This window comes from Pelodiscus sinensis, chromosome 22, assembly GCF_052426305.1.
Source record: "Pelodiscus sinensis isolate ZL-2025 chromosome 22, ASM5242630v1, whole genome shotgun sequence".
NCBI classification, from domain to species: domain Eukaryota; kingdom Metazoa; phylum Chordata; order Testudines; family Trionychidae; genus Pelodiscus; species Pelodiscus sinensis.
Genome location: NC_143073.1, coordinates 23,683,422 through 23,753,015, shown reverse-complemented (window position 1 = coordinate 23,753,015; position 69,594 = coordinate 23,683,422). Strand labels below are relative to the sequence as shown.

Below are 69,594 nucleotides of genomic sequence, written 5' to 3'. Positions count from 1 at the left end.
CGGGGCCTCTGTCAGAAAAGGGTGGGGCCTCCAGCAGAAAGGGGTGGGGTCTCCAGCGGAAAGGGGTGGGGTCTCCAGCGGAAAGGGGCGGGGCCTCCAGCAGAAAGGGGTGGGGTCTCCAGCAGAAAGGGGCGGGGCCTCCGGAAGAAAGGGGCAGTTCCCTCTAGGCACCGCCCGACCCTGGTGGGGGGAGGAAACTCCATGCACTCTGCCATCCAGGCCCCGATTGGCCTAGGAGCAGGGAGCGCATGAAGTTTCTCACCTCCCCGTCTCCAACTTGCTGGGGGTGCACGACGCCCAGGGGGACCCGCCAGCCCTTAGGAACAGCAAATGACTGTGCGCACTGCCCCAGCCCTGGGCCTTGATTGGCCTAGTGTGTGTGTGGGGGGGGGTGGCCGAGGGCCGTATCTTGCCCACCCCTGGTGTTGACGTTACCCTTTGTGGCCTGTACCATTTGAGGCACACTCCAGCCCTTAACTGCCCCAGCTGAGAGCCCCTGTTCCAGCACAGGGAAGGGAGGTTGGACCCATTCCATTGACAGGGGCCAGCCATGCGAGAGAACAAAAGCATCCCAGGTCTGGCCCGGAGCCCACGGCGCTTGGGGACTGGATCCGCGTGGAGAGGAAATAGCATTTCCTCCTGGCGCCCGTGCCCCGAGAGAACAACTAAGTACGATCAGGGGAGAGGAAAGAGCAGCTGGGTTGGTTTTGCTGTGAAATGAAGATGCTTTTGAATGAGGCTGGAACCAACCAAAGCAGAGATCAAGTCATAGAATCGTAGAGCTGGAGGAGACCTCAGGAGGCGTCGAGTCCAGCCCCTGCCCAAAGCAGGACCAACCCAACTCAATCAACCCAGCCAGGGCTTTGTCCAGCCGGGACTTAAACACCCCTAGGGATGGAGATTCCCACCCCCTCCCTAGGGAACCCAGCCCAGGGCTTCCCACACGCCTAGGGAAAGAGTTTTTCCTAATCTCCAACCTAGATCTCCCCCACTGTAACTTGAGCCCATTGCTCCTTGTTCTCAGTTTCCGCAATGCCTCCCAATGGTCCCGCAGGCAAAGCTTGTGGGGACACTGTCTGATGAGCTACCACATGAACCCCACCCAGCCCCCCTTCTGGATTAGAGCAGCCTCGCCATGCTGCACAGGGCTGGGGAACGTTGTTCACCCTGAGCCCCACAGACAGGCTGACAGCCCTGGGTTGGCTGCCACAGGACGGATGGAGAATTCTTCCTCAGCCTGGCACAGGGGAATTCTTCCCCGCCCCTGGGAAAGGAATAGCCCTCACGGGAAAACCCTTCCCCTGACGTAGCAGCTGCAGCCCCAGCCAGCCCCAGTGCAGGGTCCATCTGCACTAGGGAGAGGTGATCTCGGTGGGGCCATAGGTCAGCACGGAAGCCACCTCGGTGAGGCTGTGGAAATACCCAGCTTGTGGGGACCGTGGGGCAGGGCAGCAAAACTCCCAACATCAGCCCTGCCGGTTGGGGGCTGGCTTGGACATTCACGTGTTGGAAGACAGTCGATATTCACAAGGGTCTCGGGGAAAGCTTTTCACCAGGTGGGCAGAAAAAGCAGCCTGTTTCCCGAGGGGTCCATTGCAAACCCAACCCCGCCCCAAGCCTCCACCCAGAGCCCTGGGAAAGTACGTGTACTGCCCCGCAAAGAGAGCCCTGCCTGCTTGGGAGAGGCAGAGCTGCCCTGCCCAAGATGTAACTCTGGAGATGGGAGGGAGTCGGGGGGGGGGGGTCAACAAAGGAAGCTTTATTATTAGAGGAAGCAACAGCATAAACCCTGAGGCCAGCACCGACTACACAAACAATACCTCTGACGCAAGACTCCTCCCCTTGCACACTAGGGATGAGACAAGTTAACCAGTTAACTGATAGGGAGCACCCTTACTGGGTGATGATTACCAGTTACAGTTAACTTGTGGGCTGGGGCAAACCCACCCCCCCATTGTAATTGGTAAACTGGTTAAACAGAATGTCTAACGGATTAACCAGGAATACTCCCCACTATAGAAGGGATGTGGACGCATTGGAGAGGGTCCAGGGGAGGGCGACCAAAATGATTAGGGGGCTGGAGCCCATGACCTATGAGGAGAGGCTGAGGGATTGGGGTTTGTTCAGTCTGCAGAAGAGGAGAGCGATGGGGGATTTGAGAGCAGCCTGCAACTCCCTGCAGGGGGGTTCCAAGGAGACTGGAGAGAGGCTGGTCTCAGTGGGGGCAGGTGCCAGAACAAGGAGCAATGGGCTCAAGTTGCAAAGGGCAGGTCTAGGTTGGAGATTAGGACAAACTATTTCCCTAAGAGGGTGGGGAAGTGCAGGGCTGGGTTCCCTAGGGAGGAGGTGGAATCTCCAGACCTAGGGGTGTTTCAGCCCCGGCTGGACAGAGCCCTGGCTGGGAAGGTTTCGCTGGGGTCGGTTCTGCTTTGGTCCCTGAACAAAGGGCTAACAGACTCCTCAGAGCGATTCCAAGGGACTGTCCAAGTCAGCAAATTCACCAACGCTGATAAAAACGTTATCTCTGGACTTCGAAGTACTCGGTGTGTATCCGGTTGCTTTATCATTTAACAGCTCTTTTTATTTGCATGGTTTGTTTAGTTTGGAAAGGAGAAGACTGAGAAGGGACACGGGAGCAGTTTTCAAGGGTGTTACAAGGAGGAGGGAGAGAGATTGTTCCCCTTGGCCTCTGAGGATAGAACAAGAAGCAAGGGCCTTAAACGGCAGCGAGGGAGGTTGAGGTTGGACATTAGGAAAAAGTTCCTGCCTGTCAGGGTGGTGAAACACTGGAATAAATTGCCCAGGGAGGTTGTGGAATCTCCATCCCTGGAGATATTTAAGAGCAGGTTAGACAGACTCCTGTCAGGGAGGATCGAGATCAGAGGAACCTTTTTGGGGCCGGGGGCCACTGACCCACAGAAAAATCAGCTGGGGGCTGCACACAAGTGAGAAGCCACAAACCCCAAACACCTCCTAACGTGGTCCCCGGCTGAGTAGGAGAAAGACCCACCCCTCCCATAGGGGGCCCAGGCTAGTACATTTTGTGTGCTCCTGTCCATGGGCGCAGGGCTGGCCTTACCATGAGGTGAACTGAGGCGGCCACCTCAAGTGCCAGACTGTGGGGGGTGCCACTAGGAGAGTGTAGAAAATTGTGTCTGCTGCTGTTAGTTCCCCTTTATTGGGGTAGGCAGCAGAGCAGTCCCAGGAGAGGAGTAGAACAGGAAGGAGGCAGAATTGAACCTTTCAAAGTTGTGGCCTGAGCTCCCCACCTCAGGTGCCAAAATGTTGTGGGCCGGCCCTGCATGGGTGCAGGGTTGCGGGCTGGAGGACCAGTTTGGTCTCCCTAATGCTGGGGGGAGCCCTGAGCCTTGGGGGCCAGATCCAGGCAAGCCGGGGGCTGCATCCAGCCCCTCGGGCCTTAGGTTCCCCACCCCTGATCTAGATGGTGCTTGGTGAGGGCAGGGGACTGGACTTGGTGACCCCCCGAGGTCCCTTCCCGTCCTAGTGTTCTCGGATTCTATTTCTTTTCTTATCTAATACAACTTTCCGTTTTCCGTACTAAAGGGTCAGCTGGCAGCGTGGTATTGGGGGAGGAGTCACACCAGCCTGGTAATGTCCTTGGGGGCCCAGGAAAACCTTTTGTGCAGTGAACAGCGTTTGACGTCACTTCTCACTGTCCGGGACCCAGTCGCTGATTGGGAGCCGGAGACCGGGATGCAAGAAAGGGAGCTGGGGGTTTGCCTGTTCTAACTCGTCGGTGTCGTGTGGTTCCGTTTTTAGAGCCAAAGGAAACCAGAACGCTCCAGAGAGACGTCACCATTTTCTTATTTATTGCAAGCTTTAAAGAGTTAACACAGTTATTTAGGTTTTACAAGCCTTACCAACAATCACTGTATTTAAAATATTGAAGGTTTAAAATCTAAAGCAGTTAATACAATGCAAAGCAATGCAAAAGCAAGTAATAGAAGACTACTATCATACTAGCCAATAGCCCGTCATAAGATGGGATTTTCGGGTCTCTATTCCATGTCTGTGTCTCTCTCTCCTCCTCCTCCTCCTCCTACTGCCTCCCCCTCTCTCTCTCAGCTCTCCTCTACCTCCTGCCTCTCTCTTTCTCTTCTCCTCCCCCTCCTGCCTGTCACTCCAGGGACTACAGAGCCCAAACGGCCGTTTGGGCTCCGCGCTCCCCGTGCTGCATTGCAGAAGTCAACCAAGGGCCACAGCGGGAGGCAAAGGGAGGCGGGGCAGTGACATTCGCGGTCAGGGAGCGGGGCCTGGAGCTGCTGTCATGCTGCACATCACTGCCCCGCCCCCCTGTGGCACTCGGCTGACTTCTGCGCTGCTCAGTCGGGCTGCCGTGCAGCAGCAAGTGGCCGTTTGGGCTCCCCCGCAGTGGCCTGGCTGAGCGGCGCAGAAGTCATCCGAGTGCCACGGCAGGAGGCGAAGGGGGGCAAGGAGGTGATGTACACGCCCAGAGGGTGGGGCCTGGACAAGTGTGTATCCCCGATGGAGACAGACTAGAGTAGAGAGAGAGTGAGAGGAAGGAGGAGGAGGAGATGAGAAAGGGAGAGTGAGAGGCAGGAGGGGGAGAAGAGAAAGGGAGAGATGGAGAGAGAGGCAGGAGGCGGAGGAGAGCTGAGAGAGAGAGGGGGGGAGGCAGTAGGAGGAGAGAGAGAGAGGGAGCGAGAGACCGGCGTGGAGGAGAGACTGGAAAATCCCGTCTTATGGTGGGCTAATTGTCTAGTAATACAATAATTAGGCCTAGTTCACCTACACTTCACCCGTATGCTACCTACAGTGTCAGACAGGCGGTCGTGGTTCCTTTGTTTCCCACGCATCAGAACACCAGGCACTGGGCTTGCCGATGTGATGGGGTCCATTCCTTCTTGTTACATCGAAAGCAGGACCTGTGGGTCGATCCTGCTTATTCCCTCCCACTGATTATCTTTTTTACCTCTATATTTATAGCAAACGCGACTCGGTCGTTCTAGTCGTATCTACCAATCAAGTACGTTTTGCGTAAAACTCCTATTATGCCACCAGCTGGGATACGATTTGCAATGCCAAAATATTGCAAGAGCGCTTCAGTCGTTTTTCTGGCTGTCTCTGGAATTTTTCTCTTATCACAATATGGGATGTGCTAGTAGCAGGTTGTTTCTGGTCTTTTTGGCCTGGTGTCACTGTCCTGTCCAAGTTCTGCAGAATTAGGCAGCACTCCTGACTCTCCCCACCCTTTCTGGCCTGGCTGCGTACGTATGTGTATGTCCAGGCTTGAGTCGGACCTAAGGAGCCATGACAGAGATTCATACTTTGGACAAGGCCGGCACGAGGCCTAGCACTGCAGACATTGGTGTTCTGGTCACAGGAGGGCCGACCAGACTTCCCCACCGTTGGTCGCCAGTGTGTGCGTGGGCCTCTCTTGCCTTTCCAGATCACTTGGGGAGGCAAACAGGCATTTTCTCTTGAGGACTGTTGTCAAGTCTTTCCCGTGTGGACAGAAATCCCTCCACATCTGCATTGTCCGTGTGAACAGGACGCGTCTCTTCCAGCCCCTGGCCTTGCGAGGAGAGATACTTCCTGGCACGACAGATCACGCTCCCCCCCCAGGATTTGGAGCTGGAATCTGGCAGCTCTTGTCTCGGCTTGGAGCAATTCCATGGGCCTCCTGCAAGATCCTTCTTCTCCCTCGGCAGCTTCTTTCTCCTGCTGGGCCAAGATGTCCTGCTCTCGCATTCCAAGTTCTGCCTTGCTCCCCCACACAGGGGCTTGCAGACTGACTGCTCCTGCAGTAGCTACGTCTGTGGGAGGGACAGGCGGGGACGCGTCTCTCTGGTCACTGACCCTGGGAAAGTCTCTCATCTTCTGACCAGAGCAGGCCCTTTGAGGCTTGTTTCTACCTGTGCATGGTTGTTTCAGTTCTTGTTTGGTCAGAATCATGGAACCTTAGGGCTGGAAGAGACCTCAGGAAGCATCAAGTCCAGCCCCCGGCCCAAAGCAGGACCAGCCCAATTCAATCATCCCAGCCAGGGCTTTGTCCAGCTGGGATTAAACACCCCTAGGGATGGAGATTCCACCCCCTCCCTAGGGAACCCAGCCCAGGGCTTCCCCACACGCCTAGGGAAATAGTTTGTCCTAATCTCCAACCTAGACCTCCCCCACTGTAACTTGAGCCCATTGCTCCTTGTTCTGCCACCTGTCACTACTGAGAACAGCCTCTCTCCATCCTCTTTAGAACCTCCCTTCAGGAAGTTGAAGGCTGCTATCAAATCCCCCTGGATTCCTCTCTTCTGAAGACTAAACAAGCCCTAATCCCTCAGCCTCTCCTCGTAGGTCACGGGCTCCAGCCTCTGAATCATTTTGGTTGCCCTCCACTGGACCCTCTCCAATGCGTCCACATCCTTTCTGTAGTGGGGGGCCCAGAACTGGACACAATACTCCAAATGTGGCCTCACCAAAGCCGAATAAAGGGGAATAATCACTTCTCTGGATCTGCTGGCAATGCTCCTCCTAATGCAGCCCAACCTGCCATTAGCCTGCTTGGCTACAAGAGTGCCCTGTTGACTCATATCCAGCTTCTCATCCACTGTATAGGTAGGTGCTTTGAATGATCCTAACCTTGCCCTTTACCAGTCTCGGTAGTAAATTTTCAATTTGGGTCAATGTTGGGTTCCGATCCAAACTCCAATTTATCTTATTCTGTGGAGCCTGTCTACTACACCAATGCAACCTGGGGTCCCTAGGCACAGCCCTCGGTAGAAATGCCCGGGTCCGGGCAGGCTGCAAAAGGAGAGACGGTTCTCCCAAAGCTGGTGGGTAACATTGTAGTTATACAGGGTGTCCCTGCTGTGCGTTGCTCCGGGATACATCCCTTCCACACTAAAGTCGTTGGCGCTTGTAGGAACTGATGCGTTATGAATCTTCCCGTTCCCCACTCTCAAGTCAACCACAACATTTTTTATTTATTTTTTTTTTGCTCAAATGGAAGTCGGCCAAGGGAAAAAATTCCCCGCTTGAAGTTGTTTCGCTCTAAGTCCACGGTTTTTGGAACCTATCTTGGACTGATCGCGAAGACGGCATGTATTCACCCACCGCAGACTCCTGATCCAACACGCAGGTTATCAAGGAGCTGAAAGAACAAATCCCGCAGAACCCGTGATGGGATTCCAGCTCCCTGGCTCCCAAGCTGCACATCCATCCAACTCTGCCGACTCCACAAAATGTTCTTCCAATAGCCACATTCCCAAATGAAGAGTAGTTTGGATCTTACCCAAAATCCCTCGCTGCAGCCCAGCCCCTTAGTATCTACAAGGAAAAGTTTTTCTAGACAAGACAAGACAAGAGTTGTTACAAGGCCAGGTAATGTGTCTATCGATATCTGACTTCAAAGTCCATAGATAAGATTCTATCAGCACGGGTGACTTTCCTGTTGAATCAAGTCCCTAGGGAATGAGTCCAAAGATTGGGTGGGTCTGGCAGTCCTTTGTTTAGAGCTCCAGTCTGTAAGGAAGTGGTTCCCGAGCTGAGACACAAGACTGCAGACAAAAGGAACATGATACAACTGCCCTTTAGATTATTTTTTCCTCGTGGCTTGGACATCCTTTACCACAGCATGTGGACACAAAAAAGTTCTTGGAGTCCCCTGTCCATAGGCATGTCCCAGCGTGTCCTGCTGACTCCCAAGCTTCTCTTGAATGGGTTACAGTTGACCCTGAATTGGCTATTACACAGGCACGGTAATGCAGACACCAATCTGTCTGGGGGTGACATCCAGACACACAGCACAGGTTTGAGACGCACGCCCAGCGTACATATTAATAACTCACGACACAAAGACGATACATGATCATACTTGGCAAACTGTACCTTTTCCACTGACGCTTTACGTGACATATCTTGCCATTGCAATTCTGTACTATTGGTGTCAGAGATACACGGGTCCCCCATATTCCATGCAAAACCAAGGAGGAGTCTGTGGGTATGTCTACGCTACAGCGTTATTTCAAAATAGTTATTTTGAAATATCTTATTTCGAAATAACGCGTCCACACACAAAATGCATTTCGAAATAGCTTTTTGCTATTTTGAAATAGCGCGTCCACGCTGAGTGGATGCTGAATCACATTTAAGGCCAGCTGGAACTGATTCCGACAGGGCATCAGGTCAGAAGTTACCTTGTGGCCAGGGCAGCCAGCAGGTTCACCCTGGGAAGGGCTTTAGGCCCCCTATTTCGAAATAAACATCTACACAGCACTTATTTCGAAATAGCAATTTCAAAATTGGTGCTATTCCTCATAGAATGAGGTTTACCAATTTTGAAATAAGCCCTCCGCTATTTCGATTTAATTTTGAAATAGCAGTTGGCTTGTGTAGACGCTAGGAAAGTTAGTTCGAAATAACTTTGCTGTGTAGACATAAGCCTAATAGACTAACAGTCTGATTTAGAATCAAGTTAAAGACTAAATGGACGCAGATCTGACCTCAAGAACAGTAACACACACTAACCAGTGGGGGAGACTTTCACTTCCTTGGGAATGCAGTAAGCAATTGAAAAGTGGCCTTCCTCCAACACACAAACATCACCAACAGACATCAAACTGAAACTGCAGAGCTGCACTTTTTTTCTTTTTTCTGCAAACTTCACAGGAATAATCTAGGTGTAACTAGGGACTGGGAAAGGCTGGCTCACTGCATAAGCAATTTTCCCTTTCTGAGTGTTCACACCTCCTCATCAGCTGTCTGGAGTCGGCCACATCCACCCTGTGAATTGGCCTCATTAGTTCTGGTTCTTCACTTGATACGGTAACACCCTGCTTTTCATGGGCTAGTATATTTCTGCTGCCTCTGGACTCCACTCCAGACATCTGATGAAGTTTATACCCTTTGGTGGGAAAAGGTTAATCTCTTAGGGTCTGTCTACACTACAAAGTTAGTTCGAAATAACAGCCGTTATTTCAAATTAACTTTAATAACGTCTACACAGGCAAACCGCTATTTCGAACTAACTTTCCTAGCATCTACACAAGCCAACTGCTATTTCAAAATCAATTCGAAATAGTGGAGCCCTTATTTCGAATTTGGTAAACCTCATTCTATGAGGAGTAACACCAAATTCAAAATAGCTATTTCAAATTAAGTGCTGTGTAGACTTTAAGCAGTTAGGGAGGAGCTCAGTTAGCCTCAGGCAGCAGCCCCACACACAAAGTCCTAACCTGATGCCCTGCCAGCACTGGTTCCGGCCATCCTTAACTTTGGTTCAGGGTCCACTCAGTGTGGATGTGCTATTTTGAAATAGCAAAACGCTATTTCAAAATCTTTTTTTGTATAGATGCGTTATTTCGAATTAGCTTAATTTGAATTAACTATTCGAATTAACTCTGAGGAATGGGGCATGAGCCCCCTGTGGGGAGGACTGGGAAGGCTCTGGGGGCTCTGAGAGGTGGATGCTCTCCCTCAGGGCCTCCTGGATCCTGACAGCCCCCCGATGGACCCCCGGATGGTAGCCTGCAGCAAGTGCAGCCGGGCTGATAGCAATGACCCCATGAGACGCCCCGGCGAGCCCAGGGGCAACTCTGGCTCCATGTGGCCGAGTGCTGTGGTATCCTGAGTGCGGGCACTCAGGGCACTCCAAGCCAGGACTGCTTTGCTGTCCCTCATCGAGGTAGACAAGCAAGCGGGGAACCCTGAGAACTCTCTGTCTGGGATGGGAGTCGGGTCCCTTTAAGCAGTTAGGGAGGAGCTCAGTTAGCCTCAGGCAGCAGCCCCACACACTAGGTCCTAACCTGATGCCCTGTCTGCACTGGTTCCGGCCAGCCTTAACTTCGGTTCAGGGTCCACTCAGTGTGGACATGCTATTTTGAAATAGCAAAACGCTATTTCAAAATCGTTTTTGTGTATAGATGCGTTATTTCAAATTAGCTTAATTCAAATTAACTATTTCGAATTAAGTTAATTTGAAATAGCACTGTAGTGTAGACATACCCGAAGGACTATGACTATGAGCCACCATTGTGACATAGCCATGAAAAAGGCTAATACGGTCTTGGGATGCATTAGGCGAGGTATTTCCAGTAGGGATAAGGAGGTGTTAGTGCCGTTATACAAGGCATTGCTGAGACCCCATTTGGAATACTGTGTGCAGTTCTGGTCTCCCATGTTTAAGAAGGATGAATTCAAACTGGATCAGGTACAAAGAAGGGCCACTCGGATGATCCGAGGAATGAAAAACCTGTCTTATGAAAGGAGACTCAAGGAGCTTGGCTTGTTTACCTTAACCAAAAGAAGGCTGAGGGGAGACATGATTGCTCTCTTTAAATATATTAGAGGGATAAATACCAGGGAGGGAGAAGAATTATTTAAGCTCAATACCAATGTGGACACAAGAACAAATGGATATAAGCTGGCTAGTAGGAAGTTTAGACTCGAAATTAGGCGAAGGTTTCTAACCATTAGAGGAGTGAAGTTCTGGAACAGCCTTCCAAGGGAAGTAGTGGGGGCAAAAGATCTATCTGGCTTTGAGATAAAGCTAGATGGGTTTATGAAGGGGATGATTTGATGAGGTAACATGATCTTGGCAATTAATTGACCTTTCACTACCAGTGGTAAATAGGCCAATGGTGGGAAGATAGGAGTTACTATAGAGAACTTTTTTCTGTGTGTCTGGCTGGTGAGTCTTGCCCACATGCTCAGGGTTTAGCTTATCGCCATATTTGGGGTCGGGAAGGAATTTTCCTCCAGGGTAGATTGGCAGAGGCCCTGGAGGTTTTTTTGCCTTCCTCTGTAGCATGGGGCACGGGTCACTAGCGGGAGGATTCTCTGCATCTTGGGGTCTTTAAACCATCGTTTCAAGGACTTCAATATCTGAGATATAGGTGAGAGGATTATTCTAGGAGAGGTGGGTGAGATTCTGTGTGCCGATACCGAGTACCACGGCAACCCCTCGGATATAGTCCACACAGCGTCACTGAAATGCAAACACTGCCACCTTGGGGCCACAGGGGAGCACTGCAGGGCTTGCTGCTACCACTCTGTTAATCCCGAAAAGGAGGGAGGAATGGAAATAAGGGAGGGATGAGACACGGAGGGGCGATGAGGAGTCCGGACAGCGCACCGGGGTCAGCGGGGTTTTGTGCCCGAGATGTAGAGATCCCACCGCAGACATTAGCTTCATTAACAGGAAATTAGCCCGGGAGGAGGAACCTGGGGGCATTTTTGGGCAGACAGCCGAGGTGCCCTTCGTACAACTCCACATTGAGTGGGAGCCTTGCAGCGGGACATGGGCGCTGGAGCCAGGGAGCGACTTCCGCCAGATGTTCTGATCAGACACGGCCTTGCAGCTGTGATCAGCAACATCCCCGTCAGAACCAGGTCACAAAGGAGCCGGGGTTCAGACAGGGAGGGCCGTTGAGGAGGTCAGGGAACAGGAAGAGGGTCTCTCATAGCAGGGTCTGGCGAAGCCACATCTGGTGGGTGTTGGGGCAACTCGACAGGCGTGTGTTAGGTTCCAAGAGGAGGCTGTTCCATTAGAATGGGCCAGAGTTGGAGCCCAGAGCCGCTGGGGTCAGGCAGGGACTTGCTGTACAGAGAACAGGGGAACAGCTGCCTCGTGGCAGGATCTGCTACCAGCTGGTGGCCCCTGAGGGATCTGGAAACGGTGAGCAGGGATTGGCTCAGCATGGCTCCTTGGCAGGAGATCCTGGCCCAGAAAACGCCTGTGACCAGCCGAAGGCGCGTTTCTCTGGGCCGGGCCGGCGTGGCAGCGAGGGAGCACTGCCGAAGATGCAGCGACGGATGAAGGACAATGCCGGGAGGAGTATGCATGAGGGGATTGCAGGGGAGCAGCTGGGGTCTGCATTCGTCAGCGCAGCCCTTGTGGAATCGACACCACGAACCAAGCCCCACACTGGCCTTTTGCTCGGGGGCGGGGCTGCTTGTTATCCCCCCTGCCCAGTGACTCCCCCTTCCTCATGGAGAGAAAAGGGCAACCAAGCAGGAAACGGACAGCGAACTTTGAAGGAAACAGATTTTCAGTGGGGAAGGAGGGGGCGTTTAAGGAATTTTCAGCTCCCCTCCCCTGCAACTGACCTCACACTGTCAAGCAGCTCCCACCAAAGATGCTGGTGGTTTATTTCTTCCACGTCCCGTTTTTGTGCTTTTCCACCCCAGGGCCGGTGTCGGGTCTTTCGTTCTCCCCGTCCATGGGGAGAGACGGTGCAGGGCCCGGCTTTGCTGTCCGAGCACAGCTTCCCAGGCCTGCTGCTCGGAGCCCGGTGAGCAGCCCCGGTCGGCCTGTCTCCAGAGCGCAGGCCCCTTTGAAGTGGCTAGCAAGTAGACCCGTGGGGCGGCCACAGACAGGGGGCTCCTCTCACGGGGCTGGGGGCTGAGCCTGGATACAGCCGGATAAGCTATGGGAGCAAATTCCTGGTTGCCAAACAGCGGGGCAGGGGCTGGGGGTTCATAGCTGCAGGCCCCGGGGCAGGGACTTACAGGGGGCAGAATGTGCCTGAGTCGGGGGGGGGGGCACTCTTCATTTATGGCCCCCTGATCCTAGCTGGGCAGGGCCTGTCTCTGTCTGGGCCTGAGCAGCACCCGGCACAACAGGGCCCTGATCCCAGCTGGGCAGGGCCTGTTTCTGGCTGGGTCTGGGCAGTGCCAGGCATGGTGGAGTCCTGTTGTGATTGGCAGACACCCCAGACAGGATGACTCATTTCCCCTTGGCAGAGCACGGGCACAGCCCCCGGGAACAGTTTTCTCTCACTTATTCACACCCCACTGAAGGATCCAGGACACACCTGCTGCCGCCGAGAGGAGGAATTTCTCCCCTCCCCCTCGGATGGCAAATTCCCACTCGGCATCTCCCCAGCTATGCTCTGATCCAAGCACCAAAACCTCCCCCTTCCTGCCCTGAACAGCTCCCCAGGCCACAAGGTTTGGGCACTGTCAATTATTAACACGAGTCTCCGGGAGATCCAAGGCCCCCGGGACAGTCACACCACGCAGCTGCATCCCCTGTGGCCTGATTCCTTTCTCCCCATCATGGGTGATTAATCACTGCCTTGTCCCCCAAAACCCAGACAGGATCCTGGCAATCACAGCCCAGTGACCCTAACTTCAGTGCCCAGCACATGGCTTGAAACTCAAGAGAAGAACAAAATTCTCAGCTGAAGAGGAAACAGGGTTTGTTGGGGATCAGCCAACACAACTTTCCCAAGGGGAACCCAAGGCCGACTAACCTAGGAGAGCCCTTCGAGGGGGCCAACAAGCACGTGGACAAGGTGGATCCAGTGGATCTAGTGTTCTTTGATTTCCAGAAAGCCTTTGAGAAGGTCCCTCACCAAAGGCTCTTAAGTAAAGTGAGTTGTCGTGGGATAAGAGGGAAAGTCCTTTCATGGACTGAGAACTGGTTAAAAGGCAGGAAACAAAGGGTCGGAATAAATGGTCAATTTTCACAAGAGTTCCCCAGGAATCTCTACTGGGACCAGTGCTGGTCCACACATTCATAAATGATCCCTATGGAGAGGTGGCCTGTTTGTTGGTCTGTTGGATCAAGACCTTCTCCTAAACAGCAAGAACGAGGACTCCGAATTCGGTCTGCAGCTTCCTCTGACCGGAACTTAAAGCCAGGCCAGGGTGTGGTGGTGCCCAGCCAACGGGATGTGCCTGGAATGAGATTGCTTCTCAGGAAACCCAACAGAAGGGAGACTGAGTCACCAAAGCAAGCGCAGCCCTCCCGACAGACAGCACCGAGCGGATGCTGAAAGAGGCCGAACTAGAGGAGCCAGGAAGAGAGGAGGAACCTGGCAGAGGGCTGCCTCTCAATAAACCGCACGGAAAAGAGATAACACGGAGGCATGTGGGGTTGTGCTCTGGTTTGGCGCTACCAGGCCACGCCGGATAAATCTGCTCGTCTGCTACATATTTGAAAGAGTTTGTCTGTCTGTGGGTCTGTCCGTCTGCTCGTTCAAGAACGCCTCCCAAATCAGGGGAAGGGAACCTCAGGACCAGGGGCCGGATGGGGCCCCCAGCTTGCCTGGATCCAACCCCTGAGGCTCAGGGTCCCCCCGGCATTGGGGAGCCTGCACTGATGCTCCAGCCCCCCTGTTGCCCCACAAAATCTACTAGTCTGGGCCCCCCAGGCTCTGGTGTATGAGGGGAATATGGGGAGGATCTTTCTCCTTCTCACTCAGGGGCCACATCAACGAGGGTTTCATTTGTTTTTTTACTTCTCCCTTGTGTGTGGCCCCCAACAGATTTTTCTGTGGGTCGGCCGCCCCACCCAAAAACGGTTCCCCAGTCCAGTCCTATATGGCCAGAGCTAGGACCACCAGCTGTGGTAGGCAGCTTCCTCGGAGCATAACTGAAAGCCAGGTCAGCGCTTGGCTGTGCTGAGTCAGTGCCCAGAATGAAAATAAATGAAGGACACAAGGAACAGGGGATCTTATTTCGTGAAGCAGGGAGCCATCTGCTGGCAGAAGCTTGCAACATGTCTCCGATATGCGTGAGAGAGTTTGTCTGTCTGTCTGTCCAACAACTCCTCCTAACCGGTAAGGGCTGGGGCCACCAAATTCAGTACCCAGCTTCCTTTAATCGTAACTGAAAGCCAGGTGAAGGTGGAGTTTTGCCTGGGCAACGGGATGTGCCTGGAATGGGACTGTTTCCCATTGAACCATACAGAAAAGAGACTCACCAGGCAGGGGAATGTGCGGGGGGAAGGGTTCCTCTAACCAGCCCCTATCTGGGACTGCCCCACCTCCAGGCACCCTTTAGCGATGGCAGAAAGGACTGGAGCTCCTTCCCCAGTCCATACGGGGACATCGCTGGCTGTTCCTCCAGGGGAAAGTGCCCAGTTTGCTGCATTCTTCACTCTGGTTTGGGGGGTGCAGGGAACAGATACGCCTGGACCTGCTACATCCAGGGGACATGCTCCCCTCCCCCAGCTGTGCCCATTGGAGCTGCAGTGGCCATGGAGAAGTGCTTCTCACCTCTCCCCACGCTGCTGCGGTGAAAGAGGGATGGGGTCGTCCGCTCCCCCCGGGGCAGCCTGCATCCTGAGCCCCTCCTTTCCAGTCCTGCCCCAGAACTATGATTGCAATGAAGAAAAAAATCATTGACAATGAGTGGTCCTGTGACACCTTAGAACATAACGATAGTACATATATTTCTCATGAGCTTTTGTGGGCAAACTCACTTCCTCAGAGGAGCTGGAGTGGAAATAACAGGAACCCAGAATTTATAACAGAACAAGAAGGGAAAGGGGGGGAGCTACCTCCATCATTATCGCTACAGTGAGCAGAGAGGGGGCTAAGAAGTGACCTGGAGCCCACCCCCTCTTTTCCTGCTCCTCTTTGAAGAATCCCTTCAGCCCAGCCGGAGTGCAGCCGATAAAACGTTTCTTCTGGGAGTGAGGTTGCAATTGTCCCTGGATGAAATGTTAATTTCTTATTCCCCTCGCCCCTTAAACAGGCCACCGTCTGCTAACGCCCGGCCAGGCTGTCTCTGAGGAGATGGTCTGTGTGTTCCCCACAAGGATAACACATTGTTCTACCATCACGCAGTGAAATCTCCTGGCTCTCCCCACATTTCGCCCAGCAATCATATTCAGCAGAGCGTGAGGTTAGACATGATACCTCGTCGTCGAACAACACGATAACTTGATCCAGGTGTGAACAGGAGGGGTTTAGTGTCCCACCATGTGAACCCCAGAGGCAGGGCTGGCCCCACCATGAGGCAAACTGAGGCGGCCACCTCAGGTGCCAGACTGTGGAGGGGGGGTGGGCGCCACTTGGACCCAGCGTGTAGAACATTGTGTCTGCTGCTGGTGTGAATGGAGGTAGCAGAGCAGCCCCCTGAGAGGAGCAGAACAGGAAGAGGCAGAATTGGGACCTTTCAAAGTTTTGGCCCAAGTGAGGGGGCCTGGGGGCGTCATTTGAGCTCCCCCCCTCAGGTGCCAAAACGTTGTGGGCCGGCCCTGGCTGGAGTCGCAGCCGGTATCAGCGGGGGATTCTCAGGAGGAGCAGGGGGGATCTTGCCTCTGGACTTGGCCCAGGTGTCACCTCTGCTGGGATTGTGCGGCCCGGTCTGGTGCCTGCAGTTCAAGAAGCCCGATGCTCGGGGATCAGATGAAAATCGGCCTTGGGGGGAGGTGTGCAAGGAGCTGACCCGGCTTCGTAGCTAGCACCGAGAAGGCGAGGGGTGCCTGGGTCCTACCTGTAACTGTCTACACGGGGGCAGGTATTGGCGACAGGTTCTACAGTCCAGGGGGGAAGGGCTGACGTGGCCCACGGACCGGGAGCCGACAGGTACAGACAGGATGTAATGGGTGACTGTTTAAGGGGGAGGGGAATTAACTGTGGGGCTGTTTCTCTCACCCGTCTGCTCTGAGGGCAGGTGCCTGGCCTGGGCTGTCCGGGGGTCCCTCGAGCTGCTCACAATGGTCCCTGCCCTCTCGATGGCACCTGTGTCTCCCTTCGATGCCCTGGACAGCACCGGCCTGTGGCTGGGCCAGTCACCCGGCCCTGACGCCAGTGACTCGGGTGTGGCCGGAGCGTGTGACGGACTGGCCCGGGCTGCAGTGAAGAGGGCAGGAGATGGACGAGCTGCTGCCTCCCTGAGCAGTTTGCTCCACTGGCCGTTCCCCGCCCCGATTTCCCACCCCACTGTGGGCAGTGCTTGTGCCAGGCCTGGAGGCGGAAGATTAGCGTCAGGCGGGACAGTGAGACCCACAGAGAACCAAGCCTGGTTGTAACTAACCCCCCGAGCTGCTCCATCATCATCAGGGCTCAGTGCCTGGGGTGCCAGTGGGGGTGCCCAGGCTCCCCAGTAGAGCTGCTCATGCCCTGCCCTCGCTGTCCTTTGCAGGAGCAAGCGCGGCTGATGGAGGAGGGTTGGAAGAAGGAGGCCGAGCAGCAGAAACGAGAGATCGAGGCCCTGAGGGCGGAGCTCAGCCCGGCAAAACAGCAGCCGTGGGCCTCAGTGGCAAGCAAGGTCATAGACATTCTCCCCCCCCCCCCCCCCCGGTCCAGGCAGGGATGTTTACGAGAGGTGCCAAATAGCCACCTCTGCACTAAGCAATGTGCTGCTTAACTGGGGTCAGCACGGAGGCCAGCCCCAGGGAGAGCACAGCCACGGCTCTTGCTTTCCCTGCACTTAGCAGGTCTCTGCTCCCCAGGAGGAACGAGCCCCGTGGGAGGGGCTTGGGCCATGCAGGCCGTTGGGGCCGGGGCGCTGCCCGATGCTTTGCCGCTCTGCGATTAAATGGCTCGTCTCACGTCACAGCCTGGCTTCACTTCTTCTCACCCGCGGGGCTGAACTGACCGTTCTGGATGCCGGTTATGACAGGACACAGCCAGGGGGTTAGACGGCATCATGTCCTCTCTCCCTGCGCCACGCAGGCTCATGTGCGCCCAGTGCCGCTGCAGGGGTGGGCTGGGAATTAAACACCAGAAAGGGAAGTCAGCGAGTGGGGTCTAGTGGTTAGAGCTGGGGCAGGGGGTCTGGGATCCAGGCCCTGGGTTCTTTCCCTACTTTGGATAGGGGGTGGTGTCTAATGGTTAGAGCTGGGGCAGGGGGTCTGGGATCCAGGCCCTGGGTTCTTTCCCTACTTTGGATAGGGGGTGGTGTCTAGTGGTTAGAGCTGGGGCAGGGGGTCTGGGATCCAGGCCCTGGGTTCTTTCCCTACTCTGGATAGGGGGTGGTGTCTAGTGGTTAGAGCTGGGGCAGGGGGTCTGGGATCCAGGCCCTGGGTTCTTTCCCTACTTTGGATAGGGGGTGGTGTCTAGTGGTTAGAGCTGGGACAGGGGGTCTGGGATCCAGGCCCTGGGTTCTTTTCCTGCTCTGGAAAGAGAGTGAGGTCTAGTAAGTCAGAACTGGGGACATGGGGGTGGGGAGGAAGGGGCCGGGAGCCAAAACTTCTGGTTTCCAACTCAGCTCTACTCTACGACTTTGGGAAAGTAATTCTGACCCGTCTCAGTTCCAAGCATTCGTTTCCTCCTCTGCGCAATGGGCCAGCGGTGCCTGAGCGGGCCAGGCCCTGGCCGCACCCAGACGGGTTGAGCTCTGAGTCAGCCCCTCCCCTCCCCTTCCAGCCAGAGGTGCTAAAATGTCCCTTGGGGGGAAAATCTTACAGGGGCAATGAAATACCGGAAATCAGATCCTAGGCAGCTGCACTTCCAGATGTGGCCACTAGGGGGACTGCTCTGCAAACCAGCACCCCCTAGAGGGGAAAGTTCCCTGTCCCAGTCCCTGCCCTCTGGCAGCCAGCCTGTTCCCCGCTCCCATCCCCTAAAGGGGAAAAGCCCCAGGTCCCATTCCCGGATGTGATCTCAGCCAGTGTTTCTCAAGCAGGGGTATGAGTCCCCTCAGGGCTCCTCGAGAGACGTCTGGGGGGTACGTCAACACAACTGACATTTGGAGAACACTGAATTTTTATACGGAGTTTGACAGCACTTTATTAGTTTTGTACTTTTTACACCCAAAAATGTCATCACCCGCCCGGCTACGATGAACTTGTTTAAACAAATGTGTTGCAATAGTAGAAAAAAAAGGTTGTGTGTCTGAAAACTGTAGGTACTGGCAGTACTTCTAAGTTTTTTTAAAGGGGGGGGGGGGAGTACTTTATTTAAAAAAACAGTTGAGAAACACTGATCTAAGCTACTTTCTTTAAAGCCAATGTTGTTCTGATCTGTAGTGGGCCAGAGTGGCCGCCCACTGACCCCGAGGGGGAGGTGCCTACAAGCTCACATGTTCCTTTCGACTCTGTTCCATTTGGCCTCCCCCTTCCCTCCCTCACCCCCTCGGCTATTCAGATCTTTCAGGGGCTCGTCCTGCGTGAGATTTAAGGAGGCAAGGAAACACTTTAAAATCAATACCCTATGCCCCACACTGCCTTCCCCTGGAAGAAGATGCCCCTTTAATTTATAGACTCATAGAATTCCAGGGTGGGAAGAGAACTCAGGAGTCATCGAGCCCAGCCCCCTGCCCAAAGCAGGACCAACCCCAACTCAACAACCCAGCCAGGGCTTTGTCAAGAAGGGACTTAAACACCTCAACTGTGTCTAGACTGGCCAGTTTTTCCGGAAAAGCAGCCGCTTTTGCGGAAAAACTTGCCAGCTGTCTACACTGGCCGCTTGAATTTCCACAAAAGCACTGACGATCTCATGTAAGATTGTCAGTGCTTTTCCGGAAATACTATGCTGCTCCCGTTCGGGAAAAAGTCTTTTTCTGAAAAACTTTTGCGCAAAAGGGCCAGTGTAGACAGCAGAGAGTTGTTTTCCACAAAAAAGCCCCGATCACAAAAATGGCGATTGGGACTTTTTTGCGGAAAAGCGCGTCTAGATTGACCATGGACGCTTTTCCTCCAAAAGTGCTTTTGCGGAAAAGCGTCCTGCCAATCTAGACACGCTTTTCCGACAATGCTTTTAACAGAAAACGTTTCCGTTAAAAGCATTAGCGGAAAATCATGCCAGTGTAGACGTAGCTCTCTAGGGATGGAGGTTTCACCCCAGGTAATGCATTTCTCGTGCCTTGTAAAGCAGGAGGCCTCTATTCAACCCTGGCTGGTGCCCGAAAGGCTCAGGAATGAGTCAGGTTTGGCAAGCGCCGCACAAGGGGCGTCAGGGATTTGAGCTGTTGCATGTCAGATTTCGGAGGCCTGTTACGCCCAGCGGCCCAGGACAGAACAAAAGCCAACGGCTGGCAGCTGAAGCGAGATTAATTGAGGTGCAGCTTGTTACCCAAGAGGGGAATTGACCCTTGGCACTAGCTACCAACAGACACGGGGGAGACTTTACATCCCGCAGGGTGAGCCGGGGCCAGTGCAGGTGCCCCTCAGTCCTGACCTGCTGCCCCCTTCCAGCTCAGCCCTGGGCTGCTGCCTCCCGCCCCACTGCCCTGCTTTGCTAGGGCCCCTTGTTCAAGCATCTTTATACTCATAAGCCAATTTCATAAACCATGGGGGGAGGGGGCATCACCACTGTTTCCTCTAATAGTTTCTCTTCATGGCTGGATTTTTCCAGCCATGTGTGGAATAAATTTGTTCTGTGCGCTGGAACATATGCAGGTGTGCACCACCAGGAGACACACAAAGCTGGCTGCGGGGGCTCTGCTGATCAGCTGGGCGGTGTTTGGCTGTCTCCTGGGCAGCCACACAAGCACCCGGCTTACAGGGAATGCTGGCTGTCACGCTCCTCAGCCCTGCCTCAGAGCCTGCAGGATTCACAAGCACGGGCCATTCCGCTGGGGCCCGAGGGCTAGGAAAGCCAACTGGCAATCCGTCAGCCGACACGCAGAACAGGAGTCTAACTCCCAGCAGAACGTCTGAGGCAGCTGGTGAGGAGAACAGCCAGGAGCCAAAAGGGGCTGGCGTGTGCTGAAGCAGCCAGTATTGGTGGCCAAGAGAAGACCTGCTGGCATGGCACACGGGGTGCCATGCATGACAAGAACACCAGAGTGGCCACACTGGGTCAGACCGAAGGTCTATCCTGCCCCCGTCCTGTCTGCTGACAGTGACCAGTGCCAGGTGCCCCAGAGGTGTGGAGAAATCCCTGAGGGTATGTCTACACTACCCCGCTAGTTCGAACTAGCGGGGTAATGTATGCATACCGCATTTGCTAATGAAGCCCGGGATTTGAATTTCCCGGGCTTCATTAGCATAAGCGGGGAGCCGCCATTTTTAAATCCCCGCTGCTTCGAACCCCGTGTAGCGCGGCTACACGGGGCTCGAACTAGGTAGTTCGGACTAGGGTCCTATTCCGAACTACCGGTACTCCTCGTGAAACGAGGTGTACCGGTAGTTCGGAATAGGCACCCTAGTCCGAACTACCTAGTTCGAGCCCCGTGTAGCCGCGCTACACGGGGTTCGAAGCAGCGGGGATTTAAAAATGGCGGCTCCCCGCTTATGCTAATGAAGCCCGGGAAATTCAAATCCCGGGCTTCATTAGCAAGTGCGGTATGCATACATTACCCTCCTAGTTCGAACTAGGAGGGTAGTGTAGACATACCCTGTGATATTATATTTTGTATTAAGATCTTGTCCTTTTCGATCTATCTTTGTTACGTGTCTTATAGAATCTCTGGAACATTTCTCCTAGAACTTTGTATTAAGATCTATAGATCTTGTAAGAAAAAATGTCTTTTGAGCTCTCCCCTTTCCTTGACTGCCCTGTTGAAATGAACGAGGTGTGAATGGAGAATGGAAGGGGAGCCCCTCCAGCAGCAGTTGCAAGGGTGGAGAAGGTCTGGGAGGCAGATCCAAGACAATACCTGCAAAGTGGGTATTAAGAGGACTGGACAGACAGATGCCTTGGGAGTCAAGCAGCAAGTGCCTGCCCTTGGAAGAACTCTCTTTGAAGCAGCATTAAGATAGGCGAGGTGATGACCAATTGGCTGCATGAGAGGGATAAATAGGAGGCATCTTGCAGAGGGACCCCGGGTTTTCATCTTGTCAACATGGGAGCATCGATCCGGATTGGCAGAAGCCCGGCTCCCCCCCCCCCATCTAACTCACCTGGCCAGTGCAGTTAGGGGGAGCAACTTTTGGTAACAAGATGGAGTGTGCTTGTGTGTGTGAGAGAGAGTGCGTGAGTGTGATGTGTCACATGCATATGATAGAATAGTGATAGAAATGTAGCCGTGTTAGTTTGGTGTAGCTGAAACAAAATACAGGACAATGTAGCACTTTAAAGACTAACAAGATGGTTTATTAGATGATGAGCTTTCGTGGGCCAGACCCACTTCCTCAGATCAAATAGTGGAAGAAAATAGTCACAACCATATATAGCAAAGGATACAATTTAAAAAAAAGTGAACACACATGAAAAGGACAAATCACATTGCAGAACAGAAGGGGGATGTGGGGGGGGGGGGGGGAGGAGGTGAATGCCAGTGAGTTAATGATATTAGAGGTGGGGAAGGGGAAATGTCTGTGAGTTAATAGAATTTGAGGTGATAATGGGGGAAGCTATCTTTGTAATGGGTAAGATAGCTGGGGTCTTTGTTAAGTCCCGTGCGGAGAGTGTCGAATTTTAGCATGAATGCCAGTTCAGAGGATTCCCTTTCAAGTGTAGATTTGAATGTCTTCTGAAGTAGGATGCAGGTTAGCAGGTCATTCAGACAGTGTCCTTTCTGGTTGAAATGACAAGCAACTGTTTTTTCTTTGTGATCCTGTCTAATGTCTGTTTTGTGGGCATTGATTCTTTGCCGAAGTGTCTGAGACGTTTGTCCAATGTACATAGCAGACGGACACTTTCGGCACATGCATATGATAAGTATTGATTATTCTATGTGTGATCAATAAACGTGGCGTGTTGCCTTATCCCTCTGAAAAAGATCCCGAGTACTTCTTTTAAGTACAACAGAGGGAGGGAACACAACCGGGAATCATCAAAAAACAATTAAAAATGAATGGTCCTGCCGCACCTTTGAGACTAACACCACATGCAGATGGGATCGTGCACTTCTGTGGACTCACGAGTGGCGCAAGAGGCACAGAGAGGTACAGAAATCCTAAGTTTTAAGCAGAAAAGTTGGAGGGGGGAAGGAGAAAGGAGGAAACAAGTCACCCTGTCAAAGATAGGGTCCATGCTAAATGAGGCTAATAGAGAGGCCTCTTACTTCACCCCTCTGAAGTGGGCTGTGCCCTCCACAGCTCATAATCCTGCTCTAGGCATTCTTTGTTTGTCTCTAAGGTGCTACTCGCTTGGGTTTTTTTAAATTTAAGTTGCAGACTAACATGGCTACCCCTCAGGGAATCAAGTGATCTCTCTCCTGTCATCCATTCCCTGCTTCTGACAAACAGAGGCTAGGGACACCATCCCCGCCCATCCTGGCTAAAAGCCATCAAAGGGACGGTCTTCCATGACTTTATTTAGCTCTTCTTCGAACCTTGTTCAAGTCCTGGTCTTCACAATATCTTCTGGCAAGGAGTTCCACAGGTTGACGGTGCGCTGCGTGAATACTTCCTTTTGTTTGTTTTAAACCTGCTACCTCTTCATTTCATTTGGTGAACCTAGTGCTTATGTTATGGGAACTGCTCTCTTGTGTAGCTCTTGTGCAAGAAGCCCTCTCTTCCCACGCTTTACTGTAAATCTTCTTGTGCAAAAGCTGGCAGGCCGCGTGGACGTGCTGCGGATTCTTGTGCAACTATTTGCCAGTGTAGACATCGCCAGACATCGCCAGACATCGCCTATGTGTTTTGTTAGTCTTTGAAGTGCTACTAAACTATTTGTTGTTTTTTCAGTTTTTCCTGCTACAGGCTAACTCGGCTCCCCCTGAAGGTTTAGTTTGGGGAGATCTTTTTGAAGCTCTTCACAGTCTGCTTCGGTCTTAACTACTTGAGCAGTTTGGTACCGCCTGCAGATTCCCCCCACCCCCCGCTTACCCCTTTCTTGTGATCATTTATGAATATTGTGGCAAGGTCAGTCCAACTCCTGGGCCCCTGTTCAATCCACAATCTCGGTATTGCAACAAGGGGCTGGGGTTCTGTTGTGACGTAGTGGGGGGTACTTGCTGGGATGTGGTGACCCCTGCTGTCTGGAGCAAGACCCAGCAGGGAAAACCTCACCAGGCAGAGGTAAGGACAAACTGGTTGAACCAGTGGCCAGACACCCCCCATGGAGAGGAACAAAGGAAGGTGAATGCGGCCCTGGCTGGGGGGCAGGGCTGGAAGTGGGTTAGTTGGTTGGTGGCTGTCTGTGAGGATGGATGAGACAGCCTAGGGAGAGGAGCTGGAGTTTTAGGGGCCCAGTCTCCCCCATCTCAAGGGGGCCTGAGGCATCCTAGCCCAGTTCCTGTAACCAGATTACATCTGTGCTGCGCTGTGCTGGAGGAGCAATAAACCACCCTCAATTCCACTGGCTGGTGCAGTCTGTTTGTGCCATTTCGGGGTGCAGGAGACGGGGAACCCCCAACATGCCGTCACATCTGTACTTCAGCTGAAAAGGGCATTAGGGCAGGTGTCTCCTGGTCAGCCTGGGCTGGGCAGCCAGACCTCCCCAGCTACTGGCTGGACTCTTGGGCTACTTGAGGGATCAGGAGTTGGAGCCCCTCAATTTCCCCATGGTCTCTGGCCACGCTGCAGTTCTATCTCTCGGTTTTTCTGATTCTCTCCCTAGCTTGTATTCTCTCCACCTCACTCTAACCTCCTTTCCTACCCTCACCTCTCCCCGCCCCCAGCAGGGAAGGCTTTTTGAAAGGTCGGTGGCAGCCTGAATGAAATCAGCTGGCCCTTCATTGATTTGGAGCAGCCCTGTCTTGGCTGTTCTCACTCTGCCAATGCTAAATCCGGGTCAGCTACACCTAGCTGCTCTGAAATAGGACCTGGCTAATTAGGAGAGAGTTTCCTCTTTTTAGAGCTGCCTCTCCCCACTTCTAATCGAGCCCTCTAGCCTGACCCTGTCACAAGGGGTTGAATAGGATTGGTCCCAGGACAGACCTTTAGGGGACCCCACTAGTTACCTCTCTCCATTCTGAGAACTGACCATTTATTCCTACCCTTTGTTTCCTGTCTTATAGCCAGTTACCAGTCATAGAACCATAGAGCTGGAAGAGACCTTAGAAGGCCATCAAGTCCAGCCCCCTGCCCAATTAAAGGTCCATGAAAGGACCTTCCCTCTTATCCCATGACAACTTACTTTACTTAGGAGCCTTTCCTGAGGGACCTTGTCAAAGGCTTTCTGGAAATCTAAGTACACTCGATCCACTGGATCCTCCTTGTCCACATGTTTGTTGACCCCCTCAAAGAACTCTAGGGCTGTGTCTAGACTGGCAAGTTTTTCCGCAAAATCATCTGCTTTTGCGGAAAAACTTGCCAGCTGCCTACACTGGCCGCTTGAATTTCCGCAAAAGCACTGACGATCCCATGTAAGATTGTCGGTGCTTTTGCGGAAATACTATGCTGCTCCCGTTCGGGCAAAAGTCTTTTTTTGAAAAACTTTTGCGCAAAAGGGCCAGTGTAGACAGCAGAGAGTTGTTTTCCACAAAAAAGCCCCGATGGCAAAAATGGCGATCGGGGCTTTTTTGCGGAAAAGCGTCCTGCCAATCTAGATGCGCTTTTCTGAAAATGCTTTTAATGGAAAACGTTTCCATTAAAAGCATTTCTGGAAAATCATGCCAGTGTAGACATAGCCCAGCAGATTAGTAAGGCATGATTAACCCTTTCCAGAAACCATGCTGACTTTCCCCCAAAAAACTATGTTCATGAATGTGTCTGACCATTTTATTCTTTACTGTAGTTTCAACTAATTTGCCCAGTGTTGATGTCAGACTTACCAATCTGTAATTGCCAGGGTCACCTCTAGAGCCCTTTCTAAAGATTGGTGTCACATTACTGACCCTCCAGACAGTGGGTTCCGAAGCGGATAGATAGACTAGGTTACAAACCAAGATTAGTAAATACTCAATTTCCCATCCAAGTTCTTTCAGAACTGTTCAGTGAATGCCAGCTGGTCCCGGAAACTTGTTATTGAGTTTATCAATTTGTTCCCAAATCTCCTCTAATGACACCTCAATCTGGGACAATCCCTGAGCTTTGTCACCTGAAAAGAATGGCTCAGGTTTGGGAATCTCCCCAATATCCCCAGCCTTGAAGACCTAAGCAAAGAATTCATTTAGTTTCATCCTCGAGTGCTCCTTTGGCATCTCCTAGAGTCCCCCTCGGGGGGGGGGGGGGGTGACCAACACGCTCGTCACTAGCCACCTGTGGCTGTTTGGCTGGTTTAGGGTGGCTAGTTGGTTCACAACATTATTTACATTTTCCAAATAACGTGGCTAGTTCACGATAGAAGCAGCCACTATAGTAGCTACTGCACCAGAACTGATTGGAAACCACAACCCGAGGCTCTGGGCTGGGACAAGAAATGAGGGGTTCAGTGTGTGAGAGGGGGATGACACAGAGCAGGATGGGGGTGCAGGCCCTGGGTGGGAGGGAGAGTTCGGGTGGGGCAAGCAGTGGGGTGCTGTGGCTGGGAGGGGAGAGGATTTGGGAGGAGGCAGGGAAGGGGGGTGCAGAGTCTAGGCAGGAGGCAGGACAGGGCTGGTGGTGGGACTGCAGGGTCTGGCTGAGGGAGATTTTGGGAGGGAGCAGAGAGTGGGGTGCAGGGTCTGGGTGGGAGGCAGGATGCAGGAGAGGGCTGGGGAGTGCCGGGCCTGGAAGATAGGAAGGGAATGGGGCTCTTCCCTGGCACAGCTTCCATGGGGGACTCCACTGCTTTCAGGCAGTACCCCCCAGTGGTCCTGACCAATGGGAGTGGCAGGGGTGGACCAGTCAGGTGACCACCCCTCGCAGTGATGGACATGGCTCCAGGGAGGGGAGGGGAAATGGCATCACGCAGAGCCACTCCTCCACCCCCACCAGTCACAGCCGCAGCACACGGGGGCTTTCGCCTCAGCCTAAGGGGCTTCCCTTAACCCGGTGCCCTGGGCTGCAGCCCCTAAATCCCGTCATAATCCGGCCCTGGTGGGGGCACCCAGGGAGCTGGGGGCAGGGAGGCTGGCAAGGAGCCGGCCGGGGGTGGGCTGTGGGGAGCTCACAAGTTACAGATCAGCCAGGAGTGTCTAATTGTGCCGGGACAGCGAACCTCCCCCGTCAGGGTCATTTCAGCCTCTAACTGCAGGAGACGTTGCTTCCCAGTCCGGCCACAGAGCTCAACATTATGCAGTTGGCTGAGCAAGCCAGACCCTCCGACCCAGCCCACGCCTGGTGAGTGAGCCGGCCTGCGTCTGCCAGCCAAGCGCGCCTGAACGAACGCTCCGGTGCCCCCTTTGGAACCCGATTGTCCTGCCGTCTGGGGTGGCTCATGACCATGAGGGCCAACCTCCGTGACAGCCACAGGGCAGCCCTCAAGCTGGGGAGGGGGGGAGCGTAGAGTTAGACGTCACTGAGACCGTGACAGACGTGAGCTCTTGGGTCACTGTAACAGTCTCACCACGGAGTCCAGACAGTCCCCTTGGAATTCCCGTTCCGTCTTCTCCCCCAGACCTTCCCACAAAAGGTCACACAGACTTCCAGAAATATCACCACAGCAGTGGGCTCCCCCTCCTGAGACCCGCCGCATCCCCGGATCAATCGGTCGCCTAGAGCGCCCCCTGGAAACGTGGCGGGCAGCCGGCTCGAGAGTAAACCGATGAAAACGGGGACAGTGTCTGACCCGGCGAGTCACGTTCTGTGATTCTCAACGGTGGCAAAGTTGTAGCAGCCGGCTGGGCTCTTAGCCGAGGGGCAAGGCTGCCCCGAATGCTACGGGGCTCTCCATTCCACATTGCCTCTTACGCTAGGCCCTAGGGGGAGGCAGCCCAGTGCCCGGCCTGGGGACTGTTCCAAGTTGTAAAGTGTCAGCGGGAGGCCATGCTGACTCCCTCTAGTGCCCCGTTAAAGGGAGATTGCAGGGCCACTGGCTATCAACAAGTTGCCCGGAACATCGTGGGCCTGGCCGCAGGCTGAGCAACTGTTTAGAACAACCACGGCCTCCATCAGGGTGGGCACCAAATGAGCAATTTATAAGCCTGGTCTTCAGTTCAGGCAGAGCCGTGGAGTAACAAGGGCCTGGCCTGGGCAAGCAATTTGCAAGGCCCAGCCCCGGGTCAGAGCGGGGTGGACAGACAAACATTGAACACGAGCAGTTCAACCACAGTGTAAAGCGCCAACCTGGTCCCAGCTGGGTGGGGTCGGGTCTCCTCGCTGGCGGAGGGCTGACAAGCATAGGGGGGTTGCCCCCACCCACAGAGGAAGCCTGCCACCCGAGGGTAGGGGTGGACACAGGCCCACCTGCTCCAGTGTGCCCCAGCCAGACCCTGACAGAGGCAGCGTGGCAGCCACTGGGTTGGTGGGGATCCTGGTTGCTCAGACAACTCCATCTCCCCGGCCACCCTGGGGTCGGCTGTCCCTGGGCTGTAGCCACATTCAGGAGAGGGTCTAAAATGACAGTGTGATGGACAGAGAGGATCTAATCAAACCACAAAGGCCCAGGGTGATGGGTGGGATCTAAGCAGCGTCCGAGGGTGGTGACCTGGCATGTCAGCAGTGCCGTGTAGGTTGTTTGTACCTGTATATAAAGCGGTGTCTTGGAGGGACAGTCTGTCCAGCCGGAGGCTACTGTTGTAGAGTCTATGACAACTACCACTACTTCACTAAGCAATGCGCCTGGCCGGGCACCTTCAATCCTTATCTGATTTGTGGTCTTTGGGGGGGCTCTTTTGGGGTCCAGAGAGCCAGAGACCTGTCCGGGTTCCACGGCCATAAAACCCAACCCCTCCTGAATAACTACAGAAAGCCGTTGTCGATGGTCAGTTTCTGCGGCTGTCTGGAGCGGCTCACGACTGTGAGTGCCAGCCTGGGGGCAGACTGTCAGCCACAGGGCAGCCCCCAAGCAGGTGGGGGGGTAGAATTAGTTAGCCCGCAGCTGCCCCGGGGAGGCCCTGCTCTGACCGCTAGCAGAGACCTGCCGCAGGCCAGGCACATGCCTGAGTCAGGTGCAGACCAGCCCCACTCACCGGCAGCAGTGGGACTCCCCGTTGTTCAGGAGAGGGGACCCAGGGGAAGGGGGGAACCAGCCCCCGTGCTCTCTGGGGGTGGGATGCAGAGCCCCCCATTAATGCCCTGGGTCGAGTTGCTTGGGGCAGGGGCTCGGGAAACTGGTGGATTGGGGAGGAGGGGCTGGAAAGGGGTGGGAGTGGAGTGTGGGCAGGGCCAAGGCAGAGCAGGGGGGTGTCCCAGCCCCACACCCCCTAGGGGCGACCCTGCTGGGCACAGCACACGGGGGTGGGGGGTCAGCCGGGGGATGGGGCTGGCCGCCGGAGCCCGGAACAATACGTATCACAGCCCACAGCTGCTCCGGCTCCATGAAACGTGGGGCCATTTGGTTCCCCAAACTTCATGGCACCCTCCACAGCTGCGTATTGTGGGGGCGCCCTTGCTGGAGGGTTTGAGCACCAGGCCACGACAGTCCCTCTGCCCCACTTTATGAAATTGACATAGGGACACAAATGGGCAGAACTCAAAAATACGCCCCCCTGTAACCTTCCAGTCTTCAAGTCGCCATCGGCTGGACGAGCAGAGCTCGTTCTGGTATGTGTCACGCGGGGGGGCCGAGTTAGAGCTGTGGGGTAGGGGATGGCTTATGGGTTTAAATGTGCAAAGGGAAGCCCTCAGGGGTGTTTCCAGTGCTCAGACCCCTGCAGCTGTGTCTACACTGCGCGCTTGTTTCTAAATACCAGACGGCAGGTCTACCCAGCAAGTCCCTTCTTTCGAAATAATCTCGAATTAACGGACTTCTTACCGCGACTCCTCCTGTAACCCTCTTTCCACCAGGAGTAAGGGAATTGGGGGGAAAAGCGCTCTTCCTTCCCCTTCCTGCTTGCAGACAGTGCCAAAATCAGGTAAGCGATTTCCACTCCGGCTATACAATTAACCTAGCCGAAGTTATGTACTTAATTCAACTTTAGCCCTGCTGTGCAGATGTGCCCTGAATGACAACGTGATCAGCTTAACGACTTGAGAGCAGCCTGATTTTCTCTCAAGTTGGGGCCGGGGTTGGTCCTGGAAAGACAAGCGACCAAACCCTACACCGATGTATCCGTTCAACCAGGCAGTTTTCAATGGGGGCAGGAGTTTTGAAACAAGGGTTTCCCATCCAAAAGGAAGCCTGCATATGCTGGAAAGCGACCTGTCCCTTTGTCTCGGGCTGGCACGACACACCCACAAGACTAGCCGGGGACCCCGGGGAGCGTACATGCGCTTTGCTGGTCCCCATAGAGATTCCTGAGGGACTCTTGTGAAAATTGACCATTTATTCTGACCCTTTGTTTCCTGCCTTTTAACCAGTTATCAGCAAACCAGACAGAAAAGAAAATCACCAGGCAGGGGAAAGGGACTGGCTGGACCCTCCCCACCCCCAATCTGGGACTGCCCCACCCTCCAGGTGCCCTTTAGGGAGGGTGGGAAGAGCTGAAGCTTCCCCTCCCAAGTCCACACGGGGACATCGCTGGCTGTTCCCCCAGGGGAAAGTGCCCAGTTTGCTGCATTCCTCACTCTGGCTGGGGGGGTTCAGGGGGGCAGACAAACCTGGACCTGCCCCAGCTGGGGGATGTGCCCCCCTCCCCCATCTGTGCCTGCTGGAGCTGTAGTGGTCACAGAGAGGTGCTTCTCACCTGGCCCCAGCTGTGGTGACAGAGGGCTGGGGTTGTCCTCTCTCCCCAGGGCAGCCTGCACCCTGAACCCCTCCCTCCCAGCCCCACCCCAGAGCAGTGACAAATGAAGAAAAGCAAAAGTTAATGAATGGAGTAGTCCTGTGGCACCTTAGAGACTAACCAATAGAGAGAGAGAGAGGACCATGAGCTTTTGTGGGCAAAACCCACTTCCTCGGGGAGCTGGAGTGGAAGTAACAGGAACCCAGAATTTATAACTGAAAAAAAGGGGGAGGGGGAAGTACCTGTTAATTGTAGGGCCAGTGCTAATGAGGCTAACAGAGGCCTGGAAATGTCTGGGACTCCACTTTGGATGCAAACGAAGGTTCTCTGGTTCTGCTGACTCTCTCCTCACCGGCTTCCTGAGGGAACGACTGAGCATCCACAATCTCCCTGCACACCTGGCCCTGCCCCCCCCCCCCCCCCCCGCGTTCCTTTTTTTTTGGCTTGATCAAAAAATACTGGGTGTCCAGTATTTTTTGGGAGACCATCTAGCAACCCTACTGCTAATGTGATCTGTGCCAGCCAGGCCCCTCTGCTGTGACTATGGGCCAAACCGGGCAGGGATAAATGGACCAAATCAGACTCAGGAATGGTAGCACCCAGACCTGTAGGGGCCATTTTAACCCGCCAGGGGTCTCAGTCCTGGATTTACAAGTAGCCGTTCCACAGAGGAATTTCACCAGCCTATACAGAGCGAGAGCGCAGAACTGACGTTTATCTACAAATTGACACTGTTTCCCTGGGATTGGACAAAGCCCGGAACTGGATGTCGCATCATAAAGCCAGCCTGCCCTGCACGTAACACCTCATTGACACCAAAAGCCGAGTTCGGGACACTTCCAGCCCGCTCAGCTAACCTCATTAGCACCGGGCCTACTTTGACAGGGACCTTTTTTTCCTCACCCTGCCTTTTCTGTTATGAATTCTGGGTTCCACTGCAGCTCCTCTGAGGAAGTGGGTTTTGCCCCCGAAAGCTCATGATCCTCTATGGCTGCAAGTCTAGACTGGACATGTCTAGACTGGCAAGTTTTTCTGCAAAAGCAGCTGCTTTTGAGGAAAAACTTGCCAGCTGTCTACACTGGCCGCTTGAATTTCCGCAAGAACACTGACGATCTCATGTAAGATTGTCAGTGTTCTTGAGGAAATGCTATGCTGCTCCCGCTTGGGCAAAAGCCCTCTTGTGCAAATCCTTTTGCGCAAGAGGGCCAGTTTAGACAACGCGGTATTGTTTTGCACAAAAAAGCCCCGATGGCGAAAATGGCGATCAGGGCTTTCTTGCGCAAAACCACGTCTAGATTGGCATGGACGCTTTTCCACAAAAAGTGCTTTTGCGCAAAAGTGTCCGTGCCAATCTAGATGCTCTTTTCTGCAAATGCTTTTAACGGAAAAGCTTTTCCTTTAAAAGCATTTGCGCAAAATCATGCCAGTCTAGACGTAGCCTATATGTTTTTGCTAGTCTCTGCTGGGCCTCAGGACTGCTCATTGGTTTTAAAATTAGAGACTAACACGGCTGCCCCTCAGAAAAATTAAGGACCAGAGCAACGCCGGGGAAATCTTCCAGTGACCTAAACAAGGGGCTAACCACAGAGCTGGTGAAGTTTGCAGAGGACACAACGTTAGTCACGATACTTAAGTCCAAAGCAGACTGACGAGTTACAAAGGGATTTTGCAAAACAGGGTGACGGGGTAACAAAACGGTAGATGGAATTCCACGTTGATCAGTGAAAAGTAATGCCCATTGGATAGTTGGGATTCTCTTTTCCATGTACAAGGACGGGGTCTAAATTAGGGATTAAGAAGATGATCTTGGCGTCATGATGGATAATTCCCTGAAAACATCCATTCACCGTGCAGCAGAAGTCAAAAACAAACCAAACCAAAAAAGCAAAAAACCAAAACAACCCCCCAGCCCCAGAAAGTTGGGAATCCTTGGGAAAGGGATCGAGAATGAGAAAATAGCAGAATGCCTCTGTATAAATCCTTGGTACGTCCACAACTTGAAAACTATGTGCAGATGTGGTCACCTCATCTCAATATATATATAGGAATTGGAAAAGCTACACAGAAGGGCAACTAAAATGACTGGAGATAGGGAACGGCTGCCATATGAGAAGAGACTGAAAAGACCCGGCCGGTTTAGTCTGGATGTGGAGATATGTTAGAGGTCAATACAATCCAGGCTGTCATGGAGAAAGTGAACGGGGAAGTGTTATGTATCCTTTCAAGTCACACACAATCTAGACAGCAGGTTTAAAACCAATAGAAAGCACTTCTTCACACCATGTGTTGTTAACCTGTGGAACTCCTTGCCAGGGGATACTGTAGTGGGCAAAAGTGTATCTAGGTTCAAGGCAAGTCCCTGAAAGACAGGCTCATGAATGGGAACTATTATTTAAAATATTTTTACCCTGCCTCTCTATTTAAAATATAGAAAGTGGCTTACAAAATGTGTTTAAAACACAATAAATAAATGAATATAAAGTAAAAAACAAGACCCCAACGGGGGGGCATAACACCTCCTGAAACACCTCAAGAGGAGGGACAGACACAGACACACACACGTAAATACCAATAAAAGCCTGGGTAAAAAGGGTGGCCTTGACCTGGCACTGAAACAGCGCCAACGTTGGGGCCAGGCGACTATCCCGGTGGAAGAGAACTCCATGGCCTGGGGTGAAGGCTGAGAAGGCCCTGCCCCGCGTAGATGTCAACCGTATCTCCATAAGTGAAGGAGCACAGATCACAGCCTCCCTTACTGACCTCAGTCCCCAGGCAGGTTCATATAGGAGGAGACCGTCCTTCAGCTAGCCCGAAATGGGTTGGGTCCGGGGTTTCTAGATCATAGCTGGAGCTGGAGCAGGGGGGAGGACGCAAGGCCCTCGCCAGCCCCATGGGGTCCAGTCCTGCACTCCCCTCTCCCGCTCTCCCATACTTTTGGGAGCCTGAGTTCTTCTGACTCTGGATCTTCCCCTCCTGCTGGAGCACCAGGACTGCTTGGAAACTCGTCCCCACCCCAACCCCATCCAGTGGCAGGGAGTTCCACAGGCCAACGGTAGGCCAGGAGGGCAACTTCCTTGGAGGAGCTGGGAAATCCCTCCAGGTATCATGGGACCCTCTGGCTCCCTCCTGTGGCCATATCTGGAGGTGCAGCTGCTCCGGCCCAAATCTCATCTCTTCACGTTTCCAACGGTATTTTTTCTTTGGGACATTTTAATGGGCAACAGAGGGGTCCTTAGAGGACAGAGGAAGTTACCTGCTCAAGGTCCCAGAGCAGACCCTGAAAAATAACCTAGGAATACTGACTCCCTGCCCCTCCTCCCGCCCCCCCACTCTAACCACTAGACCCCACATACTTCCCAGAACTAGCTCCTAGCTCTCCCGACTGCACGCACTGAAGCCACAATACACCCAATCGTGGCAACATACTGGGGCCAGCATTCTCCTGGGCCAGGCCAAGCTTGGGGCTACCACCTGGTGCCATAACCCAAATATCCTCCCAGCCGCTCTGCCCGGGAGAGGCCGGCTCCACACAGCTGCAGACAGACAGACAGACAGACAGACAGACAGACAGACAGACAGAGACAAACAGAGACTTTCCTGCGTCACCACAGATTTCGCTTTAATTGGCACTTGTGAATTTTTATAGAAAAAGGATTTTTTAAAAAACCCTACAAAAAGCCTCTGTAAATAGATTTGACTTAACCCCCCCCCCCCCCCCCCAGCTCTCCGCTCCCATAAATTAAATTACTGGTTCACTATTTACAGCACATATATTAAAATCATTAGCAGAACCCTTTCCCCTGCCTGGAAAAAGCCTTTATAAAGTGTCCCTGCATTTGTTTGCACTACAGCACCCGTCTGAGGTAGGTGAGTCTTGTGGGAAACTGAGGCACAGCTTGTGTGGCTGTGGGTGCACATGCTTGTTTTTGTGCCAGAAGAGCCAACAATGGAACCCAGGAGTCCTGGCTCCCAGCCCCTTGCTCCATCCACTAGGCCCCACTCTCATCCCAGAGCTGGTTCCCAATCTTCCCCCTCTCTAACCACTAAGCCTCTCTCCCCTCCCACAGCCAGGGAGAGAAAGGCCTGTCTTCCCTTCCCTTTGCCTTTGAGCTCTGCCTATGTGGCTGGTCCCCAAGGACACGGACTCGACTGGCTCAGCCTCATGGTCTTGGGGGTCGCATCCCCTGCCTGACAAGAAGAGTGGTTAACCCTTAAGACACCAGCTGGGAGGTGGGGAGAGGACATCCCCAGCTTCCAGCCATTTCCAGCCTGCTTCCTTGCATGGCCACCAGGTGGCGCTGTTTGCATGGCAGGATAGAGCTGTGGTGAGTTCCACCCAGTCTCAGCCTCAGGGTGCTAATTGGGAGAAAGGGCTGGGGGGCAGGAGGGAGAGGGGCTGGAGTCTTTCCCCTCTCCCACCCTGCCCCTAAGCCTTGGCAGCGCGGTGGGTGAGGCGCCGCAGCCGGTCGGCGTTGGGTCTCTTGGTCAGCGAGGGCTTTGCTCCGAGGCTGACGTAGTAGAAGGAGAGAGGCTGGTAGGTGGGGATGTAGCTGACCAGGCGCTGGGCAGTGCAAGGAACCCACATGGGGGCTGGGACGTAGAATAACTCAGCAGCCTGTGGGGAAAGAAAAGACCTTAGCAGGAGTCGAAATATCCAGGGACCCCTCGCCCAGAGCCAAGCTGCGGCTGCTTCTGGGGTGAAGCATAGGGGCTGTTTATACAGGGATCCCTTGCCTGGAGCCAAGATGCAGCTGCCTCTGGGGAAGGGGATAGGGGCTGTTTATACAGGGATCCCTTGCCTGGAGCCAAGATGCAGCTGCCTCTGGGGTGGGGCATGGGGGCTGTTTATACAAGGATCCCTTGCCTGGAGCCGAGATGCAGCGGCCTCTGGGGTGGGGCATGGGGGCTGTTTATACAAGGATCCCTTGCCTGGAGCTGAGATGCGGCTGCTTCTGGGGTGGGGCCTGGGGGCTGTTTATACAAGGATCCCTTGCCTGGAGCCGAGATGCGGCGGCCTCTGGGGTGGGGCATGGGGGCTGTTTACACAAGGATCCCTTGCCTGGAGCTGAGATGCGGCTGCTTCTGGGGTGAGGCATGGGGGCTGTTTATACAAGGATCCCTTGCCTGGAGCTGAGATGCAGCTGCCTCTGGGGTGGGGTGTTCTGCTCACCCGGCGCCAAGATGCGGCTGGCTCTGGGGTGGGGCGCGGGGACTGCTTATCCAGGGACTCCTTGCCTAGTGCCAAGATGCAGCCACCTCTGGAACGTTCACTCCAGATGCAGGGGCACGGCTCGGGGGTGGGGCCTTTCTCCGGGGTACCAACTCTGCTCCAGCCCCAAGGGGATGGACTGGCTGGCTCGGGAGGGTGGCTCTAGGCCCCTTGGGCTCCACCATCAGCAGCCCTGTTCATTGGTAAGTTTGCTGGGTCCCAGCCCCACGCCCCGTAAGGACAGGGATCCCCCCTCCCCCCAGCTGGGCCACAGGGACCCCATCACCTGTTTGCTAGGCTCCCGCGGCACAGGTCGGCTCGGGGCCAGAGCCGGGGCCGGCAACAAGGCAGGCTTGGCCGATCCCTCGTCCTCCGAGGAGCTGTCCGAGGGCGACGCCGAGTGATAGTCCGACGTCTCGGGCTCCGGGGTCCCTTTGCCGCTGGCCTCTTCTGAGGGGCTCACCGTGAAGTACTGGCTGTTCTCCCCAAGTCTGGGGGACGGGCGCGTCGGGAGAGGGGGAGAGAGGGTGCTTCAGAAACTGGCACCCCGGCCCCATTAGTCCACAATGGTCCCTGTGCCCCTTACCCCCCAGCCAGCTCCCTGCCCTGGGATGGCTCAGAACCAGCGCCCCCTAGAGGAGACAGGCCCTGTGCCCCGTTCCCGGCCCTCCTGAGCCAGCCAGTCCCAACCCGAGAGCCAGTGCGGGGCGAGGAAGGGCTTAGTGCCTGGTGGGGGAGCTGCGTGGGAGCGGGACAGAACCCAGGAGTCCTGGCGTAAGGGGCTGAGCTACGGGCGATTCTCGAGGCACTGCAGCGGTAGTAGGGCTTTTGTCTCCTACAGGAGAGGTCCAGCAGGGTGCTGCGAGCCGGGGGCGGGGGAGAAACTCACCTACAGCAAACTTCCCCTGGGTCGATCCAGAGCGCCAGCTCCCGGGGCAGCGCCAGCTCCGAGTACTCCAGCCCGCAGTCCACACAGGCCTGGAGCAGCGACTCGTCCACCCGATGCCTCCGGTTGATGCGGATACACCTGGAGTGGGAGAGGCCGGGGAGGGGGTCAGAGACCAGCGACCTGATGGGACCCCCAGCAGGCAACCGCCCCACCACCCATACAGCGAGCCCCAGCTACAGCTCGGGCTGTGGTACCCAGCGGGCTGAGCCTCCCCACCACAGCCCCCAGCCCTGGCCGTACCTGTAGGCCTGCCCCTTGGCGGGGTTCTCGGGGTACCAGTGCTGGCTGTACCGCTCGCGCAGGACGGCGGCCAGGTGCTCCCCGAACTGCTCCATGCGCCCCTCGTCCAGCTGGCCGTGCCGGTTCACCAAGCGCGACAGGAACCGGGCGCCCGTCTCCACCTCCTCTCTCATGGCGCGGGCGGGGCTCGTCCTGGGGGGGCAGGACCCCGGTGAGCCGCTTGTGGGGGGCAGGGGAATGGGGCTCAGGGTACTGGGGGGCTGGATCCAGGGGAGCTCTGGCCAGCGAGGAAGAGGAGGGGTTTGTGTGGCTGATGCAAGCCGGTGACATCACTGCGAGTCAGGAACAACGGCAGGATTGCAGCCCAGTTACATCACCACGCGCCTGCTCAGCTAGGCTCAGACCTATGGCCTGCCCGGCTTCCTGGCCCATCCAATCCCCCCTGGGGCCATTCACCCTGGCGTCCTATCCCCCATCAGTGCCTCCCCCAGGCCTGACACCCTGGTATCCCCCTTCGTGGGTGGCCTCAGCCCATTTCTTGGTGCAGCCTGGCCTCTCGTGTTCCCACCCACAGCCCGCCCCGGGTGTCACAAGGTTACAACACAGCCGGAAATCCAGGGCTGAGGCGTGGGAGAGACTCTGGCAGAAAGACACCTCCCTACACACCCACCAGACAGAGACACAGGCGGAGAGGGCAGTAAGGGTAAGAGACAGTCCCAGAGAAACAAGCAAAAAAAAGCACAGACACACAGTCGGACAGCTGCTCACACCCAAATACACACACAGGCAGAGAGGGAAAGACCCCCAGAGAAACACACATGTGGGCACACAGACACCCTCAGAGAAAAACACACAGAGACACCCCCCAGACACCCACATACAGCCAAGCAGTCCCCCCCACCCCTCCTCACATCACAAGCAGGCAGGCCTCAACACACAGAGGGAAAGACACCTCTGGAGAAACCAGATCACCTACAGGCACCCAAAAGCAAAGGTGCGGAGTCAGGGAACGAGACATCCCCAGCCAGGATGGGGACTACACCCCACAATGAGTCTGTGCCAGCCCCAGTCAGGCGGCCACCAGCAGGTTCGGATGGGGGTTTGGTGGCCTCCAGCCTCCTCTTAGCACGGTCAGCCCTGGAGGCCAACCTACGACCAGCCATAGTTATGCTAAACCTGACCCATGCAGCTGCCTTGTGCGCCCGCTTGGTTAAGGTGACACCCTGAGGCTGGGCTCCTATACACCACCCTGGTTGTCCAGAGACAAGGCCACAGTAGGGCAGCTGCCAAGCCAACCCAGGGGAGTTATACAGCTCTGACCAGGCCACAGAAGTGTTAATTAGCTGGAATTAATTGGCAATCATTTAACTCCCAAGAGAGGGGAAATGAAGTGCACTCCCAAGACACACTCGCACACCATTTCTCCCTCACACCCACGGTGCTGGGCCTACAGCTATGCCAGCACAGGCTCATCAACACCCTGCCACCCAGAGACCTCCGCACAAAGATACAGGCACTCAGAGATGCAGATGTACAACCCCAGATACACACAATCACACCCAAAGCCATGAAGATGCACAGCTGTACCCAGGCACACACCCCTCTTCACACATACAACCATACAAATAAACAGACACACCCAGACTCTCACTCACAGCCACATGGTCTCACAGAGGTGCAAAGCCCCACCCCTCACAATCTCAGCCCCTCCCCCCTCATGTGTGGGACTTTCAGGAGAACTTCCCAGGTTGGGGAATCCTGGACCTAGCTCTGGGGAACCTTGTTCCTGCCTGCCCCCCGGGGTGGGGTGAAAGTCCCAGGCTGGTCTCAGGGAGGTGGCTGTAGGTGACCCTGGCAGGGGTGGGGGTCATCAGTCCCCAAACAACAGCTGGAAAGGGAAGAAGCACCTTCCTCCATCTCCCCAGCCCCCCCAGCTCCGCTCCCCCCCCCCCCCCCATCAGGGTCAGCAGGACAGGGGGAAGATACTTGTCCGGATACCTGGGTTCTGAAACTGACCCTGCAGCTGTCTCCTCCTATGAGTCACATGCCCGGGTAACCCCCACACACCCTCCCCTCCCGCCCCCTCCACGTCACAGCCTCTTTCCTCACATCAGGATGTTTGGAAACATTTCCTGACCTCCGGGAAATCTCAGTATTCCTCCCCCCCCCCCCGCCCCAGCCCCCGCTCTATCTACCAGGTTCAGCACCTCCTCTGCCCCCAACACCCCATAAACCCTCCCCCACCCTCACCCCACAGCCCCTCCTCTGCCCCCAACACCCCATAACCCCTCCCCCACCCTCACCCCACAGCCCCTCCTCTGTCCCCAACACCCCATAACCCCTCCCCCACCCTCACCCCACAGCCCCTCCTCTGCCCCCAACACTGCATTACCCCTCCCCCACCCTCACCCCACAGCCCCTCCTCTGCCCCCAACACTCCATAACCCCTCCCCCACCCCACAGCCCCTCCTCTGCCCCCCACCACTCCATAAGCCCTCCCCCACCCTCACCCCACAGCTCCTCCTCTGCCCCCAACACTCCATAACCCCTCCCCCACCCCACAGCCCCTCCTCTGCCCCCCAACACTCCATAACCCCTCCCCCACCCTCACCCCACAGCTCCTCCTCTGCCCCCAACACTCCATAACCCCTCCCCCACCCCACAGCCCCTCCTCTGCCCCCAATACTCCATAACCCCTCCCCCACCTTCATCCCACAGCCCCTCCTCTGTCCCCAACACCCCATAATCCCTTCTCTCCCCCCAGCACTCCTCCACAGCTTTCCCTCCCCCAGTCTCTCCTCCCCATGGGCATGGGGGGTTGGTTGGTACTCCGAGGAAGCTGCAGACGCAGGCGAGGGAAGACACAAAGCGACAGAGAAAAGGAAGAAAGAACTGGGGGGGGGGGGGAGGAATCCCCCCGGGACGCTGTTGGGCTTCGGGGGGGGAGGGTCAGACCCCATCATCTTAGCCCCTGGTCGGCGCGATAGGGCAGGTCAGACCCCCCCCCCCACATCGGAGCCTGTTCCCCAAACCCTGCGGGGCCCGCCCGTGGGGTCCCCCCAAACCCTGCCGGGCCCGCCCGTGGGGTCCCCCCCAAACCCTGCCGGGCCCGCCCGTGGGGTCCCCCCCAAACCCTGCCGGGCCCGCCCGTGGGGTCCCCCCAACCTGCCCCCCGCCCCGGACGCACCGTGCGCTGCGTTTCGCTCCCCGGCCACGCGGCTCTGTTTGCTCCGGGCCAGGCTCGGCCGCGCGCAGGGGGAATCCCCGCCTCGCGCCACATCACTGACCATATAAGGAGATCCTGGGCCCGTGGGAACTTCCAGGAGCCTGCCCCTCCCCCCGCACCCAGCTCGCCTGGCCGCCAGGGGGAGGCAGCGAGTGCCGGGAGGCGGGGAAACAAAGGGGGCGGGGCAAGTGGGGAGGGGAGACTCCTCAAACGTCAAGCTACGCCCCCTTTTCCCCTCACCCCCGACTGTCTCCTCCCCAGGGGGGGCCCTCCTCACCCCAGACCCTGCCCCAGCTATTTGCATGTGCCAACAGCATCAAATACCCCGGCATCAACCCCCCCCCCCGCCCTGCACCCCCCAGGGCTGTCCCAGGGCATCAGCCAGCCCTGACTCCCAGCCCCCCCCCACCCTGCACCCCCCAGGGCTGTCCCAGGGCATCAGCCAGCCCTGACTCCCAGCCCCCCCCACCCTGCACCCCCCAGGGCTGTCCCAGGGCATCAGCCAGCCCTGACTCCCAACCCCCCCCCCCCCAAGCCCAGCACTCCCCGGTGTTACTCTAGTGCATCAGGCTTGCCCCCTGACCACTGACAACCCCCCCATGCAGCCCAGGACCCAGTGCACCACCTCAGAGCATTGGGCCCACCCTACCAGGCCCCCTCTGCAGTGCAGCACCCCTCATGCTGCCCCCTGACCACCAGCATCCCCCCCTCCCCCTGCAACCTGCTCCTGCAGCCCACCCCCACACTGCAGGACTCCGGCTCAGGCTGGACTGTGAGTTTATTCTTATCAGGGAATTCACTCTGCCAACCCTGGGGCACGGCAGGAGCCGAGGGTCCGCTCTGGGCTGGTTTCATCGGGGCCAGGCCATGGCCCGGCGAAAGACGCCCCTGTGGGGAGAGAAAGAGAAGATGTGGGCGGGGGGGAGGGGGGGAGAAGTGCTAGGGTGGAGGAGAGGAAAAGAGGGAGCAGAGGCAGGGGAATCTCCTCTGTGAAGGGAGGAGCCAGTGAGAGAAGGAAGCCATGGCAGGGGGCCCGGGGGCCGGCGGGGAGTGACAAGCCCAAAGAGGGATGCAGCCTCCAGCCCCCAGCATGCTGGTGTCACTGCTGGGTGCTTACGGAGGGGGGAGGGAAGGGGGCTGGACTGAGTTGGGACCCAGAAGGCCAATGGGGTCTTGGGGGCTGGGCTAGGCCCCCCCAGAGCAGGGAGTTTGGGGCCACCAAGGGCTTGGTAAGAGGAGGAAGTGGGGGCCTGGGGAACTCCCTGCCACCAGATACCAGGCTGTGGGTGGGCCCAATGGTCAGGTCTGGTAGGGGTGGAGTCCCAGGCCAGATGGGCCATTGGTCAGGCCCATGGGGCGGGGAGGTTCCCGGGCTGGAGGGGCCCAGCAAGCTCACCCCAGCAGCAGGGTGCCCAGCATGGCGCTCAGTGCCAGCCCCACCATCAGCAGCACCACGTTCCTCTTGTGCAGGGAGTCGGGCTCCGCCAGCAGCTCCGGGAGCCGGGGGAAATGTCCCTCGGGCCCGCCGGCCCCCCGCCCCCCTGGGGACCGCAAAATGGCCAGGAACATGTTCTGCAGGTCCGTCTCTGCCCCCTGGCTGCTGGAAGTCACTGTGGGGAGAGGAAACCCAGGAGTCCTGGCTCCCAGCGCCTGCTGCTCCAACCACTAGACCCCACTCCCTCCCCGAGCAAGATAGAACCCACAAGTCACCATTCCCAGCCGCCTGCCCCGGTCTTACCAGCTCCATCCCACTCCCCTCCCTGGGTTGGGAATGGAACCGAGGCTCCCAGTCCCCCTGCTCTAACCACTCAACCCCACATCCCTTCTCACCATTGAGGTAGAAGTATTTGCGGGCTACCACGTCGTCCTCCTCGGTCAGCTGGCAGACGTAGGTGCCACGGTGCGAGACCCGCGTGGGGTGGAGGATGAGGGAGCTGGCCCCCTGGCGCAGGTCCCGGAAGAGGGAGAGATCTCGGGTTCGGAGCTGGGGGCAGGAGCGAGCAGAGTTGGCTGGTGTGGGCCGGGGAAGTGGGCATGGGGAGGGGTGAGGGGGATGGAGCGGGGGCAGCCGACAGACAGCCCCCCCATTCCAGTCTGGACAGCCAGTAAAATGACTTGCTTCCATACACACCCCCAGGTGCCCCCATTGATTTTTCTGCTCCCTTAATGGGCAGCCACAAAACGAGACAGGACCCCTCCCCCAACCACACTCACATCCTTGGCAAACCTCCAGCCGATCCTCACTTCGGGGGAAGTCTGGAAGGGGACCCTGCATCTCAGGGCCGTCCGGTTCCCCTCCGCCTTCCACACGTCCTCCACTGGCAGAGCAAAACGGGGGTGGGGGGAGTCCAAGCAAGGATAGTGATGCAGATGCTCTGGGGTGGGGCATGGGGAGTAGGTTATATAGGAACCCCTCCCCCCAGGGAATTCCTTGCCCTGCACTGAGATGCAGCCACCTCTGGGGTGGGGTGTGAGGCTGGTTATACAGGGACCCCTCGCCCGGTGCAAGGACACGGCTACCCAGGGTGGGACGTGGGGCTGGAGATAGGGGGGACCCTTCACCCGGCACTGGGACACAGCTACTCGGGGTGGGATGTGGGGCTGGAGATGGGGGGACCCCTCGCCCGGCACTGGGACATGGCTACTCGGGGTGGGATGTGGGGCTGGAGATGGGGGGACCCCTCGCCCGGCACTGGGACACGGCTACTCGGGGTGGGGCGTGGGGCTGAAGATGGGGGGACCCCTCGCCCGGCACTGGGACACGGCTACTTGGGGTGGGACATGGGGCTGGAGATGAGGGGGACCCTTCACCCGGCACTGGGACACGGCTACTTGGGGTGGGACGTGGGGCTGGAGATGGGGGGACCCCTCGCCCGGCGCTGGGACACGGCTACTTGGGGTGGGACGTGGGGCTGGAGATGGGGGGGACCCCTCGCCCGGCACTGGGACACGGCTACTCGGGGTGGGACGTGGGGCTGGAGATGAGAGGACCCCTCGCCCGGCACTGGGACATGGCTACCCGGGTGGGACGTGGGGCTGGAGATGGGGGACCCCTCGCCCGGCACTGGGACACGGCTACTCGGGGTGGGATGTGGGGCTGGAGATAGGGGGACCCCTCGCCCGGCACTGGGACACAGCTGTCCCAGGTGGGTCATGGGGCTGGAGATGGGGGACCCCTCGCCCGGCACTGGGACACGGCTACCCGGGTGGGACGTGGGGCTGGAGATGGGGGGACCCCTCGCCCAGCACTGGGACATGGCTACCCGGGTGTGGCGTGGGGCTGGAGATGGGGGACCCCTCGCCCGGCACTGGGACATGGCTACCCGGGTGGGGCGTGGGGCTGGAGATGGGGGACCCCTCGCCCGGCACTGGGACATGGCTACCCGGGGTGGGACGTGGGGCTGGAGATGAGAGGACCCCTCGCCCGGCACTGGGACACGGCTACCCGGGTGGGGCGTGGGGCTGGAGATGGGGGGACCCCTCGCCCGGCACTGGGACATGGCTACTCGGGGTGGGACGTGGGGCTGGAGATGAGAGGACCCTTCGCCCGGCACTGGGACATGGCTACCCGGGTGGGGCGTGGGGCTGGAGATGGGGGGACCCCTCGCCCGGCACTGGGACATGGCTACCCGGGTGGGACGTGGGGCTGGAGATGGGGGGACCCCTCGCCCGGCACTGGGACACGGCTACTCGGGTGGGACGTGGGGCTGGAGATGGGGGGACCCCTCGCCCGGCACTGGGACATGGCTACCCGGGTGGGACGTGGGGCTGGAGATGGGGGGACCCCTCGCCCGGCACTGGGACATGGCTACCCGGGGTGGGGCGTGGGGCTGGAGATGGGGGACCCCTCGCCCGGCACTGGGACATGGCTACCCGGGTGGGGCGTGGGGCTGGAGATGGGGGACCCCTCGCCCGGCACTGGGACATGGCTACCCGGGGTGGGGCGTGGGGCTGGAGATGGGGGACCCCTCGCCCGGCACTGGGACATGGCTACCCGGGGTGGGGCATGGGGCTGGAGATGAGGGGACCCCTCGCCCGGTGCAAGGACACGGCTACCCGGGTGGGACGTGGGGCTGGAGATGGGGGGACCCCTCGCCCGGCACTGGGACATGGCTACCCGGGGTGGGGCATGGGGCTGGAGATGAGGGGACCCCTCGCCCGGTGCAAGGACACGGCTACCCGGGTGGGACGTGGGGCTGGAGATGGGGGGACCCCTCGCCCAGCACTGGGACATGGCTACTCGGGGTGGGACGTGGGGCTGGAGATGAGGGGATTTCTGTGTCTGCCGAAAGCACAGGACCGGGTTGTGGAGCCTGGGTTGAACCCCTTGGTAGGCTTTGGCCAGGGCTCCTGGGGTTATGGGACTCTTGGAGGAACCGGGCATCACAGCGCCCCATGGGCATCGGGGAGCAGCACGTACCTGGGCAGTCCAGGGGCAGCTGACACTCCACTGTGCTGCACGAGGAGCATCGGTAAACCTGGGCGTCTTTCTGATACCCTGCGGAGAACAGTCAAATGGGCAGGAGAGACCAGGGCAGGGGGCCAGGGGTCGGGAGTGAGGGGCCCGGCAGAGCTGTGGGGAGCCCAGGCTGGGTTAGCTGGGGCTGTAGGTTGAGAGTGGGGGCACCAGCAGGACTGCGGGGCAGAGCAGGGGCTGCGGGTCGGGGGTGAGGGGCATTTGCAGGGCTGGGGGGCAGGGCTGGGTTGGCAGGGACTGAGGGTCAGGGATGAGGGGTGCCGACAGGGCTGGGGGGACAGAGCAAGGGCTGCAGGTCAGGAGTGAGGGGCACTGGGCAGGCTGGGGGGCAGAGCTGGGGCTGTGGGCCGGTGGGGAGGGGCACTGGCAGGGCTGGGGGGAGGGGAGCCCCCCCTGACGTGAGGACTCACCACAAGGCGGGATGCAAGCAGGAGCTGCAAAGGGAGGAAACAGGAGCCCAGGTCAGGCCATATCTGGGCATCCCCCCCAAGCCCGGCCCCTCCAGGGGGTGCTGGCTCCAACCCAGCCACAGAGCAGGGCCTGGCTGGTCGGGGGAAGGAGTTTGTGGGTCTCAGCCCCTGCCCCACAGCAGGCCAAGGGCTGGGTGGGCCCTGAGGACCCAGCCCCTCGCCGCTTGCTCCAGGACAGGGGATGTACGTGGATGGGGGGGGGGGGGGGCACGTGCTAGGGCGGGTCCCTCCAGGCAGTCGGCTCCCAGCCCCCCTCAGGCCCCGTCTCACCTGGTTTCAGCTGAGCCAGCTCCGGCTGGATCCGCGCTGCAACCTCCGGGAAGGCCACCTGGTAGGGAACTGGGGGGCCAGAGGGGGTCAGAACCAAGCCCCCTGCCCACACCCTCCCCACAGCCTTGGCTCCTCCCCCTGCCTTTCTAGCCCCTCCCCCACATCACCCTAACTCCTTCCCCTTTCCCAGCCACCTCCCGGGCCTCCCTTCCCCCTTCCTCTCCCCTCCCTCCTTCCCCATGGCCCCAACCAGCCCTGACCCACCCTTGGCCACTCCTTTCTCCTCTAGGGAGAAGATGACATTGGAGAAAGTATCCTTCAGCTTCTCCAGCTCCACTGCACCTGGGGAGAGTAGGGTTAGTGGGTAAGGGAACAAGTTCTGCCCTGAAGTCCGGCCCACGGGGGGATCATAGACAGAGGGAAGGATGCAGATGACAGAGCCAGTGATGGATGGAGGGAAAGACAGAGAGATAATGGAGCCAGGGATGAATGGAGGGGAAGATGGAAGGAAGACAGAGCCAGGGACAGATGGAAGAGAACACAGAAAGATAATGGAGCCAGGGATGAATGGAGAGGAAGACAGAGAGGTGACAGAGACAGGGATGGATGGAGAGTAACATAGAGGGATGATGGAGCCAGAGATGGAGGAAGAGGGAGATGGAGAGATAAGGGAGACAGGGATGGATGGATGGATGGATGGAGGGGAAGATGCAGAGATGACAGAGCTAGGGATGGATGGGAACACGGGGGGACGACAGAGCCAGGGATGGATGGATGGAGGGGAAGATAAGAGGGATGATGGAGCTAGGAATGAAGGGGAAACCAGAGGGATGATGGAGCCAGGAAGGGATGGAGGTGAAGGTGGAGGGATGAGAGAGCCAGGGATGGACGGAGGGGAAGATGGAGGAATGAAAGAGCCAGGGATGGGGATGGATGGAGGGGAAGATGGAGAGATGACAGAGCTAGGGATGGATAGGAACACAGAGGAATGACAGAGTCAGGGATGGATGGATGGAGGGGAAGATAGAGGGAGGATGGAGCTAGGGATGAAGGGGACACCAGAGGGATGATAGTGCCAGGAAGGGATGAAGGTGAAGATGGAGGGATGATGGAACCAGGGATGAATGGAGGGGAAGATGGAAGGATGACAGAATCAGGGATGGATGGGGGGGGGGGAATGGAAGGATGACAGAGAGCTAGGGAAGGATGACAGAGGGATGAAGGAGCCAGAGATGGAGGAAGAGGGAGAAAGAGGGATAATGGAGACAAGGATGGATGGAGGTGAAGATGCAGATGACAGAGTCAGGTATGGATGGGAACACGGAGGGATGACAGAGCCAAGGATGGACAGAGGGGAGGACAGAGGGATAATGGAGCCAGGGATAGAGATGGATGGAGGGGAAGATGGGGAGATGATGGAGCTAGGGATGGATGGGAGCAAAGAGGGATGACAGAGCCAGGGATGGATGGAGGGGAAGACAGAGGGATGATGGAGCCAGGGATGAAGGGGAAACCAGAGGGATGACGGAGCCAGGAACAGATGGAGGTGAAGACGGAGGGACGACAGAGCCAGGGATGGACGGAGAGGAAGATGGAGGAATGATGGAGCTAGGCATGGAGAGCTAGAGAGTGGCTAAGCTGGAGAAGGGGAAGGGTGGAACTGAGGGATGGCCGGATGGGTGGGTGGAGCTGGAAATGGCAGGATGGGTGCGGGAGAGGCTAACTCAGAGGACACAGCTGGAGCCCGGTGGAGCTGTGGGAGGGCTGGGCAGAGGGACAGGAGCGAGGGAGGGAACAGAAGGCAGAAGGGATGGGCAGACAGACAGGAGGAAGGGAGGGAACAGAGGATGGACGGAGCTACAGGGGGTGGGTTTTGGGGGGCGGATCTGGGGCTGGCTGTCCAGCTCCCGGTCCCCACTCACCCACCACCAGCTGGGTGTGGGGCTGGAAGGCAGCCTGCAGGGTGCCCAGGCAGGCGGTGTGCCGGGAACTGGCATGGCCCAGGAAGACTTGGCAGACGCGCAGGCGCTGCTGGGGGGTGGAGAAGCAGAAGAGGCAGCCGGGCGCCCAGGGGACCAGGAGGAGGCTGAGGCAAAGGGGCAGCAACAGCCGGGAGGTGACGGGCATCGCCCAGCGCAGGGAGCATGGAACCCGCAGGGACATCACAATGGAGAGGGCGGGCCCACATTCTGGCCACACCCACCCCAGAGGCAGCTGGATTTCTGTATGGGGTGAGGGGTCCCTTTATAACCAGGCACCACCCCACCCCAGAGGTGGCTGCATCCCATGCCAGGCAAGGGGTCCCCGCACACCCAGCGCTGGAGGGAGGCAGCTCGGGGCGACAGGAGAAGAGGGGAGCTGTCGGCCTCCAAGATCTGTCTCCATGGAAACCAGACAGCCCAGCATGGAGCTGTGAATTAATATGTCCCTTAAACAGAGGGGGGCCTGTGAGGCAGGAGGATCAGCGCAGCAAAGGGACAAGAAGCCTCCACCCCCCCAAGCCTGCCCCTCACTCCCACCCCACAGCCCCTGCCAACCCAGCCCTGCCGGTGCCCCTCACTCCCACCCCACAGCCCCAGCCAACCCAGCCCTGCCGGTGCCCCTCACTCCCACCCCACAGCCCCTGCCAACCCAGCCCTGCCGGTGTCCCTCACTCCCACCCCACAGCCCCTGCCAACCCAGCCCTGCTGGTGTCCCTCACTCCCACCCCACAGCCCCTGCCAACCCAGCCCTGCCGGTGTCCCTCACTCCCACCCCACAGCCCCTGCCAACCCAGCCCTGCCGGTGTCCCTCACTCCCACCCCACAGCCCCTGCCAACCCAGCCCTGCTGGTGTCCCTCACTCCCACCCCACAGCCCCTCCCAACCCTGCCCTGCCGGTGCCCCTCACTCCCACCCCACAGCCCCTCCCAACCCTGCCCTGCCGGTGCCCCTCACTCCCACCCCACAGCCCCTGCCAACCCAGCCCTGCCGGTGCCCCTCACTCCCACCCCACAGCCCCTGCCAACCCAGCCCTGCCGGTGCCCCTCACTCCCACCCCACAGCCCCTGCCAACCCAGCCCTGCCGGTGCCCCTCACTCCCACCCCACAGCCCCAGCCAACCCAGCCCTGCCGGTGCCCCTCACTCCCACCCCACAGCCCCAGCCAACCCAGCCCTGCCGGTGCCCCTCACTCCCACCCCACAGCCCCAGCCAACCCAGCCCTGCCGGTGCCCCTCAGTCCCACCCCACAGCCCCAGCCAACCCAGCCCTGCCGGTGCCCCTCACTCCCACCCCACAGCCCCTGCCAACCCAGCCCTGCCGGTGCCCCTCACTCCCACCCCACAGCCCCTGCCAACCCAGCCCTGCCGGTGCCCCTCACTCCCACCCCACAGCCCCTGCCAACCCAGCCCTGCTGGTGCCCCTCACTCCCACCCCACAGCCCCTGCCAACCCAGCCCTGCTGCTGCTCCTTGCTCCCGACCTGCAGCCCCTGCCAACCCAGCCCTGCTGCTGCTCCTTGCTCCCGACCTGCAGCCCCTGCCAACCCAGCCCTGCCGTGCCCCTCCCTCCCTACCCACAGCTCCTGCCAACCCAGCCCTGCCGTGCCCCTCCCTCCCTACCCACAGCTCCTGCCAGCCCAGCCCTGCCCCCCCACCCTGCCGGTGCCCCTCACTCCTGCCCCGCAGCCTCTGCCCCCCAGCCCTGGGGTCCCAACTCCCACCTTGTGCAGATCTGCGCTAGCCGGGGCTGCGGGCCGGGGGCGAGGGGCGCTGTGAGAGCTGTTTCTCCAAGTAGTTACCATAGAAAAGGGGATGGGAGTCGAGTGGGTAAAGCAGGGGGGAGGGGCTCTGGGAGAACTCCTGGGTGCTCTCCCCAGCTGGGAGGGGAGAGGGGTCTAGTGGTTAGAAGTGGGGGTGGGGGAGCCTGGACTCCTGGGTTCTCTCAGTCTGTGGCTGTAGGTGATGAGGAGCCTCCCCATACTGCCTGGCTCAGCGGGTCCATGCTGCGTGCTTTGGGGTTCAGCCATTTGATGGTGTCTCTGGGAGCAGGAGCCTTAAAGGCACAGAGACACCCGTCAAACCTGCTCCCTCAGGCGAGCCAGGGGTGGGGGTGGGGAGAAGTGTTTCGTGCTCTCCCAGGCCTGTTTCAGCTCAAACACAGGCCATGCTCAGCCAAGACTCCACCAGACCCCACTGCGATCAGGGCCCAGTTGTGTCATTGTGCAGCTGGGGAAACTGAGGCACGAACAGGCACTCGACGCGTCCAGGGAAGCACAAGAAGTCTGCGGCACGTAAGTTCTAACCCAGGGGGCAGAGCGCCTGGCTCGGGAAGGGGAGCTGGTGGTTGTGGGGGGCTCTCTGTGTCTCCCGGGCGCAATGGGCTGAGACCTATCCCACTGGCGAGTGCTGCATTGGGGTCAGTCGCTCAGCTCCCAAGAACCTCACCTGTGAACTCTGCGCTGCCCTCACAGGTTAAGGGTCTCAGGGACAGAGCCGGCTGCCGGGAGCGAGCCAGGGAGGGAGGAGAGCGCGGGCCTGGGAGCCCCGTTCGCCCCGCTGGAACAAAGAGAGGGGTGCGGAGAGGTTAGAGTGGCAGAGCCCCCAGGGGGCGGGCTGAGCGGACTGGAAGGAGGAACCTGACCTGGGGATTTTGGGTGGATTTTAATGCCCCTCAATCCTGACCCCTGATCCCCATTCTGGGCTCCCCCCAGCACTCTGCCAGTGCCCCTCAATTGCAACCTGCATTTCCCCACTAACTCCTGCCCCTCCTCCCCCCACCGATCTTTTCGCTCTCTGTCTCTCTGCTGGTGCTGTCAGTAGGGCGGTAGGGGGAGCCAGGGAGTGCCTGTCAGGCTTGTTCTTCTGTCCTGCTGGGATCCCAATGGGAGGAGGGAAATCTGCAGATTTTGGTACCCACACATATCCCAGTCAGGGGATTGAAACAAGCTGCTTTGGGGGCACTGGTTAAATGCAGATTTTCCCAGCTGGGGGAGCTGGGGGGCTCAGCCATGGCAGGGGTGACCCAGAGTGGGTGCTGACTGGCCATGACACAGAACCGCCAGCCTGGAGCTGCAGAGCTGGCAACAGTGGTCGGGAAGGTGGATCAGCCACAGACCAAGGCCCGGGAAGGCCAGAGACACCCCCCCCCACCTCCCCCCACGAGTGGTTCCTGGGAAAGGCCGTTACCCCAACGATCCACAGCTCTGGCTGGTCACCGACAGGTAACACTGGCTGCTGGCTGTCACCAAGGACTGTGGGCTGGCTCTGCACGGCTGGTCTGGGGGGCCTAGGAGGGAAGGGATCCCCCAAACCCCAGTGACAGGGGGCCTTTCCCATGGCCCCATTTTAAGGCCAGCTCAGAGGAACTGAGCCCCCCAAGGACCCCAGAAATAGATCTTCAAACCCTGAACAACTCCAGCCTGCCTCCCTCTCTCCAGGATCCCGACTGTCCTCAGAACCCCTGCTGCCCCCCAGCCTGTCTGATACCCTGGCCAGGACCCCCAAGAGGCCCTGGGCATCCCCCCCCCCCATTTGTATCAAAATCCAACGCTATCTAGAGCATTGGAGAACCAGCCAGACACCTAATAAGGACATGGGCCCTTCCCTCTAGGGGGCACCGACCCTGACCAGCCTCAGGGATGGGGGGGGAGATGGCAGGGTTGGGGGGCAGGGGGTCTGGTCCCAGGGCAGAGGCTGGCTGGCCTTGGAGGGGGAGGGGGCAGCGTGGTCGCAAAATTTGGTTCAGCAGCTCTGTATGTGAGCCAAGTTTGCAAGGTCTCAGTCCTACTCCCAAAAGCCCCCCCCCCCACATAGTACGAGCCTCCCTTCCCCTCCCCCATCAGCAGGAGGCTGAGTGCTGGGCAGGCCTTGGGAGCCCAGGCCCCCCATGGGGCAGGGGATGCCTGGGGGTATCCTGGGGTGAGGGCTGAGCTAGTAGCACCTGAACAGTCTGTCGGTCCCATTCACCGGGGACAGTCAGCCTCCGCCCTGGCGCCAGGAGCCGGGGAGCCCACTGTACTTACCTGCTGCCCCCATAACTGAGGGGCAAGAGACCTGTAGCACCCATGGTCCCAAAGCCTGTGAATGACACCCCCTGCAAGAACCCCCAACTCCCCTACAGCCTTATACCTCCAACACCTCCTGTAACACCTTCCACTGCAACCCCAATACCCCCACAGCCTTACACCTCAAGCACCTCTTGTAACACGCTCCACAGTCTATATATAACCCACCCCCTGCAACAACCCCAAAACCACAGCCTGTAACCTTCCACCCCATGCAAAAACCACAACAGCCCATGCTCCCAACACCCCTATAGCTTGTATTCCCCACCCCTGCAACACCCCCAAGTCTATCCCTCTATCCCTGCCATCCCATCCTTCCACCCCTCTATCCCTCCAACCCTGCTCTCCCATCCCCCAATCCCCCTTCTTCTATCCCTCCATCCCTGCCTTCCTCTATCCCTCCATCCCTGCCTTCCCATCCCCCACCCCATCTTCCCTCCATCCTCCCTTCCTCCCTCCATCCCTCCATCCATCCCCCTTCCCTCCCTCCATCCCTCCATCCCCCTCCCCCTTCCCATCCCCCACCCCATCCCTCCATCCCTGCCCTCCCATCCCCCCCCCTTCCCTCCCTGTCTCCCCGGGCACCTCTCCATGCCGAAGCCTTTCTCGATCCCCCTTTCCTCCCTCTCCCTCCGCTCCCCCCGGCGCGTCCCTCCCCGCCCCGCGGCGGACTCTGCCTGTCGCTGGGCTCCGTCCTTGGCCGTGTCCTGTCCTGGCTGCGCCGCCGGGCGGGCGTGGGGCGGGGGGACGCTGTGCCTGTCGGTCTGTCTGTCGGCCCGGGGCGCTGTCTGGCGCTCGCTGGCTCCGCGTCTCTGCCCCGCCGCGTCTGTCTCGCTCTGTCTCGGCGGGCGGCGGCGGCCGGTATCGCAATGCGGCGCTTGTCTGGCTGGAGCCGCGCCGGCTGCCGGGCCGTCGGGGGCGGGGGCGGCCGCCAGGGGCCGGGCAGCCAGCGAGCGGCAGGTGGGAGCCGCACGCACCGCAACGCAACACACTACAGCGCACAACAGCTCGCCCCACAATCACCCCCCCACACCGCAACACAACACACTAGAGCACACAACCGTTCACCCCGCTATCACACCGCACAATCACACACCGCAACGCAACACACTAGAGCACACAACCGTTCACCCCGCTATCACACCGCACAATCACACACCGCAACACAACACACTAGAGCACACAACCGTTCACCCCGCTATCACACCGCACAATCACACACCGCAACACAACACACTAGAGCACACAACCGTTCACCCCGCTATCACACCGCACAATCACACACCGCAACGCAACACACTAGAGCACACAACCGTTCACCCCGCTATCACACCGCACAATCACACACCGCAACACAACACACTAGAGCACACAACCGTTCACCCCGCTATCACACCGCACAATCACACACCGCAACACAACACACTAGAGCACACAACCGTTCACCCCGCTATCACACCGCACAATCACACACCGCAACACAACACACTAGAGCACACAACCGTTCACCCCGCTATCACACCGCACAATCACACACCGCAACGCAACACACTAGAGCACACAACCGTTCACCCCGCTATCACACCGCACAATCACACACCGCAACGCAACACACTAGAGCACACAACCGTTCACCCCGCTATCACACCGCACAATCACACACCGCAACACAACACACTAGAGCACACAACCGTTCACCCCGCTATCACACCGCACAATCACACACCGCAACACAACACACTAGAGCACACAACCGTTCACCCCGCTATCACACCGCACAATCACACACCGCAGCACAACACACTATAGCACACAACAGTTCACCCCACAATCACACACCACAACACAATATTCTACACCCACAACTCGCCCCACAATCACACCCCCACACCCCACAATTACACACCCACAATGTAAGCTCAACACCACACCACACAACCACACACAACACTCCACACCACAATCACACACCCGCTATGCAACACACTACACTGCACAACACCACACCCCACAATCACACACAACACCCCACACCACAAATGCATATCCACAACACAACACACTACACCTCTCAGCACCACACCCCGTAAGCATACACATCACCCCACACCACAATCTCACACTTTCAATGCAACAAACTACACTGCAAAACACAATCAGATCACAACATACTACAACACCACAATCAGACACTAACAATGGAACACAATCCACCACAATCACACCCACAACACACAATACCCCACAAAATAACCACACCTCTGCAACACAATCACACCCCTGCCACACAACATACAACAGCCCACAACAGTCACACACAACTCCTCAATCACACACCCGCAACACAACACATTATATCCACCACACCACAATCATACATGCACAACACTACACGTGCCCACAATGCACTACACCACACATCACCCCACACCACAATCACACACACAACACCCCACACTACACCCCATACCACAATCACACACAAATCACCCACACCACAGTCACACTTCACAAGGTAACACACTACACCACACAAACAAAACTCCCAACAACACCACAATCACACACCATCACACAACACACTATACTCCACACCACAATAATACACTCAGAAACCCCTGCAATCCACATCTCACAATCACACTTCACACCACAATACATGACACAATATCCACCACCCACCATAACACCCACCCACAACTCAATACATAACATCCTCACAACACCACAATAACACACTCCAGACACAAGACAACACTCCCACAATAACCTCAACACTCCCACAAACACCTCCCAATATCCTCCACCATTATGCTCCCATCCATCACAATAACACACACCTCACAACATCCCTCAATAACACACAATATTATCACTATAACACACACAACCCACCAGCAGAACACACATAACACAACATCCCCACTATAGCACACACACAAAGCTCCCACAATATCCCACCACCACTATAACAAACACAATGCAATATCCCACCGCCATAACACACAAAACATAATTACACACCCAATATTCTCACAACATAATACCACGAGACACAGCCACTATAATACATACACAACATACACTCCATCCACACCCACCCACATATAATATCACACACCCTCACATCCATTGCAACATCCTCACTCATTGTGCATACCCACACAATATCTCCCACAACACTCACATAGCCATAACATATACACACAGAATGCAATACACCCACAGTGTATGAATAACACATATCCACCATGCATACACAAAAGTGCAGTACCAAACACAACACAACACATAATATATACTCTCACTGCAACATTCATTCAACACATAACCCACTATGCACACATGACAATCCCATATACACAATCACACGACTAGTACCCACTATGCAATCACCACATTATTGCTCAGACAACACACACACGGTAAAATACAAACACAAGTACAATATGACGATACTAGCCACACATCCCCTGTACTAGCACACAACACAAAATATACATACCAGAACATACCTGAATGTACTGCACAACTACATTCATCACATTATCACTCAATTATGCATAAATGGACTCCAAAATCTCATAGGGTATGTCTACACTAGCCCCCTAGTTCGAACTAGGGTGGCTAATGTAGGCATTCGAACTTGCAAATGAAGCCTGGGATGTAAATATCCCGGGCTTTATTTGCATATTCTTGGGCGCCGCCATTTTTAAATGCCCTGTAGTTCGAACTACCTTCCCCGTGGCTACACATGGCACAAATTAAGTTTGAATTAAAACTCCTAATTCATACTACAGTTACTCCTCCTGCAATGAGGGGTAACGGTAGTTCCAATTAGGAGCTTTAATTCGAAGTACTTAGTCCGTGCCGCGTGTAGCTGCAGGTAGGTAGTTCGAACTATGGGGCATTTAAAAATGGCAGCACCCGGGAACATGCAAATAAAGCCTGGGATATTTAAATCCCGGGCTTCATTTGCAAGTTCGAATGCCTACATTAGCCACCCTAGTTTGAACCAGGGTGGCAGTGTAGACATACCCATACATATTAAATAAGACACCAGTGAACTATACTGATACACACCCTGTTCCTACCACACACAACACAGTAGAGTCACACATGAGACATGACACTGCGCAACCACATACCCACAGCTCCTTAACAGCACAGCACAACACACATACCACACACTTGTCAAAATCCCAACAACCTCTTCCCTTAATTCATCCCGTGATCACACACAATTCCCTATTGACACAACCCCAGGCAAATCTCTGCAATCATCCTGTGGGTCAACCCCAGCAATCTTCAGTGGCTGGGAGTCCCGCAGGTTAACTCAGCCAGGCCCCAGTGGCTGGGAATTCCGGGGGTCATCATTATTGATGATAATAACCCGCCCTGGCGAACTTCTGCATTACTCACCTTCCTGCATTGCTGCCCCCTTCTGGCTGGTCTCAGGGGCTGAGCCGCGTCCCAGGGAAAGCTAGGAGGCTGTACAGTTATCTCCTGCTGGTGTTATTCTAAACCATACAACCTACTACCTCAGCCTGGGGCACGCAGCAGAGACAGGCCGGGGAGAGGGTCCAAGTCAGGCCCAGCTGAGAGGCCTAGGGTTGGCTGGGGTGGAAGACCCTGGGGCAGTGAGAAGGAAGTAGGGGGATGGCTGCCCCCACAAGTGGCTGGGAGGTTTCCCTGGAGGCATCAGCTACTTGTGCGTGGAATGAACTGGCACTGCCCCGATCCAGCTCCAGGGTGGGGGGCTGGCAGGTCCAGGGAGACCTGGAATGGGGCATGGGGCACCCTTCTAGAGGGTGCTGGCTCAGCTTCAGCCCGACTCAGGTGGGTGGAGCCTACAGCAGAATGGGTGGGTCTGGCAGGCTGGTGGACGGAGTCAGCTCGGGGTCGGTTTCCAGACGTTTTGGCCAGGATCGACACATACCCACAGACTCGAGCTTGTGTGAGGCAGTCGTACCGCAAGTTCGGATCTACGGGTTTATGGCAACCGGCAATGCCGCGGCGGGTTCTGGAAGCTGGCAGCCCCGGCCTTGGAGCTCCCCAAGACGAGACTGTGACCCCAGGTGGCATGGATGAACCTGGAAGGGTAGTGGGAGAGATGGCTGGAAGGAGAGAGGGCTGTGTATGTGGGTAGATAGATAGCTAGGGTGTGGGGGAAAGAAAGAAAGAAAGAAAGAAAGAAAGAAAGAAAGAAAGAAAGAAAGAAAGAAAGAAAGAAAGAAAGAAAGAAAGAAAGAAAGAAAGAAAGAAAGAAAGAAAGAAAGAAAGAAAGAAAGAAAGAAAGAAAGGGGCGTGTGGAGATACCTAGCTTGATAGATTGTCTGGGGGTACACAGGGTTATGTAAAAAGAGAAAGTTCCACTGAACAAATCTATCGACTTTGAAAAACAAAAACGTTTTACTTCCTGTATCTAATCCAAGAGTCCCAGCTCCCAACCCCACTCCCCTCTCACGGCTGGGGAGAGAAGCCCAGAGAGATGGCTTCCAGCTTTATTCATTTAGTTCTTTGACACTCCCCCAGATGCTCAAAAAACCCAAGAGACCATTTCTGTGGTCAAACCACCCTCCCTCTTCTGCCTCAGTTTCACTATTTTTTCCCCTAGGAACTCCTCCTCCTCATGCTGTGGATTGCCCGCCCCCTGCTGGTTGTGAGGGTGAACTGCAGCAACTGCCCAGCTGGGAGCTCACTGGAGAGAACAGCTGGGGTGAGGAAGGTCAAGTGGGGGAGGGGGGGGAGGAGGGAACAGTGTTGGGAACAGATGGGAAAGTGGGTTGGAGAGATTCTGCTGCCGGGAGGTGTGGTGGGGCACAGTGTGGGGGATGCAGGAACCACTAACCCTGTGTCCCGGGACTGCCAGAACGTACACAGGTCGCTCCACTGCTAATGGGCTCTCATCCTATGCTGATTGAATCTGCTCCACTGGGTTGTTAGCTGGGCCGTGTCTGGACGGGCCCTGCAGAATAGCTTGGCCTGGCTCCACAGCTTCTCTGCTCTCCACCAGCAGGTGGTGCAAGACTTCCCCTCCCTCACCTGGTCTCATGCCACATAATAGAGACTGTTAGTAGCAGACATGAAATGTAGGTCTTGCGGCACGTTTTCCAACGGACCAACGGGCTCGGTAGCAACATAAAACATGTTTCAGCCTTGTCAATTACATCTAGAATATAAAAATGCAAATTCTATATTAACGTAAAGTATTTTTAAGCCCTGATAAATTACATGTAGCATAATATACAATCTCTCAGGGTACGTCTAGACTGCGGGGCTATAGTGTAGACCTAGCCCTTGTCTATATTAAAGGATGCATAAGTATTGTTAAAATAAATGTAAACTATAATATAAAAACTCATATACTATCTATACACTATATTTAATTTTATATTCTTTCAACAGATAAGTTCAATATTACTGTAATATACACTTAAGGATTACTAATATAAACTATAATTTCATGTATTTTACCTACATATTATATTTCATTTTTTGGTTTTATATCAGAAACATATTCTAACAGATAAGTGTGCTCTAAGTTAATATAAATGATGTATAATTTTGTTAAATTAAATGCAAAAAGAATGAAATACTCCAAAGTATGTTCAAGCACTGTTGAATGTGAAGTATAAAAACTCACTCTATGTACTGTATATCATCTGAAATTATATATTCTAATAGATAAACAAGTTCTATATTACTGTAAACTCTGTTCAGGCATCGTTAAATATAATATAGCCTCACCTGATACTCTCTGCATATTGAATATGTCTCTATATTAGAATACAACATAAAACATGGAATATAATACAGTAGACACTGAGGGAGGGAGGGACATGGCTGGTATGGTATTTGTGTGTTTTAGGCTAGGCCAGCCAGCCATGCATGTTATAATATTCTTACACATTGCTAGCTAATCGGCTCCAATGAGGTAATGTGACGTTTTACTATATTGGCCTGTAATGAAGATCACGTTTCCGGGTTAGAATCTATAGCCCATGAATAACACCTAGTTCTTCTATAGGAATTTCCATCAGCAGATCTCAGAGCACTTCACAGTCATCAAGGTATTCATCCTCCCAGCATTACAGTGGTGCAGGGCAGGGCCATCACCTCATAGCATAGATGGGGAAACTGAGGCACAGGGAGGTTACAGGACTCGGCCAAAGCATGACACAGTGGAAAGTTTTTTTAATGTTTTGATGACAAAGCTCCCGTTTGCCTCATTCCCCCATCCCCCAGCATCTTGGTGTGGGGAGAGGATGATGGTTGCTCTCTGGGCAGGCCAGGGGAGGGGGGTTACTCAGCTGTCTAAGCAGGGTGGGGGCCAACTAGGCCCCTGAGCCGCCGACAGGCTGAAGCCGGCCCATATCAATAGGGACTCAGATGTGACACCGGCAAACCCACTGGCCAGGAAAGCGCCACACAGAGGGCGATAGATCTCCCTGCTGGGAGTTGAGAAAGGGCGGGGGATGGGGGAAGGGTGGGCTTGGGAGGGAGTCTGGGGGCAGACTAACCCAGGAAGTCGTAATACCCCTAATAAATGCCACTTGTAATGTACAGCACCTGTACATTAATGGCACAAAGAGGACTGGGGCCAGCCCTGGAATGGGGGAGGAGGCTGAGTACAGTAACACCCCTAATAAATGGCCCTTGTAATGTGCAGCGCCTGGCGCGAAGGGAGCTGGGGCCAGCCGTGGACTGTTGGGGGCTACTGTAATGCACCTAATACATAGCATGCAGCAGGAACAGGAGCTAGCTCTGCCAGCTGCCCAGCCCTCACCCGCACAGGCACTCAGCAGGGATGACATTACACAGGAGAATTGGGAGAGATTAATACCCCCTCAGAGTCCCCTCCAGACACTGCGCTCATCCTCACTCCCAACCCGCAGCCCCTGCCAGCTCAGCCCTGGGCTCCTACCCCAGCTCTGCCGGAGCCCCTCACCCCCAACCCACAGCCCCCGCTGGTTCAGTCTTGAGCTCCTCACAGTCCTGAGTTCCTGTCCCAGTAAATCTGCCCCAGTGCTGGGTTTCTTAGCCTCACGCATCTATGAATAATTTTGCCAAATTTACCTCTGATATATCTGGGTTGGGAAGGGGAGTGGGGTCTAAAGGTTAGAGCAGGGAAAGCAGGGAGCCAGGACCCCTGGGTTCTCTCCCCAGGTCAGGGAGGGGAGTGGGGCCTAGTGGTTGCGGGGGGCTGGGCGCCAGGACTCCTGGGTTCTCAGATGATAATCATGTCTAAGGTCTCATGGTTTCCCCCAGGTTCCATGAGACTCCCTGTCTCCACCAGAATCACCACCCCAAATCCTGGCACGCCCCCACAAAGGGGGCCTTTCCTTCTCCACACTCCATGCGAGACACCCTGCCAGCCAATGGAAGAGGTAAGGGAAGGAAGAGAAAGTGGGAACAAGAGGGAAAAACCCCACTACTTACCTCATCTTTTCAGTCACTGGCCACGGCGGGCGGGGAGGAGAGGAGAAGGCAGGCAAACAGGGGACAGACGGAAGGAAGGTTGGGCCATGCCCCTTCTCTCATGCCTGATCTCATGCCCGATGTTTGGGGGTGCCTGGAGAAGGGAAGCACGTCTCCCGAAAGCCAGGGGGGCTGGCATGGATGGGCAGATGGAGGTGGCAGGAGGTGGGGCGAGGAAAGAGAAAGGAAGCGCGGGGGGAGTGGGCGGCTGCCAGGGCGTGAGGGAATGAAGCAGACAATGGAACGGAGCGATGCAGAGCTGGGCATGGTGCCAGGTCCCTAACGCCCCCCAGGCAGTGGGTACTGCTGCCAGTGCCCCCTCCATCCTGCTCGATGCCCAGGCTGCCGTGCGGGTGTATGGGAATAGCCAGGGACAGGGCATGGCGGGCCGGGGGGAGCTGTATCCATCCGTCATGCCTCCTCCAGACAGTGCAGGGGGGAGGGGAGTTGGCACGGCTGGGCATGTTGCCATGGCTACCTCTGCCATTGTCTGGCCGGTGCCCGCCCCCCTCAGCTGTACTAAATTCACATCACGGCTGGAGGCAGACGTCCCCTCCCCCCTGAGACACCCCCAGTCTGGCAGCCAAACACGACCTGCCTGACAACACCTTCCCCCTAACCAGCCAGAGCCCCCCCGGCAGTCCCCCGACTGCGCCACCACTGCCCCATCCCGAGAGCCCCCCAGCTACCCTGCCAAGCACACCATAGAGCCAGGGGGAGGACATGGAAGCCAGGGAGACCCACTCAGACTGCTCCCCTACACAGGAAAATGCCTCTCCTGGGGGAGGGGGCGCTTTCCTCGACCCCCATCAGGACTCCGGCCATCACTCTCCACTCCAGGGTGGGGGATGGGTGAAGACGGGAGGTCAATGAAGGGGGCAGAGTCAATGGAGGGGGTGGGTCCAATGCAGGGAGAGCTCAGTTCCATAAAGGGGAGGAGTCTATAAGAACATTACATTGGGGGCGGAGCCTATTAGGGGCAAGGCCCATGGGACTGGGAGTCAAGGGGCTAGAGTCAGTGGAGGGAGGGGCCCAATAGGAGTCAAAGGGAGTAGGTCCTATTGGGGGTGGGGTCATTGGTGCGAGGGGGGGAAGGCCAAGGGTGGCCTACACGGGCAGGGTGGATGAGGGTGCTCCATGAGGGGAAGGGGTCATGGAGCTGGGGGGGACTTTTGAGGGGGGTGATTCATGAGAGGGTGGGGTCTGTAGCGGGGTCCCATGGGGGGAGTGGCCTATGGGTTTAAGATTCCCAAGGGGGTGGAGTCAATGAGGGGCGGGGTCTAAGGCTGTCTGCCATGAGAGCAAGGAGGGTGCCAAAGGGTGAGGCAGATATGGGACCCGACCCTCCCCTTCAGGCCGTCCTGGGGAGAGCGCACCCCCCCCCCCCGGCTCACTCCTCCCCCTCTGCGCCACTCAGAGAAAGTGAAAGAGCCAGTCGGCTGCCAAGGGAACCTGGTTCCCTAGCAACGGCCTCTGGGTCCTTGGCAACATGCCAGGTCCCTCCCCATGCGCTCAGCAACCCTTCCTTCTTCCCCCCAGCTCTTCCAGTGCCCCTCCCTCCCAGCCCACAGCCCTGCCCCCCAGCCCATCCCTCCCTCCCAGCCCACAGCCCTGCAAGCCCAGCCCTGCCCCCAGACCATCCCTCCCTCCCAGCCCACAGCCCTGCCCCCCGACCATCCCTCCCTCCCAGCCCACAGCCCCTGCTACTCCAGCCCTGCCCCCCCCAGACCATCCCTCTGCTAGCCCAGCCCTGCCCCCCAGCCCCTCACCCTGGTAGCCCAGCCCCCTAGGCCCTCCCTCCCAGCCCACTGCCGCTGCTTGCCCAGCCCTGCCCCCAGACCATCCCTCCCTCCCTCCCTCCCTCCCTCCCTCCCAGCCCACTGCCCCTGCTTGCCCAGCCCTGCCTGTGCCCCTCACTCCCAACCCACAGCCCCCAGCCTTTGGTTGCTCTGCCAGGACTGAGCCTACGTACAGGCCTGGAGAAGAGTCTGCAGGGCTGAGCCGTTCCTGGCTCTCTCCTGACGCTAGATGCTGGGATTGGCAGGGGTGGGGTGGGATGTGGGGGCAGGGACCCCTTCATCTTCAGGCCCTTCCCACTCACCCACACAGCAGCCTCTCCTCCCTCTTTAGAGCTGCTTCCGGATCCGACCCTGGGGGGGAATTCCTGACAAGCTGCTCCGTCATGCTCTAGACCTGCAATGCAGCCCACTGCTGGAATAGCAGAGGGGTGCCAGGGCTGGGCTGGCAGGGGCTGCGGGTCGGAAGCGAGGGGCACCAGCAGGACAGGGGGGTGGAGCCAGGGCTGGGCTGCAGGAGGGGCACCGGCAGGGTTGGGCTGGTAGGGGCTGTGGGTCAGGAGACAGGGGCATTGGCAAAGCTGGGGTGGACCTCAGACTTGGAGGGCACAGTGGGGCTGCAGGTTGGGAGTGAGGGGCACCAGCGGAGTAGGTGCAGAGACAGGCCAGGAAAGCTGAAATCCTCCTGGCATTGAAAGGGTTAACCCCAAATTGTCCCAGTGCGCCCCAACACTTCACGCTGAGGCAAGGGTGGGGTGCGGGACTCCGCCATTTTGTATTGGGCGCCCAGTGCCAGCTGCCATCCCCGCCCCCGCGTCCGTCCGTCCAGCCAAGACTCCTGTACACCCGTCACGCGCTCTCCCTGCTGGGATCCAGGGATCCGAACACATGGAGGTCCCCGCTCCTAGCGCTGAGGGTGCCCCTCAATCCCGACCAGCTGCCCCCAGCGATCCCCCCACCCCCACAGCTCTTCCCATGGCACTCGGTCCTGACCCATAACTCACGACTGTGCCAGCGTCGCTCACTCCCGACCCATGCCCCACAGCTCTGCCAGTACCCCTCAATCCCGACCAGCTGCCCCCAGAGATCCCCCCATCCCAACTCTGCTGTGCCCCTCAATCCCAACCTGAAGTCCTTAGGGATCCCCGCCCCTTCCAGCTCTGCCAGTGCCCCTCACTCCCGACCTGCAGCCCCCAGCGAGCCCAGCCCTGGGCTCCCCCCCCCCCGCCCATTGCTGTGCTGGTGCCCCTCACTCCGACCCGCAGCGCCAGCTGAGCTGAAAAGGGGCGACGGAAGAGGGGGAGATGCTCACCCTGAATCTCCTTGGGATGGGCCTCAGGGCTCTGGCTGGGTCTCGGGCGCGGCCGAGCTGCAGGGAAGAAAGGAAGGAGAAAAGGGGGTGAGAGGAGGAGTGAAGGATGGTGCGTGGGGGCTGGGCAGGGCTGCCAGGCGGTGCCCGGGGGGGGCGGGGAGGGGGGGCGGCAAGGGGAGGTCTGGCTGGGGGGGCTCTGTCGGACCAACCTTAGTGCCAGGGATCCGGTCGGTGCCAGAGAAAGGGGGGGAGGGAATGAAGGATTGTGGGTAACAAGAGCAGAGCTGGGCTGGCATCCAAGGGAGCTGCCGGCCCTGCGGTTAACTCTCTCCTCCCCCCTGGGCTGGATCGGCAGTGCCCAGATGGGCCCCAGCTGAGCACCCCCGGCCCCCTGCAGGATTGCCCCAGAGCCAGCATGGAGAGGGCAATGGGGTGTACTGATGAGGGATGATGATGGGAGCCAGGACTCCTGGGTTCTCTCACTGGCTCTGGGAGGGGAGTGTGGTCTAGTGGTCAGAGCAGGGGGGAGGCTGGACACCAGGACACCTGGGTTCTCTCGCTAGCTCTGGGAGGGGAGTGTGGTCTAGTAGTCAGAGCAGGGGGGAGGCTGGACACCAGGACACCTGGGTTCTCTCGCTAGCTCTGGGAGGGGAGTGTGGTCTAGTGGTCAGAGCAGGGGGGAGGCTGGACACCAAACTCCTGGGTTCTCTCGCTGGCTCTGGGAGGGGAGTGTGGTCTAGTGGTCAGAGGAGGGGGGAGGCTGGACACCAAACTCCTGGGTTCTCTTGCTGGCTCTGGGAGGGGAGTGTGGTCTAGTGGTCAGAGCAGGGGGGAGGCTGGACACCAGGACTCCTGGGTTCTCTCGCTGGCTCTTCATTAAGAGTTCCACTCTGCGGGTGTTTGGCTGGGCTCAGCAATGGTGCCTGTCATCCCTGCAGGCCTGTGGGGTGGGGCTTGGGGACCCCCCCAACCCCTAGTAAGTGTGGGGCGGGGCCATGAGGGAAGGGGCCAGGTTACAAGAATACATTTTTCCCTCCAAAAGGAAGAGTGGCTTTTCACAGAAGTTGTGGGGGGCCCTGCAGGGACACACAACCTTCCTGACAAAACACCTACGTTTGCACCCCCGCCCCCACTTCATAGGCAAACGAACATGGGGGGGGGGGGTCCAGACACCCACCAAGGGTGTTGGGGTGCCTCATTGGCCCGGTATAGACAATGCATATGCAAATAGTTGTGTTGTAATACTACACAATCATTGTGCTGTAGTGCCTGTGTGTCTACACACTTGTGGGGTACTCCAGAGGCCTGGTGCTGAGGTGCCCATGTATGTTGGCAGACGCACTTGTGTGACATGTCACAATCACTGTGTTGTTATTCCAGTGCATGCATACACACCTACGTGATGCTACACAACCCTCTAAAATTTCCTGTGTGTGTCGACCTGCTTGTGTAACATCACACAAACAATCACTCTGCTAATATTCCTGTGTGCGGAGAAACTCATGCAACATTCAGAGAGCTGGGTGTTATACTCAAATGTGTAAGGCAGGTCTCTCTCTCTCTCTCTGTCTCACACACACACACACACACACACACACACACACACTGAGTTGTGTTTCAGAGTTTACCACTGCCATGTTCACAAGTAACTAATACCCCACGAACAAGGGTAAATTAACCCGGGGGGGGGGGGGGGGGGTTAGCAGTGGGGGGGAGGGTTGTCTGGGACTCCTGGGATCTGTCCCTGGATCTGGGAGAGGTGTGGGGTCCAATGGTTAGAGGGGTGGGGCGGGGGCACCAGAGCTCCTGGGTTCTCTCCCCAGGCTTGCAACTTACTACCAAGGAAATGGGTAAAACAAGCGTGAGGGGAGCCCAGGCTGGGCTGGCTGTGGGCACCAACAGAGCTAGGGGGCGGGAGCAGGGCCTGGACCAGGAAGAGTTAATGGGGGGGTGTCAGGCTCTGGGCTATGTTAGGCCTCGTTGCCATGGCAGCAGACTGTCTTGCTGGCTTTCCCTGACCCCTGAAGGGGGGTTGTTGGGGGTCCCTACAGGAGCAGGGCCTCCAGACCTGACCCAGCGAGGCGTATAATCGACCCACAGCACACAAACACACCTAGCACCTCATACACTGACCCTCCCGCACCACAGTAAAACTCAAAGCCACACAACTGTACACACATCACACACAGAGCCATCCCTGACACCCACAGAGAGCACCACAAAGACCCACAGCCACCTGGCCACATGAAGTGTCACAGTGGGGCTCACACTGAGCAAAAGATACACAACCTAGTACAGAGATCAGGGCACAACACTGAGCTGCACACAAAGTATTGAGAAAGGGAGACACAACAACGGAGAGCGAGCATGCGCACACACCACACAGTAACACACACACACACACACAGCAGGCTCTCACAAGCAGAGGGACTCTCAGTCACACAAAGAGCAGATACAAAGACACACCAAGTTTGAAAAATAGTCAGAACCAACAATGTGCGTGCACGTGCACACACACACACACACAAAGCAGGGCCCATCCCCTCCAGCAGGGGGTGGCAGGGACGGACACACACACACACACACAAATCAAGGATGCCACAAGGAGTTTGGGGGCACCACCCTGGGCTATTAGCCCCAATCTAGCCCCAAGGCAGGGGAACTGGCTGATCAGAGGTAGACAGGACAAACTCCCAACCCTTGCTCTAATCACTAGACCCCACTCCCCTCCCAGAGCCAGGAAGTGAACCCAGGAGTTCTGGCACCCTGCTGTAGCCTTTGTGGGGTGGGGGGTAGCAGAAGAGGGAGAGAGAAAATGGGAAGAGGGATTCTAAAAGCGATAGCTGACCCCTGAATCTTTCCTTCATCTTCTCCTCCATCTCCCACCTTCAACTTTTCTTCTGCCTCCCTCCTCCTTCCCACCATGTCTCTGCCGGTCTTCTTCACTCTCACAAGCTGGCTCCTTCCCTGGTCAATGGGGAAACAGATTCAAGTGTGGACTGGACAGGCTGATGCCCCACCCCAGAGGTGGCTGCATCTCAGCACTGGGTGAGGAGTCCCCGTATAACTAGATCCAGTGCCCCACCCCAGAGTGGCATCATGCCCGTGAAACAATGTTGCCGAAAGCACCAGCTCAGTGTCATACAGCTGCAACACAACACGCCTGGAGCACAACCAGACAGCAGCACAGCCGCTCGGTGCCACAACCATGGCACGTGACCACAGCCAGACAGGGCTGACGTCCACCGCCTGTAAAGAAAGTACACCCACAGCCGGTAACACTGCAGGGACACAACAGCAACACCTTCGCACAGCACTGGTACCACCCAGCCACCAGCGCTGGGCAGCAACACAACTGTTGTGGTGCAACTAAACACTGGAGGAGCACTGCTGTCCTTCAATAGATATCAGGCCTTTTTCCTCAAATAGACACACACACAAGCACACACACTCACACAATAGGACCTGTCACTGCCCAATCCCCAGAGCTATGCACAACCTAATCCTCTGCCCCAGCCATCTCTGCTAACCCAGATCCAAATTCACCCTGCCAACCCTAGGTCAAAGGTCACTGAATCAGCTGGATCAACCAGTGTGTTCAAGTCGAAAATAACAACTGGCCCTAGTGCTGTTGGCGCCCCTCACTCCTGACCTGCAGCCCCCCTTTTGCAGCCTGTGCTCCCCTACCCCAGCTCTGCCAGTGCCCCTCACTCCCAACTCAGATTCTATCCATGTAAAGAGGTGCAAGGAATGGGGCTGGGGGGGAGGCGGCAGAGGGAGTTTAGGCCTGGGGTCCTGCTGTGGAGAGTCATGAGGGGTGGGGGGCCCTGTTGAGAGGCCCCCACTTGTGCTCTTGATTCCTGTCATGCATCCTTGCTTCTACTCCCCCCCCCCCCATATCCCTCTTACCAGACAGTCACATTTGTGAACAGCAGTATGTGTGGCTGTCACTGGGTGTGTGTGACTGTCACTGTTTGTAACTTGTGTGGTGGTGAACAGTTTGTGTAACTGTAATTTAAGTAGCTGTGTGCGTGACTGTCACTGTATGTTACTAGATATGAGATTATGAACAGCAGTGTGTGCAACTGTCACTGTGTGATTGTCACTGTATGTAACTGTATTTGTGACTGTAAACAGCTAGGTTTGTGATTGTCACTGTAAGTGTGTGACTTTCACTGTAACTCTGTGTGTGCCATTATGAACAGCAGTATGTGTGGTTATCACTGTGTGTGTGTGTATGTGTGATTGTATATAACTGTGACCATGTGACTGGCAGATATGGTGTGCAGTTCTGACTGTGAGTGAGTGTGACTGTTGCCATATGTAACTGCGTGTGTATGGCTGTGAACAGCAATATTTGTGATTGTGAGCATGTAATTGGGAAGTGTTCCATACAGTTATGTCTAATAGGGTATGTCTACACTACACTCTGACAATGACAGTTGCACACTCTTGCAGTGACAGTTACACATGCTCACTATGGGTATGTCTACACTACCACCCTAGTTCGAACTAGGGTGGTAATGTAGGCAACCGGAGTTGCAAATGAAGCCCAGGATTTGAATTTCCCGGGCTTCATTTGCATCTCGCCAGGCGCTGCCATTTTTAAATGTCCGCTAGTGCAGACTCTGTGCCGCGCGGCTACACTAGGCTTCCTATTCCGAACTACCGTTACTCCTTGTGTCGGCAGTGTGAAACGAGGAGTAACGGTAGTTCGGAATAGGAAGCCTAGTCCGAACTACCTAGTCCGTGCCGTGTGTAGCCGCGCGGCACGAAGTCCGCACTAGCGGACATTTAAAAATGGCAGCGCCCGGCGAGATGCAAATGAAGCCCGGGAAATTCAAATCCCGGGCTTCATTTGCAACTCCGGTTGCCTACATTACCACCCTAGTTCGAACTAGGGTGGTAGTGTAGACATACCCATAGTGAGCATGTGTAACTGTCACTGCAAGAGTGTGCAACTGTCATTGTCAGTGTGATTGTCACTGTATGTAAATGCATGTGTGTTTGTGAACACCTGTGTGTGCGACTGTCATTGTGTTGTAGCTGAATGTGGGTCAGTTATAGGCGTGCATGTATGACTGTCACCATGTGTAACTGGGTGCTGTGATTGGGACTATCCATGTGTGTGACTGACACTGTGCACAAATGTATGGCTGGCTGTGACTGTTCATGGATGCAACTTTGACTGGCTGGAACTGTGTGTGTGCCCCTGTAAATCTGATTGTGTAACAGCATCTAACTGTGATTGTGTACCTGAAAGTTTAGGTGATTCTGTGTGTGCTCCCTCTCCACAAATGCACCTTTTCCATCAGCCACCCATCCAGATGGATGTACACAGGCTGTCTGCGGGCACACAACATCCTGCACCTAGAGACAGAGCCACATGGGCACAGGCACACACACACTGGCTCAGTGTGCACAGGTTTATACACACTCCTAGGCCTGTTTCTATGGCTTTGTGTGATGGGAATGTGTCCTGGCTCCCAGTTTCTGCCTCCCCTTCCCCCTCCCCCGCCAGCTCTAACCCGCCAGACCTACCTCCTCTCCCAGACATTCACATTTATGCACAGGCGACAGTGCTGGGAGCAACCCCTGACCCTGCCCGTGACCTCTGACCTCGTCTGGCTTCACAGACAGTCTGCACCTGGGACTTGCTCCCCCTTGACCTCTTAATACCCCCCCTACTGCCTGCTGCCAGACATTAACCCCGTGAGTGCCACAGCCCTGCAAAGGGTCTGCACGTTAACCTGCTCTGGAAGGGGAGTTTAGCACTTAGAGCAGGGGGGCTGGGATCCAGGATGCCTGGGGTGATGTGTGAATTCCCCATGAGTCCCCTCCCCCAATCCTTAGTGGGACCCCCCAGGCCTTGGCTCAGATTCAGGGTGCTGAGCGCACGAATGCAGGAGCAGGGCTGGTCAATTCAGGGAAAGTGCAACCTGCACCCCCATACAGAGCCTGAGGCTCCCCCCTCCAAAGAGAAGCTCTTCCTCATCCTGCCCCCCCTTGACCTTACTCAAACGCACCCCGAATGTCTATCTTTGGGCAGTTCAAGTTGAACCCATTGACCCATGTGTAGAATGGTGCCCCTCACTCTTGATCCGCAGCCCCCAGCTACCCCAACCCTTGCTGATTGTGCCCCTCACTCCCAATTCACAGCCCCTGCTAGCTCACTCCTGGGGTGCCCCCCTTAGCTCTGCCGGTGCCCCTCATTCCCGACTTGCAGCTCTGCCAGGCCAGCCCTAGGTCCCCCAAGCACTGCCAGTGCCTTTCACTCCCAACCCGCAGCCCCTGCTTGCCCAGTAGCCCAGCCCCCCCCGCCCCGGTTTTCCCAGTGCCCCTCACTCCTGACCCGCAGCCCCTGCTAGCCCAGCCCCCCCGCCCGGTTTTCCCAGTGCCCCTCACTCCCGACCCGCAGCCCCTGCTAGCCCAGCCCCCCCATTTTTCCAGTGCCCCTTACTCTCAACCCACAGCCCCTGCTAGCCCAGCCCCATTTTTCCAGTGCCCCTCGCTCCCAACCCACAGCCCCTGCTAGCCCAGCCCCCCAGTTTTCCCCTTGCCCCTCACTCCCAACCCGCAGCCTCTGGTTACACACAGTCATGGGGCGCTAAAGATTCCCCCTCCCCCTCTTTGTGACTGTAGCGTGGTGCATCTTGGGAAGAATAAATTATATTGCCAAGGGACAGGCAGAAATCAGGCAAGGGGGGGTTACATACACTTCCTAACCCCCCCCCCCACACACACACATATTTGTGAGGACCCCTTCTCCTGTTCTCAGCAACATCCATTAGGCTAGAAGACCCAGGCAGCCTCTGCCAGGAAAAGCCAGCAGGCCCCATCGCCTCCCCTCTTCCCTTGCATGGTCAGATTTACCCACTAGACTCCACTGCCCTCCCAAGGCTGGGGAGAGAACCCAGGAGTCCTGGCTTCCAGCCTCCCTGCTCTAA

The 69,594-nt window shown here is 56.7% G+C and overlaps 2 protein-coding genes and 1 long non-coding RNA gene across 11 annotated transcripts; 1 reads left to right on the top strand and 2 right to left on the bottom strand.

Annotated features, from left to right (window-relative positions):
- Positions 1-33,798: 33,798 nt before the first annotated feature.
- On the bottom strand, positions 33,799-40,676 carry LOC102446080 (protein BTG3-like). Of its 3 annotated transcripts, none has more exons than XM_075908399.2 (5): positions 40,537-40,676; positions 36,573-36,764; positions 36,273-36,410; positions 35,670-35,874; positions 33,799-34,789 (listed from the first exon to the last, which is right to left on the bottom strand). In XM_075908399.2, exons 2-5 carry the CDS (start codon positions 36,743-36,745, stop codon positions 34,601-34,603), a joined length of 705 nt encoding a protein of 234 aa, XP_075764514.2. In that variant the 5' UTR covers positions 36,746-36,764; positions 40,537-40,676; the 3' UTR covers positions 33,799-34,600. The 3 variants fall into 3 exon arrangements, with proteins under 3 accessions (XP_075764514.2, XP_075764515.2, XP_075764513.2); XM_075908400.2 differs by having other exon boundaries at positions 40,608-40,632; XM_075908398.2 differs by lacking the exon at positions 40,537-40,676 and adding an exon at positions 39,760-40,083 and having other exon boundaries at positions 33,801-34,789.
- SPACA6 (sperm acrosome associated 6) lies at positions 40,559-51,456 on the bottom strand. 7 transcript variants are annotated; one of them, XM_075908395.2, is made up of 10 exons: positions 51,017-51,456; positions 49,440-49,550; positions 45,280-45,357; positions 45,016-45,084; positions 44,686-44,709; positions 44,219-44,296; positions 42,013-42,173; positions 41,629-41,782; positions 41,195-41,408; positions 40,559-40,686 (listed from the first exon to the last, which is right to left on the bottom strand). In XM_075908395.2, the coding sequence occupies exons 1-10, from the start codon at positions 51,027-51,029 to the stop codon at positions 40,650-40,652; spliced, it is 939 nt and encodes a 312-aa protein (XP_075764510.2). In that variant the 5' UTR covers positions 51,030-51,456; the 3' UTR covers positions 40,559-40,649. The 7 variants fall into 7 exon arrangements, with proteins under 7 accessions (XP_075764510.2, XP_075764511.2, XP_075764505.2 ...); XM_075908396.2 differs by lacking the exon at positions 45,280-45,357 and having other exon boundaries at positions 51,017-51,451; XM_075908390.2 differs by lacking the exons at positions 49,440-49,550; positions 51,017-51,456 and adding an exon at positions 46,938-47,599.
- A 6,630-nt stretch (positions 51,457-58,086) lies between these two features.
- Positions 58,087-65,739, top strand: LOC142819731 (uncharacterized). The gene is made up of 3 exons (XR_012897544.2): positions 58,087-58,131; positions 59,330-59,448; positions 65,603-65,739. It is a non-coding gene; the product is annotated as an uncharacterized LOC142819731 (long non-coding RNA).
- Positions 65,740-69,594: the final 3,855 nt, after the last annotated feature.

Coding starts and splice junctions, on each gene's coding strand:
- SPACA6 (XM_075908390.2), bottom strand. CDS start 47,178: ATGTCCCTGCGGGTTCCATGCTCCCTGCGCTGGGCGATGCCCGTCACC. Junction 44,297..44,685: donor TGCTTGCATCCCGCCTTGTG/GTGAGTCCTCAC, acceptor TGTTCTCCGCAG/GGTATCAGAAAGACGCCCAG. Junction 40,687..41,194: donor CTGGGCACCCTGCTGCTGGG/GTGAGCTTGCTG, acceptor CTCTCCCCACAG/GGGCGTCTTTCGCCGGGCCA.
- LOC102446080 (XM_075908399.2), bottom strand. CDS start 36,745: ATGAGAGAGGAGGTGGAGACGGGCGCCCGGTTCCTGTCGCGCTTGGTG. Junction 35,875..36,272: donor CCAGGGGAAGTTTGCTGTAG/GTGAGTTTCTCC, acceptor CCCGTCCCCCAG/ACTTGGGGAGAACAGCCAGT. Junction 34,790..35,669: donor CGCGGGAGCCTAGCAAACAG/GTGATGGGGTCC, acceptor CTTTCCCCACAG/GCTGCTGAGTTATTCTACGT.